Source organism: Haemaphysalis longicornis, unplaced genomic scaffold (assembly GCF_048455015.1).
Source record: "Haemaphysalis longicornis isolate Haplotype H1 unplaced genomic scaffold, Haemaphysalis longicornis Haplotype H1 scaffold_2, whole genome shotgun sequence".
Lineage (NCBI taxonomy): Eukaryota > Metazoa > Arthropoda > Arachnida > Ixodida > Ixodidae > Haemaphysalis > Haemaphysalis longicornis.
In genome coordinates this window covers 63,100,777-63,172,865 of record NW_027526295.1, presented here as the reverse complement: position 1 = coordinate 63,172,865, position 72,089 = coordinate 63,100,777, and the positions used below count along the sequence as shown (strand labels likewise).

General features: G+C 47.5%; 1 protein-coding gene and 3 pseudogenes across 3 annotated transcripts; 1 reads left to right on the top strand and 3 right to left on the bottom strand.

Moving 5' to 3' along the window:
- Positions 1-31,198: 31,198 nt before the first annotated feature.
- Positions 31,199-35,822, bottom strand: LOC144167149 (uncharacterized; annotated as a pseudogene). Its single transcript, XR_013321862.1, has 4 exons — positions 35,454-35,822; positions 33,579-34,276; positions 32,687-32,892; positions 31,199-31,819 (listed from the first exon to the last, which is right to left on the bottom strand). The product of XR_013321862.1 is annotated as an uncharacterized LOC144167149 (transcript).
- Positions 35,823-36,941: 1,119 nt separating this feature from the next.
- Positions 36,942-39,097, top strand: LOC144167147 (uncharacterized; annotated as a pseudogene). The gene is made up of 3 exons (XR_013321861.1): positions 36,942-37,031; positions 37,512-38,085; positions 38,196-39,097. The product of XR_013321861.1 is annotated as an uncharacterized LOC144167147 (transcript).
- A 216-nt stretch (positions 39,098-39,313) lies between these two features.
- Positions 39,314-40,417, bottom strand: LOC144167148 (uncharacterized). Its single transcript, XM_077696514.1, has 2 exons — positions 40,114-40,417; positions 39,314-40,060 (listed from the first exon to the last, which is right to left on the bottom strand). The coding sequence occupies exons 1-2, from the start codon at positions 40,404-40,406 to the stop codon at positions 39,364-39,366; spliced, it is 990 nt and encodes a 329-aa protein (XP_077552640.1). The 5' UTR covers positions 40,407-40,417; the 3' UTR covers positions 39,314-39,363.
- Positions 40,418-54,805: 14,388 nt separating this feature from the next.
- Positions 54,806-60,607, bottom strand: LOC144168005 (uncharacterized; annotated as a pseudogene).
- Between the last annotated feature and the right edge of the window lie 11,482 nt (positions 60,608-72,089).

Genomic DNA, 72,089 nt, shown 5'->3' with positions numbered 1-72,089 from the left:
AACAGGTGTACTGCCTAATTCCACGGTGACTTTCACTCATGTGGCTAGCAAACCGGCTAAACTGCTTAGTTGAAAACCTATAGTGCTGACACATGTGAGTGAACTCTACCGGCAGGCTTACAGGAAGTGGCGCTAATACACGACGTTCAGGAGGGGACATTCCAGGTTCCGGCGCCAGAGCAGAGGGCAGGCCACTCATCACATAAGGTGGGGTTGTAGCCGTGAAATGCTGCAGGTTGGGGGATGTTGAAGGGGTTGGTGTTGAAGCTGAGGCAGAGGCTTCAGCTGAAGTCTTGGGCTCAAGGTCGAATGCTGCCATTGGCTCCGCAGTGGCAGCAGACGTTTCTCCTCTCTCTAGACAAGGAGCAGTTGCAAGACATCCCGGATGTGCTATATTTTGTTCTAAATAATTAGTGATGACCACACTGACAACTTGTAAGATTTCAAGCTTTTTTTACATGCACTGTAATTAAAACAGTTTAAAACAGCAACCCTGGAGAATTTGTTTTCATTGTACTATAGTGCTATACTGCAGCCCATACATTGCTCACCTGTTAATGCTTCTCTTGAGTAGACTAAGGGTTTATTTTAGAAAGCATGATTTGTGCTACGTTCCGCTGTAAGCCTGCATAATTTGTGGGTTACATTTAGTGAAACGAAGAAAAAGATTTACACACAGTTCGAATTGAAAAGCATTACCAGCATGTTCTGTTTCACTTAATTCTACCTACATTTTAGTTAGGAAAATAACAAAACAGAAAATATGCAATTAGTATTTGAAGCAGAATAGTGGTAAGTAGTTACTTTGCTTCAAGAACGAGCTGCAAGATTTCTAAATAGGCTCCTACTAATGTAGCAAATGATATAGCTACAAAACCTCGCTAAACCATGCGTAACAAGACAACAGTGCGCACGAAGCACTAATAGGTGTAACGAATTACAAAAATGTCGAACCTGTGGAACAATAATTGGGTGGGTGGGCTACTTATTGATCTTGTGATCAACAACAGTGCAAAAAACATGAATGAAAAGGGAACCAGTACAACAGATAGAAATCAAAACGCCCGAACTCTGAACTGCAAAACTCTATCTGCAAATTGGGAACCGTGCTGCTGTAGGCGGTTTCTTTCTTTCCCAACTTGTGCCCTTGTTAACAGCAGCAAGTATCATGTACCGTATCCCCCGCATGACGCTTACTTACTTGGTCTCATAAAAGGCTCTGCAGGTACAGTGAAAAAATAAAACTGTACTTGCCATTTTTTAAGCCAAATAACTGCTCATTCAAGAAAGTAATGTATTTATGACACAATTAGTGTAGCTTGCCCTTCAAAGTCGGCGCTTGATTGTCCACATGAAGGAGCAGGAAATGCGTTTGTACGAAATACTTTTAGGAGCTTTAATCTTTGGGGGCGGCGCTGCTAGCAGAGTATGAGCGGAGTCCTTGTTAGCAGATTAGTATTAGCAGAATCCTTGAAGGACTCTGGTATTAGTCAAAGAATCCGAAATGATGATTGAACAACTCCATTCTTTCTTTTCCATTTCTCAGCCTTTTATACTTCAATGTATGCCATAAAATTATTAGTAGAGCCTGGCTCGGCCTATTTTGTACACGACTACACCAAGGAAATTTCCTAAATCCTTCTATTCACAGAGTCCTGCATATGAGATAGAGCATACCTTGCTGAATTCCTCGGTGCAATTCATATGATGCTGTAATCGATGCACAAAAAAGAAATAGAAACTTAATTGCAGTGTAGAATTCGTAATCTCCCCGCACGGGGCACCTTGAGCAATCTTGGTGGCGGTACTGGCGATACCGCGGACCCCGAGCCCCCAAACATAAGCTGGATCCAACCGTGGCGATGTGTTTATAGGTGGAGGGTTAGAAACCACGAACGGTAGCCGTCGCAGTCCAGGTCAAGCTCCGGCGGATGGGCTCCCTGTCTGTTCACCGGGCAGGGAGCTCCGGGACCACTTTGGCTACCAGGGTAAGGTCAAAGAAGAAAGCACCCCCGTCTCCCAGCTTTTATACTATGCTATATGGCATTTTCAAACCCCCCCCCCCCCCCCCAAACGTGATCGGTCCCTGAAAAGGGGCCGCCCCGAAGTATCTTTTCCTTCATTGCCATCTTTGACATTTCCTGAACCAGATCATTACTCTCGATTTCTTGTCATGGAGTCCCTCAATCCAACCCACCCTCTTGCGTCTCAGTCAGTCTTCTTGATCGCAAAATATCTTGAAGCCATAATAGGAAAATCATAAGTGCAAGAAACAAAGGTCTGGTGAACTACTAATCGAGGTAAATGACAAGCAGCAGTCCACGAAGCTTCTAGCTCAGACTAGACTGGCTGATCTAGACATCAGGGTCACACCCCATCGGAGCCTCAACAGCTCGCAAGGTGTGATATCCGAGACTGATCTCTTGAACGAAACGGATGCGGATCTCCTTGCCGGCTTGAAGGATCAGGGCGTCACTGCCGTGAGACGCATCACTATCCGCGTCTGGTGTCCACAGGGACCCAGTTCAGCGAGTCTGACCTGGTCCCTCTCCGCCCCCCCCCCCTGGGTTGCCTCTGGCAGCCCAACCCACCACCACGCCGCTTGCTGAGGCAGCAGCGGTTGTGGTGGCAACCTCTTCCGTCGGGACCGGTGCCGCGCCCGCCTCTGTCTCCCCGTCCTCCAGTGCGTTGGAGGGTACCGAGGTGATGGACACCACGGGCCCCGCACCGGTTCCCACCGCCACCGCACCGCCCGTGCCACCTCTGGCGCCCCGTACGCCCCCGGCGGTAACGGCTCAAACGAAGGGCTCCCGAGGGGGGGCCAAGTCCGGGGGGCCCGGTCCGTCGGGCACCCCTCGGACATCCGACGAAGAGATGGATGTCGGGGCGTTCCTGCCTGCAACGCAGCGCAAGGAACGTGTCCCGACGCCAAAGCCTCCCGACAAGCCAAAAAAGGCGAGAGTGACAGCCCCGAAAGACGACACATAAACAAACACACACACTCCAGTAGCTCTCACACTAAATAATGGGAAGAGAAAACATAATTCAATGGAACTGTAGAAGCCTTCTTAAAAATCTTGACGATGTATACGAAATACTGCATGCTAATCAGCCAAGTGTAATGTGTGTTCAGGAAACACATTTGAATTCCAAGCACACAAATTTCTTGAATAGTTACATGGTCTTCAGAAAGGACAGGGATGGCTGCACACACTCTTCTGGCGGTGTGGCCATAATTGCCCGGAAATTCTTAGCCTGCCACCCTGTCACTCTGAACACTGTCCTTGAGGCTGTAGCAATTCGAACAATATTATGTAATAGGTTGATAACGGTATGCTCAATATATATTCCTCCTGATCTTGCACTTTCGAGCTCTGACTTTGAGGCGTTGGTTGACCAGCTGCCTGAACCATACATATTAACAGGCGACCCTAATGCTCACAACTCTCTTTGGGGCTCTTCTCGCACGGATGCCCGAGGTCGCCTGATGGAGAAGTTTCTTACATCCTCCGGAGCATGCCTTTTCAACAAAAAACAGCCTACATACCATAACTTAGGGCACAATACATACTCGCATCTTGACTTGGCTATTGGTTCCGCAGTTCTCTTTCCATGTCTTGAGTGGGGTGTGGGCACATACTCATATGATAGTGACCATTTCCCCACTTCCCTAACGTACATAGGTAAAGGCCCATGCAGTCCATCTTCCCATAACAGGTTTAATGAATCAAAAGCAAAGTGGAGTACATTCACAGAAACATCTAAACTACACCACACATCCATAAAACACCTACACGTGGAGGAAGCCGCCCAACTCATCACGGCGCACATCCTCGACGCTGCTGAAAAGTCCATTCCCCAGGCCTCCCCTGGGTCTCGCACCCCAAGGAGGCCCTGGTGGAACGAGGACTGCAGGCGGGCGCGAGAGGTCCAAAACAAGGCGTGGGGTGTCCTTCGCCGGTACCCCACGTCAGATAACGTCATTTCTTTTAAACGGGCAAAGGCTTTTGGGAAGCGAGTGCGTCGTGAGGCGAAAAGGGAGAGTTGGCGCACCTTCCTCACTTCCATCAACTCATACACTGACGCACACAAAGTCTAGACACGAATACGAAAACTAAAAGGACAATAGACACACAGCCTGCCCCTGGTTAGTACAACAGGGGACACACTGGAAGACCAGGCTAACACACTTGCACAACACTTCGAACACGTGTCCAGTTCAGCATAATGCACAAACACTTTCATGAAACACAAAACATCTGTAGAAAAGAAGTCCCTGCGTGATAACAACAAGTCGCACACTTCTTACAATTTTCCTTTTTCTATTCATGAGCTGAAGGTTGCTCTGAGGACATGTAAGCCTTCAGCTCCAGGTGCAGACAAAATCACATACACCATGATACAACACCTACACCCAGACACTCTTGAAACACTCCTACATCTATACAACAACATATGTCTTTCGGGGCACATTCCTCGCTTTTGGAGGGAGGCCATAGTAGTGGCTTTATTGAAGGAAGGAAAGGACCCCTCCTCTCCTGCTAGCTATCGGCCCATCGCCCTCACAAGCTGCCTGTGCAAGCTCCTCGAGAAGATGATAAACAGGAGACTCGTGTACTTTCTTGAGTACAATGGTCTTCTCGAGTGCTGCCAGGCAGGCTTCAGGGCGGGGCGGTCCACCAACGACCAACTCGTCGCGCTCGAGTCCTATATAAAGGATGCTTTCCTCCACAAACCATATTGTATGACGGTATTCTTTGATCTGGAAAAAGCGTACGATACCGCGTGGCGGTATGGCATCCTAAGCGACCTCAAGTCCTTCGGCATGTCAGGTAACATGATAAACACACTTGCCAGCTACTTGTCTCAGAGAACCTTTCGTGTGCGAGTTGGAACTGCACTCTCTAGGGTTCATGTGCAGGAAAATGGAGGGCCGCAAGGTGGAGTTTTAAGTTGCACCCTTTTTATTGTGAAAATGAATTCCCTTAGGAAGGCGCTGCCACCGTCGATTTCCTGTTCAGTCTATGTAGACTACATTCAACTCTCCTTTAAATCCTGTAACTTGTCTGTCTGTGAGCGCCAGGTCCAGCTTGGTGTTAACAAGCTAGCTGGCTGGGCAGATGGCAATGGTTTTAAATTTAATCCCGGGAAGTGCACTTGTATTTTGTTTTCCAAGAGGTGTGGTATCCGGCCGGATCCAGACATTCAACTCCACGGTGTCTCTATTCCTGTAAAAAAGGAACACAAGTTCTTGGGTATTATCTTTGACGAAAAGCTCACATTCATCCCACACATAAAACAACTGAAACATAAATGCTTAAAAACAATGAATATCCTGAAGGTTCTGTCGCACATCTCTTTTGGTGCTGACAAAGAACTTCTCTTACGTGTTTTTGCCAGCTTGATAGGTTCACGATTGGACTATGGTAGCGTTGTTTATGGGTCAGCAAGTAAAACATCCCTCAAAATGCTGGACCCAGTGCTCCATCTCGGGCTCCGCCTGGCGTGTGGCGCCTTCCGCACTAGCCCGGTCGAAAGCCTATATGTGGAGTGCAACAAATGGAACCTACAACGTCAGCGAGCTTACACAGATCTCCTTTATGCTTTTAAAATTTCATCCATGCCTCACCATCCTTTTAAATCAGTTTTTCATGATACGTCCATGACTGAACTCCTTTTAAATCGACCATCGTTCTCTGCGCCCTTCTCTTACACAGTTAGAGAGGAGGCGTCAGAGCTTGCTGTCTCCTTTTTAGATACAATCCAGAGTTCTCTAACGGATTTTATAGCACCATGGCATCTCCGCCCTGTATCATGCGACACATCTTTTACACATCTAGATAAAAAGCGAGCTCCCACATGTGCAATTCTGCAGCACTTCTTGTATTTGCAGCAGAAGTATCAGTGTTCTGAATTTTATACGGACGCCTCTAGAACTGCCACCTCTGTCCTGCGCGGCGCATGGGCCCGGCCTTCGTGTCACTAGAACACTTAACAGTAATATAAGTATCCTTATGGCAGAGGCTTAATGGTGTACTTCTTGTTGTTAATCATATACTCCAAAGCCACACCCCACAATCCATTATCTATACAGATTCCCTTGGTGTTGTGCGGGCATTGTCATCAACAAAGTCTTCAAAAAATCACGTTGTAAATCTTATCATCAAAGGTATTATGTCGGTGTATGTCCACAAATTTGAACTCGTCCTGTGCTGGGTCCCTGGCCACTGTGGTATAGCCGGGAATGAAGCCGCGGATCGAATGGCCGCTTCTGCTACACTCTCGAATGCACTAGACATCACCACATTACCCTACATCGACGTGAAACCACACATCAGACAACACCTTCGCACAACATGGCAAGCACACTGGAATCAGCAGACTGACAACAAACTACACATTATAAAGCCACTCTTGGGGGCATACACCACTGATACTCACAACAGACACAACGAAGTTACCCTGGCTCGATTACGGATAGGCCACACGCATGCAACACATTCCCACCTGCTCACGGGATCTCCAAGACCCCTGTGTAGCAGGTGCGGGGAGGGCCTATCCGTAGTCCACATACTAATAACTTGCAAGGCACTTCACACAACACGACACAAACACTTCAGAGAACTCTACAGACAACATATCCCACTACATCCATCGCTGTTTCTAGGTGACGAGGCCAGTGTTTCTGTGAAACGTGTGTTTGATTATTTGTCAGATGTTAAGTTTTTAAACCTTATCTCATATCACGCATAATCAAATCTGGCCCTATACACCAGCCATCACCATTACCTTTAATTGATTTTACTATGTTCGGCTTACATGTTTTTATACCTACCTTTTTGTCGTAATCACTTCGCTTCATTATATAACTTCTTTTCTGGCGCTCTTTGCCCTCGTTGTCCTTGCGCCATGAAACACCAACCATCATCATCATTAGAATTCGTAATCTATTTTATTTTAGACATGTCTGCTGTTTTCAGTGTATTACAACATGCAGCAAAACTAGAAGTGAAGAACACCAAAAAGACATGAAAGAGATATCGAAGCAAAGCAAAGGAAGGAAGAGATGTCCTACGCATTGCAGCAGTTCATATTAACTCAGGTTTTAGGGCTATCTCCGCAGTGCTACATTGATTTAGTTTATGATTTCACAGACCAAAATTCGCGAGAAAGATTGCTCATTATTCAAGACGGCCGATTCCAAGGAATAAATTGGAAAGGGGGCCTTTCTTGCGAAGACGATAAAAAAGTATTTTCACCGCCGAACTCGTGCTAAAGTTTCATTGCTGAGCACTAGAAATATTTACACACTGTTTCAGCTCACGTGTCAATGCTCCATGTGCGACTGGGGCATGACCGCATAAAATGCACTATCCCAGTGGCACCCTTTCGTGGCTGACAAGTTGCACTGTGCGCAGAAACCCGTCGCACTCGCGCTCGCCACAACGACCCCTCAGAACGCCAGAGATATCTTCGGCTACAGTGGACGCGGCCGCCATGACGCCAAAGGATGCTTGTAGAAACTGAAATTTATTTTTTTTATTTTGGACACAAGAAATGAATATTCGTCACAAAATACCGAAATGGTGTCATCCATATTCGTTTTCTAAGCAGGTTATTGAGATCGAATAGAGAACTATGATTGCAGTATTCAAGTACGAGTTCAGGTCGGTAAGAAATTATTTTATTCTGTGCACTCGGGCTTCCTTAACTGACGTCTACGGTATAGAAACGGCCGCAAAGTTTATAATTACCAGGCCAGGCACGTGTTCCTACATTTCTTCTCTCCGCGAACGACAGATACCTTTTCATTAACGAATATAAGCTGCCGCAAAATGGTTACATTATAAGCGCCAGCAGAGTCAACATACGCTCCTTCTGAGACATTTACGCTCTATCACTTGCATTTATCTACGTCGGATAGCAATCTAAGGCTCGCGTGAATAAAGTTACCATAAAAGCTGAACTCTGAGCCTCGAAACAACAGAAATGGCCGAAGGTATTAGAATAAACACGAAACTATCTAATATTACGTAGTGTGGCCCCTAACGCCTTGAACATCGTTAACAGTTACGTGGAATGCACCCTAATGCACGTACGTGAGCGAAGCGAAATAAGACTAAGCTTCCTAATTTAGCAAGCACACTACAGTCAAGCAACCCAGCAGCAGCAGCAGCAACAACAACAACAAAAAAAAACAAGCGGTAGAAGGTCACGAGCGGCTAACACGCGGTTGCACGTAGAGATTCACAACATCCGCTGACAGATAAAGCGGCCGTCAAAGTGCTGTAAGCTAAGCAACACCGCCACGCAAAGGGGACAGAAAACAATGGAAAATGAACACGCGACGAACCAACTTTGGCGGAGTCATAAATGACGATTCGGGCGAATTACCTATTACTGCCCGTGACAAAGAACAAACGTATTGTAGCGACTGGTTTGTCCTGCCCGCTACGGTAGGATATGTTACATCCGGCAATGAGGTACTTTGGGGTTCTTGAAATTCCAGGGTACACTTTTTTAATTTAGTGGCGATGATATTTTCTTACAATTCAAGCTTATAATTTAAAATGTTTTACCATTTGCATTCAATAAAGCAAAATAGTCAAATGCACTCAGCAAATCATATCTTATTTGTGAGGCTCTCCCGGCGTCTGCCCTCGTTGCTTTCGTTCGGTCTTGTTCCGCAGTGACCTCAAAACTAAGAAACATCTCAATTTTAATGTAAGGACCATGCCCCCCAAAGGGACGTCCCAACGGAGTGAGGAAGGCCTAATAATTACCGCACATAAGGGCACAGACTGGCCACAACAACAAGTAATTGCAGGTTTGCGTACAAAAGTCATGCGACCCAACTACTTCTCTTTTAGGTGGGTACCAAAGCCATTTTCTTTGACACTGACAAAAACGAGCAAACAAGAGAACAGCTGAACGGAGAAAGCGCAACAATGTACCGTCCGCACGTATGCGGCATAAATCACAAGTTTTTGCTAGCGCCTTTTCCCAATGCAGGAACTAGTGTCCCGCATAACCAAAAGCCCAACCGGCATGAAAACAAAGAAACACAAAGACACTGCACTTCGAACCAACAACTATAAGTTAGCGGCCTGCGGTTTTCCCTAATTACTTCAGGTATCTGGGACAGCTTTCATCCAAACAAAACATGCATTTCTCGCCAACTGGAAAACTAATAAACAGAACGAGGGCTTCACGACATTTTACCACTTCCAGTAAGCAAAGAAAACAAATGATGTAATAAGATGTTAGCGCTACGTACAAAGGCGCATCTTCCTTCTGTGCGCTTTCGAACTGCCCGCCACGCGGTTCACGGTACCTCGTGGCCGGCAAGAGCTCGTAGTTGAAACGTCCGATCCCCACGAGCCGCCGCACAGCGAGGTTTTGTTCTGTGCAGTCGAGGGGCCCGATCAAGGGACCGCATGCTATGTCTCGTGATCCCAGGGCCAGGAGCCGTAAGCACAATTTCGTTTTGCGCCTCGTTATGCGACACTTACTCCTTATGCTACCCCGCACGGGGCACCTTGAGCAATCTTGGTGACGGTACTGGCGATACCGCGGACCCCGAGCCCCCAAACATACGCTGGATCCAACCGTGGCAATGTGTTTATAGGTGGAGGGTTAGAAACCATGAACGGTGGCCGTCGGAGCCCAGGTCAAGCTCCGGCGGATGGGCTCCCTGTCTGTTTACCAGGCAGGGAGCTCCGGGACCTCCTCAGCTATCAGGGTAAGGTTGTGGAAGAAAGTACCCCCGTCCCCTGCTTCTATACATGCTGTATGGTATTATCAAACCCCCCCTCCAAACGTGATCGGTCCCTGAAAAGGGGCCGCACCGAAGTATCATTTCCGTCCTTACCAACGATCTCAACCCCAAAGCCAGCCAACTATCCCCGCTTCCTGATCATTCAATCCGTTGAAAAAGAAAAGCCTGTTGCCTCTCTGTCCGTCTTCTTGGTCACAAAGTTCATAGAAGGTATAATAGGAAAATCCTACAAAGCAAAGAAACAGAGAACGGGAGAACTGTTGATCGAAGTCAATAACCAGCAGCAGGCAACAAATCTCCTGAGCCAGACACGCATTGCAGATCTTGACATCACGGTCACGCCCCACCGAAGCCTTAACAGCTCACAGGGCGTGATCTCAGATCCTGACCTCATGACCGAAACTGAAACCGATCTGCTGGAGGGCCTGAAAAGTCAGGGCGTAACAGCAGTGAGGCGCATAACGATACGCAGAGAAGACAAAGAAATTCCTACTAAACATCTCATCTTAACATTTGATCGATCAACACTACCAGAATTCATTAACGCAGGATACATTCGATGTTCGGTTCGGCCATACATTCCGAACCCGCGCCGCTGCTTTAAGTGCCAGCGGTTCGGGCATGGAACCAACTCCTGCCGTGGCCGTCTGACCTGCGCAAAGTGCGCCCAGCATGATCACCCATCGGACAATTGTCCATCATCAATCCTCACCTGCGCCAACTGCCAGGGACCCCATGCCGCCTATTCTCGAAAATGTGAGAAGTTCAACCAGGAAAAGAAGATTATCCAAGTGAAAGTAACTGAGAACATCACCTTCCCAGAGGCGCGGAAGAGGTTCGCCTCTTTCCCTCTGGGGAGGTACGCCGACGCAGCTCGCCGGGGGGCGGAGCGGCGTCTGGTTTCGGCGGGGACCCAGTACCGTGAGTCGGACTTGGTCCCGCCCCCGCCCCCCCCATGGGTTGCCTCTGGCAGCCCAACCCGCCTCCGCACCGCTCGCTGAGCCAGCAGCGGCTGTGGTGGCATCCACGTCCGGTGGGGATGCTGCTGCACCCACCGTTTCCCCCTCTCCACGGGCCCGAAGCACACGCGAGGGCCCGGACGAGATGGAGACGGAGGCAGTCGCAGCGACCCCCTCCCCTGCCTCACTGCCTGTGCCACCTGTCGTGCTCCCCACGCCTTCGGCACTGGCAGCGCAGGCAAAGAACACCCGAAAGGGTACCACTTCAAGGGGGCCCAGTCCGCTGGGCACCCCCTTGCCATCAGATGACGACATGGACGTCGAGCCCTTCCGGCTTTCATCGCAGCGGAAGGAACGGGCTGCGACGTCCAGGTCAGTAGAGAAGGTCAGAAAACCCCTTCCAAGAGTGCAAGCCCCGAAAGACCCTACATAAATAATCACACTCCAGTAGCTCTAACACATCATAATGGGAAGAGAAAACATTGTTCAATGGAACTGCAGAGGCCTTCTGAATAATCTTGACGACGTGCATGAGATTCTGCATGCCAATCAGCCAAGTTTAATGTGTGTCCAGGAAACACATCTTAATTCCAAACACACAAATTTCTTGAATAGTTACCTGGTATACAGGAAAGACAGGGATGGCTGCACACACTCTTCTGGCGGTGTGGCCATAATTGCCCGCAAATCCTTAGCATGCCACCCTGTCACCTTGAACACTGTCCTTGAGGCTGTAGCAATTCGAACAATAATATTTAATAGGTTGATAACAGTATGCTCCATATACATTCCTCCTGATGTCTCACTTTCGAGCTCTGACTTCGAGGCGCTGGTTGACCAGCTGCCCGAACCGTACATCCTTACAGGCGACCTTAATGCTCACAACTCTCTTTGGGGCTCTTCTCGCACGGATGCCCGAGGTCGCCTGATAGAGAAGTTTTTAACATCCTCTGGAGCATGCCTTTTCAACAAGAAACAGCCTACATACCATAACACAGGTCACAACACAGACTCACATCTTGACTTGACTATTGGTTCTGCAATTTTCTTTCCATGTCTTGAATGGGGCGTGGGCACAGACCCATATGGTAGTGACCATTTCCCCACTTCATAAACGCATATAGGTACAGGCCCGAGCAGTCCATCTTCCCATAAAAGGTTTAATGAAGCAAGAGCTAACTGGAACACATTTACAGAGACATCGAAACTACACCACACATCCATAGCACACCTACACGTTGAAGAAGCTACCCAACTCCTCACGGCGCACATCCTCGACGCCGCCGAAAAGTCCATTCCCCACGCCTCTGGTGCCCCGCGCAACCAGCGGAGGCCGTGGTGGAATGAGGACTGTAGGCGCGCGCGAGAGGCCCAGAACAAGGCGTGGGGTGTCCTTCGTCGGTACCCCACGTCGGGTAACCTCATTTTGTTCAAACGGGCCAAGGCGTTAGGAAAACGTGTGCGCCGTGAGGCGAAACGAGAGAGTTGGCATACCTTCTTGACATCCATTAATTCATACACAGACACACACAAAGTCTGGACACGTATACGCAAGCTCAAAGGACAACAGACACACAGCCTGCCCCTGGTTAGCACAACAGGGGACACACTTGAAGACCAGGCTAACACGCTTGCACAACACTTCGAACATGTGTCCAGTTCAGCACACTACACGAACACTTTCATGAAACAAAAAACATCTGCAGAAAAAAAGCCCTTACAAGATAAAGACAGATCAAAAACTTCTTACAACTCTGAATTCACTATCTATGAGTTGAGGGCTGCCCTGACCTCGTGCAAACCTTCAGCTCCAGGCGCAGATAAGATTACATGCACCATGATACAACACCTACACCGAGACACACTTGAAACACTCCTACACCTATACAATAAAATATGGCTTTCGTGGCACATTCTACGCTCTTGGAGGGAGGCCATAGTAGTGGCTGTCCTAAAGGAAGGGAAGGACCCTTCCTCTCCCGCCAGTTATCGTCCCATTGCCCTGACAAGCTGCCTGTGTAAGCTCTTCGAGAAGATGATAAACAGGAGACTCGTGTACTTCTTAGAGTACAATGGTCTTCTCGAGAGCTGCCAGGCGGGCTTCAGGGCGGGACGATCTACCAACGATCAACTCGTTGCGTTAGAGTCTTATATCAAAGATGCTTTCCTCCACAAGCAGTACTGTATGACAGTATTCTTTGATCTTGAAAAGGCGTACGATACTGCTTGGAGGTATGGTATCCTCATCGATCTGAAGTCCTTTGGCATAACGGGTAACATGATAAACACGCTTTCAAGTTACATGTCCGAAAGGACGTTTCGCGTGCGACTTGGAACTGCACTCTCTAGGGTGCATGTGCAGGAAAATGGAGTGCCACAAGGTGGAGTTTTAAGTTGCACCCTTTTTATTGTCAAAATGAATTCCCTCAGGAAGGCATTGCCACCGTCGATTTCCTGCTCAATTTATGTAGACGACGTACAATTATCCTTTAAGTCTTGTAACCTGTCTGTCTGCGAGCGCCAAGTCCAGCTTGGTGTTAACAAGCTAGCTGGTTGGGCAGACAGCAACGGTTTTAAATTTAATCCATTGAAGTGCACTTGTGTCTTGTTTTCCAAGAGGCGTGGCATCCGGCCGGATCCAGACATTCAACTCCACGGTGTCTCGATTCCTGTCAAAAAGGAACACAAGTTTTTAGGTATAATCTTTGACGAGAAGCTCACATTCATCCCACACATAAAACAACTAAAACATAAATGCTTAAAAACAATCAATATCCTGAAGGTTCTCTCGCACATCTCTTTTGGTGCTGACAAACAGCTTCTGCTGCGTGTTTTTACCAGCTTGATAGGCTCACGATTGGACTATGGCAGCGTTGTCTATGGGTCAGCCACCCCCGCACGGGGCACCTTGAGCAATCTTGGTGACGGTACTGGCGATACCGCGGACCCCGAGCCCCCAAACATAAGCTGGATCCAACCGTGGCGATGTGTTTATAGGTGGAGGGTTAGAAACCACGAACGGTGGCCGTCGGAGCCCAGGTCAAGCTCCGGCGGATGGGCTCCCTGTCTGTTCACCAGGCAGGGAGCTCCGGGACCTCTTTGGCTACCAGGGTAAGGTCAAAGAAGAAAGTACCCCCGTCTCCCTGCTTTCCAATGTATCATATGGCATTTTCCAAACCCCCCCCCAAACGTGATCGGCCCCCGAAAAGGGGCCGCACCGAAGCTTCGTTCCCACCACTTCCCAACTTGAGTATTTCGAAACCGAACAACTACCCTCGCTTCTTAGTAATAGAATCAGTTGACCAGTTGAACCCTCTTTCTTCAAAGTCAGTATTTCTCGTCTCCAAATTTCTTGAAGGTGTCATCGGCGAATCATATAAAGCCAAAAAACAAAGAACCGGTGAAATCCTTGTTGAAGTCAGTAGCCAGGATCAGGCTGATAAACTACTTGCACAAACCCGCATCGCCGATCTGGCCATCCGAGTCACGCCCCACCGCAGCCTAAACAGCTCCCAGGGCGTGATTTCCGAATATGACCTAATCAATGAATCTGAAGCTGACCTGCTGGAGGGCCTTCGTAGTCAGGGCGTAACAGCGGTCAGGCGCATAACCATCCGCAGAGACGATAAACAAATACCGACAAAGCACCTCATCCTAACCTTCGACAAGGCGACCCTTCCTGAATTCATCAACGCAGGTTACATTCGTTGTTCAGTCCGGCCTTACATCCCGAACCCACGGCGCTGCTTCAAGTGCCAACGGTTCGGGCACGGCACAAACACCTGTCGCGGCCGACTGACCTGCGCAAAATGCGCCCAGCACGATCACCCGACCGAAAACTGCAACGTGCAACAACTTCTTTGTGTAAACTGCCAGGGTCCACATGCGGCCTACTCCAGAAAATGCGAAAAGTTTCAATTAGAAAAGAAAATCATTAACATCAAGGTCACTGAAAACATCACTTTCCCAGAGGCGCGGAAGAGGTTCGCCTCTTTCCCTCTGGGGAGGTACGCCGACGCAGCTCGCCGGGGGGCGGAGCGGCGTCTGGTTTCGGCGGGGACCCAGTACCGCGAGTCGGACTTGGTCCCGCCTCCGCCCCCCCCTGGGTTGCCTCTGGCAGCCCAACCCGCCTCCGCACCGCTCGCTGAGCCAGCAGCGGCTGTGGTGGCATCCACGTCCGGTGGGGATGCTGCTGCACCCACCGTTTCCCCCTCTCTACCGGCCCGAAGCACACGCGAGGGCCCGGACGAGATGGAGACGGAGGCAGTCGCAGCGACCCCCTCCCCCGCCTCACTGCCTGTGCCATCTGTGGTGCTCCCCACACCTTCGGCACTGGCAGCTAAGGCAAAGAACACCCGAAAGGGTACCACGTCAAGGGGGCCCAGTCCGCTGGGCACCCCCTTGCCTTCAGATGACGACATGGACGTCGAGCCCTTCCGGCTTTCATCACAGCGGAAGGAACGGGCTGCGACGTCCAGGTCAGTGGAGAAGGCCAGAAAACCCCTTCCAAGAGTCCAAGCCCCGAAAGACCCTACATAAATAGCCACACTCCAGTAGCTCTGAACACATAATAATGGGAAGAGAAAATATTGTTCAATGGAACTGCAGAGGCCTTCTAAATAATCTTGACGACGTCTATGAGATTCTGCATGCTAATCAGCCAAGTGTAATGTGTGTTCAGGAAACACACCTGAATTCCAAGAACACAAATTTCTTGAATAGTTACCTGGTACACAGAAAGGACAGGGTTGGCTGCACACACTCTTCTGGCGGTGTGGCAATAATCGCCCGCAAATCCTTAGCATGCCACCCTGTCACCTTGAACACTATCCTGGAGGCTGTGGCAATTCGAACGATAATATTTAATAGGTTGATAACGGTATGCTCCATATACATTCCTCCTGATGTTTCACTTTTAAGCTCTGACTTCGAGGCGCTGGTTGACCAGCTGCCCGAACCATACATCCTGACAGGCGACCTTAATGCTCACAACACTCTTTGGGGCTCTTCTCGCACGGATGCCCGAGGTCGCCTCATAGAGAAATTCCTTACATCTTCAGGAGCATGCCTTTTCAACAGTAAACAGCCTACATACCATAACATAGGACACAACACATACTCATGTCTTGACTTGGCGATTGGCTCCGCAGTTCTCTTTCCTCTTCTCGAGTGGGGTGTGGGAACTGACCCATATGGCAGTGACCACTTCCCCACCTCACTTACATATATAGATAAAGGCCCAAGCAGTTCATCTTCCCATAATAGGTTCAATGAAGCACGAGCTAACTGGAATACATTTACAGAGACATCCAAACTACACCACACATCCATAGGACACCTACACATTGAAGAAGCTACCCAACTCCTCACGGCGCACATCCTCGACGCCGCCGAAAAGTCCATTCCCCACGTCTCTGGTGCCCCGCGCAACCAGCGGAGGCCGTGGTGGAATGAGGACTGTAGGCGGGCGCGAGAGGCCCAGAACAAGGCGTGGGGTATCCTTCGTCGGTACCCCACGTCGGGAAACCTCCTCTTGTTCAAACGGGCCAAGGCATTAGGAAAACGTGTGCGGCGTGAGGCAAAACGAGAGAGTTGGCGTACATTCATAACATCAATAAACTCCTACACAGACACACGGAAAGTATGGACACGTATACGCAAACTCAAAGGACAACAGACACACAGCCTGCCCCTGGTCAGTACAACAGGGGACACTCTGGAAGACCAGGCTGACACACTCGCACAACACTTTCAACACGTGTCCAGTTCAGCACACTACACGAACACTTTCCTGAAACATAAAGCCTCTAGTGAAAAGAAGTCCCTACACGACAACAACAAATCACAGACTTCGTACAACTCCCTGTTTTCACTACATGAGCTGAGGGCTGCTCTGAGCACGTGTAAACCCTCAGCTCCAGGCCCAGACAACATTACATATACAATGATACAGAACTTACACACAGACACTCTTGTAACACTTCTTCACCTTTTCAACAAGATATGGCTTTCGGGGCACATTCCAAAGTCTTGGAGGGATGCCATAGTTGTAGCATTCTTGAAAGAAGGGAAGGACCCTTCTTCTCCCGCTAGCTATCGACCCATTGCCCTGACCAGCTGCCTGTGCAAGCTTCTCGAGAAGATGATAAACCGGAGGCTCGTGTACTTTTTGGAGTATAACGGCCTTCTCGAGAGCTCCCAGGCAGGCTTCAGGGCGGGGCGATCCACAAATGATCAACTTGTGGCACTAGAGTCGTATATTAAGGATGCCTTCGTGCATAAACAGTTCTGTTTAACTGTGTTTTTCGACCTAGAAAAGGCCTATGACACCGCTTGGCGCTATGGGATCCTTACTGACCTGAAGTCATTCGGTGTTTCTGGTAATATGTTTAACACCCTTGCTAGCTATTTGTCGGAGAGAACCTTTCGCGTCAGAGTTGGTTCTGCACTGTCAAAGGTACACGTGCAAGAAAATGGCGTGCCGCAAGGCGGAGTTCTAAGCTGCACTCTCTTCATAGTAAAAATGAACTCCCTTGGGAAGGCACTGCCGCCTACAATTTCTTACTCCATGTATGTAGATGATGTGCAGATATCTTTTAAATCATGTAATATGTCCATCTGCGAACGTCAAGTCCAGCTCGGCGTCAAGAAGCTTGCCGGCTGGGCAGACAAGAATGGTTTTAAAATTAATCCCGGAAAGAGCTCTTGTGTTGTATTCTCCAGGAAGCGTGGGGTCCACCCGGACCCAGACATCACTCTTGCGAATGTGCCAATTCCTGTGAACAAGGAGCACAAGTTTTTAGGCATTTTATTCGATGAAAAACTTACATTCATTCCTCATGTCAAACAGCTCAAATGTAAATGCCTAAAGGCAATGAATATTCTTAAGGTTCTCTCACATCAATCTTATGGGGCCGACAAACAACTCCTGCTGCGCCTGTACACAGCGTTGGTGGGGTCCCGGCTCGACTACGGCAGTGTCGTGTATGGGTCGGCGACAAAGACCGCACTGAGAATGCTCGACCCAGTGCTGCATCTTGGCCTTCGCCTCTCATGTGGCGCATTCCGCACTAGCCCCGTTGAAAGTCTTTATGTCGAGTGCGACAAATGGTGCCTAGGGCATCAGCGGGAGTATGTTGACCTGTTGTATGCATCCAAGATCGTGTCACTGACCAACCATCCTTTTAATCCCATCATGAACGATACATCAAATTTACAACTCTTTTTAAACAGGCCATCCGTTTCCTTACCTTTCTCTCTCAGAGTTAGGGAGGAGGCTAGTGCTTCTGCACTCAATGTCCCCCTTTCAGACACGCACAAGACACCCATTCATAATTTTATCGCACCATGGCATCTTCGTCCTGTAACATGCGACCTGTCATTCATTCGTGTAGAAAAAAATAGGGTACCCAGGAATGCAATTCTGCAGCACTTCCTGTTCCTGCAAGACAAGTACAGGTGCGCAGAATTCTATAGCGACGCGTCCAAAACTGGTTCTACAGTATCTTGTGCAGCGCACGGACCAAATTTTACCGTAACTAAGACAATGAATTTTCATAGCAGTATTTACACGGCAGAAGCCTATGGCATTTTACTCGTTTCAAACCACATCCTCGAACATAAGATTCCAAAGTCCATCGTCTACACAGATTCTCTAAGCGTTGTGCAGGCACTGTCATCAGGAAGGTCGTCAAAAAACTATGTGATCAATGCTCTTTTCAAGGTACTCATGACTGCATATGCCTCAAATCTTCAAATAACTATATGCTGGGTACCAGGTCACTGTGGAATCCCTGGCAATGAGACTGCTGATCAAATGGCTGGTGCTGCTGCTCTCATGACCACAGTTGACATAACAACAATACCTTACACCGACCTAAAGACACACATCAGACGACAGCTTCGTAACACATGGCAATTACACTGGAGTCAACAAACAGACAACAAACTACACGTAATAAAACCACAACTGGGACGCTACATAACTGACTCACACAACAGATACACTGAAGTTGCCCTGGCTAGGCTGCGGATAGGCCACACACATGCGACGCACTCCCACCTGCTCACTGGAACTTCGGGACCCACGTGTAGCAGGTGTGGAAAGGGCCTATCCGTAGTCCACATACTAATCACATGCAGAGCACTTGACACAACACGACACAAACATTTCCCTGAATTATACAGACGACACATTCCTTTGCACCCATCATATTTTTTAGCCGATGAACCAATGTTTTCTAGTCAACGTGTTTTTAAGTTTTTAGCTGAGGTAAACTTCCTGCAGCTCTTGTCATATCATGTGTAATCACCCTGGCCCTATACACCAGCCATCTCCATTGTCTTTTGTTTTGCATCACCTTTACTTTTAGTTACATGTTTTAGTACTTACGGTGTGATGAAAACTCAATAACTTCTTCTTTGGCGCTCTTTGCCCTCGTTGGCCTTGCGCCATAAAACACCAACCATCATCATTATGGGTCAGCCACTAAAACATCCCTCAGAATGCTGGACCCTGTGCTTCATCTAGGGCTCCGCTTGTCCTGTGGCGCCTTTCGGACTAGTCCAGTCGAAAGCCTGTATGTAGAGTGCAACAAATGGAACCTACAATGTCAGCGAGCATACACAGACCTCCTCTATGCTTTTAAAATTTCATCCATGCCTCACCATCCTTTTAAATCAGTTTTTCATGATACCTCCATGACTGAACTCCTTCTAAATCGACCATCGTTCTCTGCGCTTTTCTCTTACAGAGTTAGAGAGGAAGCGTCAGAGCTTGCTGTCTCCTTTTTAGATACGATCCAAAGTTCTGTAACAGATCTCATAGCACCATGGCATCTCCGCCCTGTCTCATGCGACACATCATTCACACATGTAGATAAAAACCGAGCTCCCACATGTGCAATTCTGCAGCATTTCTTGTATTTGCAGCAGAAGTATGAGTGCTCTGAATTTTATACGGACGCCTCTAAGACTTCCACCTCGGTGTCCTGCGCGGCGCATGGGCCCGGCCTTAGTGTCACTAGAACTTTTAACACTAATACAAGTATCTTTACGGCAGAGGCCTATGGTGTACTTCTGGTTGTTAATCATATCCTTCAAAGCCACATCCCACAATCCATTATATATACAGATTCTCTCAGTGTTGTGCGGGCATTGTCGTCAACAAAGTCCTCAAAAAATCACGTTATAAATTTAATAGTCAAGGGTATTATGTCTGTGTATGTCCACAAATTTGAACTAGTCCTTTGCTGGGTCCCTGGCCACTGTGGTATAGCCGGGAACGAAGCAGCAGACCGAATGGCTGCTGCTGCTACACTCTTGAATACAGTAGACATAACCACATTACCCTACACTGACGTGAAACAACACATCAGACAACAACTTCGCACAACATGGCAAACACACTGGAGTGAACAAACAGACAACAAGTTACACGTAATAAAACCTCACTTGGGACCGTACACCACCGACACACGCAATAGATACTCTGAAGTCGCCTTGGCCAGATTACGGATAGGGCACACACATGCAACGCACTCGCACCTGCTCACTGGATCTTCTAGACCCCAGTGCAGCAGGTGCGGAGAGGCCCTATCCGTAGTGCACATACTAATCACATGCAAGGCACTTCACACAACACGACACAAACACTTCAGAGAACTCTACAGACAACATATTCCCCTCCATCCATCGTTTTTCCTAGGTGACGAAGCCATTGTTTCTGTGAAACGTGTGTTTGAGTATTTGTCAGAAGTCAAGTTTTTAAACCTCATTTCCTATCGCGCATCATGAAATCTGGCCCTATACACCAGCCATGCTCATTGTCGTTTTGTGATTTTACTTTTGTGTTTGCTGATTTTACTTAGTGTTTAAGGTATCACCTCTCATATACGACTATTGTTTTGGCGCTCTTTGCCCCAGTTGGCCTTGCGCCATAAACATCAAACCATCATCATCATTACTCCTTATGCTACCCAAAACAGTTAGAGGTTCGCGCTACGAAAATAAAAGTTTCCGCGCAGATTTTAGGGCACTCTACGAACGGCGAAGTTAACATATAAATTCTGTTTGCCGTTAACCCTTGTCTCGGTATCCGCAACTCTAAAAACACCCATAATTATTTCATTTTGATTGTACTGTTAGGCGCGCCGGAAGCTAGTCCACAGGGACCGAACTCAAATTACAAGAGATTACAGTAAAGCCCGCTTATATGTAACAGCGCGAAAATTGTAAAATAGTTCGATATAGCAAAAATTCGGTATAGAAAGTGATGAAAAAAAAACCTATATGACAGCAATCTTGTCGACGGAGCCACGAGCTAACGCTGAGCTCTTACCACCCTGCATTTCACTATTGATACGACACTTTCTCGGAAAGGTAACATTAATTTATTGGGGCGGAAGAACTGCGTGAGTGTATCCTGCTTCTTGGAGCACAACGTGTTCCTGGTGACTGCTTGCTCCTCGGTATCTAAACAGTCGACAAGCAGAGGACTGCTGCCCTCAATGGCACTGCAGTATCGCCGTAGCAAGGCCACGGCAGCAGCGACTTCGCTCGTGCTCAGAAGCGGTACGGATTCCTCGACGTCTTCGATAGAGCAGAGACAAGCATGGATACAAGCGAATAACGGTGAACCCAGCGAACCGAGCAAGTGCAGGCAGCGAGTGGCGCGGACTTGAAGTTTGGTGACACCGCAGCCCACAGCGCCCAATGTGGCGCTTTCGGCTCTAACGGCATGCATGCGTGCAGCTAGTCCACTCTGCCGCGTCCGGTTTGGACGCGACCGAGCTCGCGCGGGAGTCGGAAGCGACAGCCGCGCCACCGCTGCGCGCCGATGTATTGCGGGAAAGCGTGCCGCATGCCTTAGGAGAGCGAAAAATCCCGAGCGCGTGACTACGATATATCCATTGTGAGCAAAATCGCGTTCGATATAGAAAGTTTTAAATGCGTGTAATTTGTACCATGATCAAGAGTGAGATGTAGGCAATAATTCGATATATCCGTGTTCGATATTAGCGGCCTTTACTGTAGATATATAAGCGGTAATGTCATCACCAAGCGCAAAAAGCAGGTGTGTCTAAATTTAAATAATTGACCTGAGCACATTCCTATCAGCCACTGCGGAATATATAGTGTCATTAAACAACACCTCTTACAAGACCTTAATATGCATCACTGACCTCTTTTGTTGCACCTCCTTGCGATTCCACCAACTCCTCTTCGTACAGTAGCGAATACGGCAATACAACCACTTGAAGTGAAGGGTCTCGCAGACGCCCTCCGCAAGGAGCATGGAGAAAAGCCGCGGAAAAGAAGTAGCGATTCCCGCCGACACCACCAAAGCTTCTAGTAGATCTCATTAGGCGGATCACGCGGGATAATAACGTCGCACCACCATTCAATAAACCAAAATTGCATTTACTATTGGAGTTTTCTTCACACGCAAGGCATTTATGTCTAGGTTGAGCTTACCCACTCGAACTATACGTGAACCTTTGTTCTGAGGTGATAGAGCATGCTTGCAGAAAGCAGCACAAGACACACACAAAGACAAATACTGATGCTTCCGAGAAACTGACCAACCAACGGTTATGCACCATTGTAAGAGCATCAAAAACCAGCTCCTATGTAGATTTAAACTTCAAGGGTGAGGAGGTAAAAGAAATAATAAAAGTACAACTCTCACACCATGCAGAATTTCCAAATAAAGTTTTCTATTCTATTGAAGACGCTAAGTACTGAAAGCACGTCAATGCAGGTTTCTTCGTTCTTGTACATCTCACCACTCATATCTTACATGCTCTAGTTAGAGTACCCATTAAATGCTGATTGCTCCCCCATTTTTAAGACTCAATAGACCCCTTGCGTAAAGAGGCGCCTCTGGTGCCAAACAGATGCACTAGGCCGTGCCGCCATGTTTCGGTCGCGAGCAGACGACTCCTGCCCGACTGTTATGACGGAGAGCGGTCTGCTTTTGTTCTATACGGCTAACTTGATGTCAGCGCTGTTTCTGGCACGTGAAAAATGGTGGAAACCTGCTGCGTACCGTTGTGCCACCAACGCGGCTACCGCGACGAGAACGGGAAAAAGGTAAGCCACCAAACAACGATGTCAACGTGAAATGTGCACGCGTGCATGCGCTGCACGTGGAACGGATACCCGTTCCGATGTCCGTACGGACAAATCCCGTCTCGGAGACACTTGAAAAATCTTCAGGAGTGGAGTTTCTTGTAATCTTGCTCATCGCTACTTTGCAATGCCTTGATACGCACTAAACCGAAGCGCCACTTATCTCTAGTCTGTTTGAAGTGCAGCACGCAAGCGTGTACAGTGTCGTGGTACGAACAAAAAGCTACAATGCAAAATTTAGGTTAGGGATTTCCGCTGTGACTATTGGTGTGGGGTACGTTGAACTTTGGTAGCTATTTTCAACAAGCTAGTAAAAGTATAAGCGCCACAGTTACGTGTAGTGGGACCACGCTTTGTTTTGCAAGTGCGCATGGAGGCTACGCGCGTTGGCGCTCTTAAACAGGAGGCAGTTTCTGGCTTATGAATGGCACTGACGGTCGTTTGGTGTTAGCTTTGATTCACGCATGACACGGTGCACCGCCGACGTTATAGCGCGTGCAGTAAGCTTCGTCGACGGTCGACAATACTGGGTCGTTTGTTATTACGTGTACGCGGCTTTCGGGCTGCACAAAACCCACCGCGGTAGCTCACTGGCTAAGACGTTGTGCTGCTGAGCACGAGGACGCGGGTTCGACTCCCGGCCGCGGTGGCCCGTTTTCTTATGGAGGCGGTAAACCAAAAACGCCCGTGTGTACGAGATTTTGGCGCACGTTAAAGATCCCTAGGCGGTCAAATTAATCCGGAGCCCTCCACTCCGGCGCGCCTCATCGCCTGCGTTGCTTCGGCGCGTTAAACCCAGAATCAATCAATCGGGTTGCACAATGTGAACATCGGCTTGCATGAAATTTGCTTGCTTGTCGATATTAATCTGCTGTCACCACTTATGCTATGAAAATGTTTTACTGTGTGCCTGGCCGTTACAGGTGCGCCTTCCTAATCTTTAAAAACTTTTCCACCAGGTCACGTATCACAAATTCCCTGCAATCAAGAAGGTTCTGAAACTGTGGATTATCGCCATCAAGCGAGACCCTGGCACCTACTTCAGCATTGAGCGGACAACCAAGGTGTGTTCAAGGCACTTCACAGAGAACGACTTTGTCCCCAATGTGGCAAGTGGGTGAAGATACTTAAGGGAAAATGCTGTTCCATCAATTTTTTCATTTTTAAAGAAAGTTGTACACCGACCTCCTCCCAAACGACAGCTCCTGCAGACACTGCACATGCCACAGGACAGCACAGATGTTGCTTGCTCCGACGGTATGTTGCCCGACCAAGACCGGTTGGAACTTTCAGGCACTGCAGCAGAAAGCAGTGTTGTGCCTGCAAGCACAGACGACTCACAAGCCAGAAGTTGCTGTGCTTGCAGAACAGCCGTGGCAAAATTGAAGCAAGAGCTGGCAGAAAAGAATTTACAACTTGCCGAGCTACATAACCAGGTCGGGGTACTCAGAAATGCCAGTGATACGCTTAGGAAAGCAAATGAAGACCTGCAGCAAGTGTTCAACCAAAGAAACGAAAGTGTCAGGAAGGCAGAGAGGGACCTCGAAAGATCAAAAGAACAAGTTGTCTGCCTCCTGCGTAGGAACCAAGAGCTCATAAATGCGCATGCTGTTTCAACCAGGGAGCTGGAGAGCAAGTTGTCGGAGTCTAGCAAGCAGATGCGAAAGTTTTGTGTAGAGCTTTTTGTAGACGATGACCGGAAGATGCAGTTTTACACCGGACAGCGGAGCTATGCCCATTTCAAGCAACTACTGGAATACGTAGGGGCAGAAAGTGACAGCACCTCCTCGGACCATCCAAATACGGAGGGAAGAGGCCGCAGACACAAGCTTTCCACCGAAAACCAGTTCTTTTTGACGCTTGTCAAGCTGCGAACTGGGTTTTTTCACATGCTCCTGGCGCATATCTTCGACATTTCTACGAGCACAGTGTCTAGAATTTTTTCAGCCTGGATTAACCTGCTCTACATTAGGCTGACGGAGCATACCTGGTGGCCACCACGAGATGTTGTAGACTCAACAATGCCTGAAGCCTTCAAGAAGAAATACTCAAGTACACGTGCAATTATTGATGCGACAGAAGTTAGGTGTGAAGTGCCAAGTTCTTTGTTTCTCCAGTCTGGGACATATTCGAACTATAAGTCGACCAACACATTTAAAGGGCTCATAGCAATTTCACCAAACGGGCTGGTTCGCTTCGTCTCGGACCTATACATGGGGTCTGCATCGGACAGAGAGCTTGTCATCAAAAGTGGTTTCCTAGAACGAGAGTTTACGGATGGAGACATGGTGATGGCGGACAAGGGCTTCAAGATCAAGGATCTTCTGGAGAAGAAAGGCGTTGGGCTTAACCTCCCACCATTTCTCAACAAGGAGCAGTTTACCGAAGCAGAGGTGCGCGAGACGGCAGACATTGCATCCTTGCGTATTCATGTGGAGAGGAGAATTCAGCGCATCATGACGTTCCATATTTTTGACAAGGTTATTCCCCTTTCTCTTGGTCCTATAGTGAACCAGACCCCGCACGGGGCACCTTGGGTATTCATGGTGACGGTGTTGGCGACACCGCGGCCCCGAGCCCCCAACATAAACTGTAACCTACCGTGGTGATGTGTTTAAAGGTGAAGGGTAGAAGCCTCAAACGGTGGCCGTCGGAGCCCAGGTCAAGCTCCGGCGGATGGGCTCCCTGTCTGTCTACCAGGCAGGGAGCTCCGGGACCTCTCAGGCTATCAGGGTAAGGTTTGAGAAGAAAGTACCCCCGTCCCCTGCTTCTATTACATGCCATATGGTAAATCGTAAACCCCCCAAACATGATCGGACCTTGAAAAGGGTCCGCACCGAAGAATCTTTTCCACCTCTTTCTGCCACCAACTCACCGAAACCAGACAACTACCCACGTTTTTTGATAGTTGAACCGGTTGACAAATCCAAGCCTCTTTCCTCACAATCTGTATTCCTTGTATCCAAGTTTCTTGAATCTATCCTAGGCAACACATACAATGCTAAAATACTAAGAACTGGCGAGGTCCTAGTTGAGGTTAACTCACAGAAGCAAGCCACAATTCTCATGAGCCAAACCCGCATGGCAGACCTGGATATCAGAGTCACACCCCACCGCAGCATCAACAGCTCCCAGGGTGTGATATCTGAGCCAGACCTCCATACCGAGACAGAGATCGATCTGCTTGAAGGCCTAAAAGATCAAGGCGTGACAGCAGTAAGGCGCATCGTCATTAGGAGAGATAAAGAAATCGCCACCAAACATCTGATTCTGACCTTCGACCGCTGCACACTGCTGGAGCATATCAACGCAGGTTTCATCCGTTGTTCTGTCCGGCCATACATCCCGAACCCGCGGCGCTGTTTCAAGTGCCAGAGGTTCGGGCATGGTACCAACTCCTGTCGTGGCAGAACAACATGTGCCAAATGTGGCCAGCATGATCATCTATCCGACAACTGCACTGCAACCAACCTTACCTGCCCGAATTGCCAGGGTCCACATGCAGCATACTCTCGCGCCTGTGAAAAGGTTCAACTAGAGAAAAAAATCATTAACATAAAGGTAACAGAAAACATCACCTTCCCCGAGGCGCGAAAGAGGTTCGCCTCTTTTCCCTTGGGGAGGTACGCCGACGCAGCTCGCCGGGGGGCGGAGCGGCGTCTGGTTTCGGCGGGGACCTAGTACCGCGAGTCGGACTTGGTCCCGCCCCTGCCCCCCCAGGGTTGCCTCTGGCAGCCCCACCCGCCTCCGCACCGCTCGCTGAGCCAGCAGCGGCTGTGGTGGCATCCACGTCCGGTGGGGTTGCTGCTGCACCCACCGTTTCCCCTTCTCCACCGGCCCGAAGCACACGCGAGGGCCCGGACGAGATGGAGACGGAGGCAGTCGCAGCGACTCCCTCCTCCGCCTCACTGCTTCTGCCATCTGGCGTTCTCCCCACGCCGTCGGCACTGGCAGCGCAGGCAAGGAACACCCGAAAGGGTACCACGTCAAGGGGGCCCAGCCCGCTGGGCACCCCCTTGCCTTCAGATGACGACATGGACGTTGAGCCCTTCCGGCTTTCATCGCAGCGGAAGGAACGGGCTGCGACGTCCAGGTCAGTAGAGAAGGTCAGAAAACCCCTCCCAAGAGTGCAAGCCCCGAAAGACTCTACATAAATAGTCACACTCCAGTAGTTCCGATCACATCATAATGGGAAGAGAAAATATTGTTCAATGGAACTGCAGAGGCCTTCTGAATAATCATGACGACGTGTATGAGATTCTGCATGCCAATCAGCCAAGTGTAATGTGTGTTCAGGAAACACACCTGAATTCCAAGAACACAAATTTCTTGAACAGTTACTTGATATACAGGAAAGACAGGGATGGCTGCACACAGTCTTCTGGGGGTGTGGCCATAATTGCCCGGAAATCTTTAGCATGCCACCCTGTCACCCTGAACACTGTCATTAAGGCTGTGGCAATTCGAACAATGATATTTAATAGGTTGATAACGGTATGCTCCATATACATTCCTCCTGATGTTTCACTTTTAAGCTCTGACTTTGAGGCGCTGGTTGACCAGCTGCCCGAACCATACATCCTGACAGGCGACCTGAATGCTCACAACACTCTTTGGGGCTCTTCTCGCACGGATGCCCGAGGTCGCCTTATAGAGAAATTCCTTACATCTTCAGGAGCATGCCTTTTCAACAATAAACAGCCTACATACCATGACATAGGACACAACACATACTCATGTCTTGACTTGGCGATTGGCTCCGCAGTTCTCTTTCCTCTCCTCGAGTGGGGTGTGGGCACTGACCCATATGGTAGTGACCACTTCCCCACCTCACTCACATACATAGGTAAAGGCTCATGCAGTCCATCTTCCCATAATAGGTTCAATGAAGCACGAGCTAACTGGAACACATTTACAGAGACATCCAAACTACACCACACATCCATAGAACACCTATACGTAGAAGAAGCCGCAACACTCCTCTCGGCGCACATCCTCGACGCCGCCGAAAAGTCCATTCCCCACGCCTCTGGTGCTCCGCGCAGCCAGCGGAGGCCGTGGTGGAATGAGGACTGTAGGCGGGCGCGAGAGGCCCAGAACAAGGCGTGGGGTATCCTTCGTCGGTACCCCACGTCGGGAAACCTCCTCTTGTTGAAACGGGCCAAGGCATTAGGAAAACGTGTGCGCCGTGAGGCAAAACGAGAGAGTTGGCGTACATTCATAACATCAATAAACTCCTACACAGACACACGGAAAGTATGGACACATATACGCAAACTCAAAGGACAACAGACACACAGCCTGCCCCTGGTCAGTACAACAGGGGACACACTGGAAGACCAGGCTGACACACTCGCACAACACTTCTAACACGTGTCCAGTTCAGCACACTACACGAACACTTTCTTGAAACATAAAGCCTCTTGTGAAAAGAAGTCCCTACACGACAAAAACAAATCACAGACTTCTTACAACTCCCCGTTTTCACTACATGAGCTGAGGGCTGCTCTGAGCACGTGTACACCCTCAGCTCCAGGCCCAGACAACATTACATACACAATGATACAACACCTACACGCAGACACACTTGAAGCACTTCTACATCTATATAATAAAATATGGCTTTCGGGGCACATTCACACTCTTGGAGGGAGGCCATTGTAGTGGCTTTCTTGAAGGAGGGAAAGGACCCGTCATCCCCCTCAAGTTACCGTCCAATAGCCCTGACGAGCTGCCTGTGCAAGCTCTTCGAGAAGATGATCAATCGCAGGCTCGTGTACTTCCTCGAGAACAATGGTCTTCTCGAGAGCTGCCAGGCAGGCTTTAGGGTGGGGCGATCGACAAACGATCAACTGGTTGCACTTGACTCATACATCAAGGATGCCTTCGTGCATAAGCAGTACTGCTTAATTGTCTTTTTCGACCTCGAGAAGGCCTACGACACCGCTTGGCGTTATGGGATCCTTAGTGACCTCAGGTCATTCGGTGTTTCGGGTAATATCTTGAACACCCTTGTTAGTTATTTGTCGGAGAGAACGTTCAGAGTAAGGGTTGGTTGTGCACTTTCAAAGGTTCACGTCCAAGAAAATGGCGTGCCGCAAGGTGGCGTGTTGAGTTGCACTCTCTTTATCGTAAAGATGAACTCTCTTGGAAAGGCACTGCCACCAACAATCTCTTATTCTATGTATGTAGACGACGTGCAAATATCTTTTAAATCATGTAATATGTCAATATGCGAACGTCAAGTCCAGCTTGGTGTCAAGAAGCTTGCCGGCTGGGCAGACAAAAATGGGTTTAAATTGAATCCTGCAAAAAGCTCCTGCGTTGTGTTCTCCAGGAAGCGCGGGGTCCATCCGGACCCACACATTACTCTGAATGGCGTGTCGCTTCCTGTAAACAAGGAGCACAAGTTCTTAGGTGTTGTGTTTGACCAGAAACTCAGATTCATTCCACACATCAAGAAACTTAAACATCAATGTCTGAAAATAATGAATATACTTAAGGTTCTCTCCCATCAATCGTATGGTTCCGACAAAGAACTCCTACTACGGCTCTATACTGCTTTGGTTGGGTCTCGTTTAGACTATGGCAGTGTGGTATATGGGTCGGCGACTAAAACAGCGTTGCGAATGCTTGACCCAGTGCTACACTTGGGGCTGCGGCTTGCGTCGGGTGCTTTTCGCACTAGCCCTGTCGAGAGTCTGTATGTCGAGTGTGATAAGTGGAGCCTTGAGAACCAACGAACGTACATGGACTTGCTATATGCTTTTAAAATTTCATCGCTGAATAATCATCCTTTTTATCCTGTCTTTAACGATACATCAACATCTCTGCTCTTTGCAAATCGCCCATCCGTTCCTCTGCCCTTTTCACTTAGAGTGAGAGAGCGAGCCTCGGATCTCAGTGTTTCGTTTTTAGATATGTACAGGTCATCCTTTTCTAACAGTTTACCGCCTTGGCAAGTTCGCCCGGTGTCGTGCGACCTTTCTTTTATGAGACTTGACAAAAATCGTGTACCACGAGCTGCAATACTGCAGCACTTTCTGTCTTTGCAGTTTAAATACACATGTGCAGAATTTTATAGTGACGCTTCTAAAACCTCCAGTATGGTGTCGTGCGCTGCTCATGGTCCTAATTTCAATGCAGCCAGAACCATGAGCGTGCACACATCAATTTTTTCAGCAGAAGCGTATGGAATTTTACTGATTGTACGCGACATTCTTGAAACTCAAATTCCCAATTCCATCATCTATACAGATTCTTTGAGTGTTGTTCGCGCACTGTCATCGCACAAGCCCCCCAAAAACCACATAGTTAATCTTGTATTCAGCACTATCATGTCCGTGTATGCACAAAAGCATGAGCTGGTCCTCTGTTGGGTCCCAGGGCACGCAGGGATCGCTGGGAACGAGTTGGCAGACTAGAGGGCTGGTGCTGCTACACTCAGGAAAACTGTGGACATTACAACGGTACCCTACACAGACCTCAAGCCACACATAAGACAACACCTGCGCAGAACATGGCAAACACACTGGGACGAACAGACAGACAACAAACTACATGTAATAAAGCCACACTTGGGTACGAGCGACACATAAAGGTACGAGCGACACATTTTTGTGCACCAGTGTAGAAAATTTGGCTAATAACTATTTAAGGAGCACAGCAAGATGACCAACATTGCCACAAAAAAACCTACAGAAAAGTATGCATTTACACATCGGAAAAAAGGGCAATCTGATGGACGTGAAAAAGAGCCTGTGCTTAGAACTGCGTTTTTCAAAGCATGCTATTGTAGACACCAGATTTCTAAAGCACACAGAACACAAACCGAATAGTGGTGTGCACGGAGCATTAAAAATGGCCTGAAGCAAGAATAGTGAGACGGAAAGTTGCGTATAGAGTAGTTTCATTAACGCCTCCAGAATTGGGCAATTTACTGTACACCAAGGCAGGGAATTCCAACTTGTGATTGTTTGAGGAATGGAGCAACATTGACATACATTTGTGCTACTCGTTCCTCGCAAAATATGGCAACTGCTTAAAAATAAAAAGCATCTAGTTGTTGCTTCAAGTTCTGCCAGGCTTCCTCATCTAACCTAATCCTTTGAACCGTCAAAGTTCTCCCCATACAAATCAAAACTACACAGATAAGATGACCAACACTGCCACACCAAGAAAAAAACAGCGGACAGAAACATCCGTTAACACATTGAAAAAAAAACGACAACTGATACACCAGCGAGCTGTCTGCATGTAGAACTACGCTTTTCACAGAAGGCTATTGCAGACACCAGATTTCTACAACACAATGGACATGCATATTAAATACAGCGTTGTGTGCGAAGCAGAATTAAAGACATCGTAAGGATGCAAGAACAGTGAAAGGGCAAGTGTGGTCAAGGGTCACTTCATGATTGCTTCCACAGTAGGGCATTCGATTGTTTGAGGAACAATACGTTAGTGTGACAGCTTCCGTGCAAAATATGGCAGCAGTGTATCAAAATAAAAGACGTCGAGTCGCCGCTTCATGCTCCGCCAGACTTCCTCATCAAACTTAATCCTTTGAACCGCCAAGAAGTTCACCCCATAAAAGACAAAATCGGCCCACGTCAACCGCGTCACACCCATCTGGCCAACTACCTGAGCAAAATACAGGTGGTCTTCTTTCAGGTGTGGATGGCGACTAGCGTCAAAAACAACACAACTGTTGGCAGAAAGCAGCTCGGGCACGTCCGCATTCTTCAGGGTGTAGGGACACTTGATTTCAACACACCCCCACGGTGGATCTTCCAGTGGGTCAAAAACAACAGCATCCGGAGATGCGCCGAGCCAGGGGCACTGGGGGTCAACAAACAGCCCTGCACTCTGAAGGTGGACGCTTCGGCCTCTTTGCTTTAAAACAGCCTCGTAGCGCCGCAGTGCCTTGCCCTCGTTGGTGATGCCGTGTCTAAAAAAGGGCTCAGAATTAGTTTATTCATTTTAAAAGTAAAATGGAGGAATATTTTGTGAATGACATTCAGTTTATAAAGCCCAATGGCAAAATAATCCTATACAAAAGGTGAATCATGCATGCATATTAGCCTGCCTCATGTGCATCAATCCTATCCTTGAAGCGTGTTATCTGATGCTGCCTCAGACCTGCTGTCTGAGCTATCACTTTTCTACCGCAAAGAGTGCACTGAAGAGAATGTGCCCCATCTACTTATTACAGAAAATGCGACTTTAGTGTCAGTAACAAGTTATAAGAATGAAAAAAAAACGAATTGGGAATTTAATGGGATATGAAGGCAAATTAAAAGTTTGGTTCATTACAAAGACTGCTTTGTCCTAATGACAAATTTTTGTCTAAAGCATTGAAGACGTAATGGAGATATCAAAGAAACTATGTGGAGCAGTGGCGACTCCCTAGCTACTTTCCCGAAACTTTTTTATCTCTTTACACAATCTTGCGGGGCTGGTTCGGGTCTAGTGCTCAGCTTTACGGGGCTGGTTTGGGAAGAGGAACGAGGTCTTTCGAAATGGCCTCATATTGGCCATACAGTATTACTTTTTTTTTAAGCATACCTGGCCCGTTTGCATTTCCCCCACTCCCAAGGACCCCACTACAACCTGCTAAAGTAAAATAAAGCACAACTCTCTCCCAAGTGTCTTGAGAACCAATAGTGTTAAAAAAACGAACCGATCGCTGTAGTCATTGCATTCCATTGAACCGACCATTGCATTGCCCGATTTTTTTAGCCTGTGCTATTCATTCTGTCCAATAAATCTTGCAGAATATTGTTTGCATGATTTTCCAAAAATATGACACTCTCACCTAACAGCAGGGACGTGCGACAAATCCTTTGACGAGGTGAGCCGGCCAAGTGCCCCGTCGTTCCACTGGGCAGTCCGCAAAAGCACGTTGCCGAAGTTGGATGCTGTCAGACGGTAATACCTTGCCTCACGCCAGGTACTGCTGTCTCGCTGCCTTCGGGTGTCTCTCTCCAAAGCTTGTGCTTGAAAAGGTGTCAGTGTTATTTTCTGAAACAAGCAGAATTTCACATTCAATTAAAAAGAGCACACTAACATAAACAATACCTGCAGCATGTCATAGCCCTTGGGCTTGTGTACAAGTTAGCAGTTTCGTGTTCATAGATTTTTTTTACCTTGGTTATTGCCTAATGCACAACAGAATTTTTAACAGACTGGAACAGCTTGCACCAATCAATTCCCAACACCACAGCGCTAACGAACGAAAAAGAGGGAAGATTAGAGAGGTGGTGACCAACAAGACATACAGTGCGTAAATTATATTCCTCTCCTTAGCTGAACTTCAACTGAGTATGCCCCTCACTTTCGTTCTACAATGCACGTTGCACCTATCAGCAAAACATTCCACACGGAGCCCCACACGGCAATGTAGGTGAAGCATTGGGATATGCCCATAATCCATGGTTTGGAAAGAACTATCTTATAAACCGAAGTATGGGTCCAGTGCGACAATAGATTCACCCTTCAACTTCAGGGGAAAAAAACAGGTCAAAGACGGCTTTATATGACCAGGGTAGATGAGACGTGTGTGCAAATTTTTCTGCCAAGTCTCCACCGATATTATTATTTTCACCGTAGAAACATGAATGCGGTCATGGCAGCCTGTTGGCGTGCAAGAGCGATCACTAATAAATATGTTCGAGGGGTGGCATGCCATCCAGCCAAAAACAACGAACCTTTAGAATGTCTCCTTGTGCACCAAGGCCGGCAGGTATGGCCCAGCAGTTGCTGCCGTTGAATGGCCTCAGGCCATCAGCAGGCTCGCTCCCCCGGCTTGAACTGGACAGGCACCTCCAACTCGGCACACAGCAGCGCATCGAAGCCGAAGGGGACAAGTGGTCGCTGGTATGACAAGGGAGAGCCGACCAGCACATCACCGCATTTCGCAGTGCAGACTCCTGCACGATTTACTGCTGCCAGCACCTTCACTAAAGCTGTCTCTCCGTCCAAGGCTCGCAGGGCATCTGCAAGTTTTGTAATTGCCTTGCGTTTCTGGTCGACACTTCGCTCCGATGCCTTACTTAGGTCCAAACGGGACAACAAAGGCATGTCCTGGCCACCTTCACCGACTCTCCGCCAGTCCAGATCTTGCACACTGCACCCTTTGATGGCTTCACCCCTCGGCCTTCTCCATCGCTGCGGCAGATCTGTACACGAAAGGTGTTCTGGGGCCTCGCAGTACCCCTTCTTTTGAAGGAGGACAACCACGTTCAAAACGGCTTGGAGGTGGCTGCAAAATCTCTTGCCAGCAGGGCATTCACAGGAACCATCCACCACCTGGCCGACTTCATTCACGGTGGCAATCACAACGTATGGAGGCTTTGTTTTTTTTTGGCTCCGGTAGCACCGCGCCTTAAGCAGGAACTTGCTATTTCTGCAAAGAATTATTGGCAACAAAAGAAGAAAATTATACACACTTCTGGGGGTGGCGACAGTGGCAGGTAACGGGCCGTCGCTACGCCTGCTTTTTGCTGGTCAGAAACAGCCCACAAGCGAGCGGCAGCGACGATAAAAGGCATTGGCAGCACTGTGCTAATTTTTTTCGCTTGTTGCTGTCACCCACACTATGTTTGTTGTTCCCTTTGAGTTGCATTTTTTTGTGACGCTTGTCCCTAAAAGCGTATGGTTGTGTTAGGCTCTTATGATAGCATAGAAGAGTCACCCAACAAGATTTGTGTTACCTGGGTACAAGGTCTCGTTCCATCCCTCATTGCATTGCAGCAGGGAGTGCCATACATTAACTGCTGGACAAAGTCTAGTACCATAAGCCGCACTATGTACCTATGAATTTTTCTAGAAAAAAATATTCAAAGTAAATAGATACACAGGCAATTCTGCGGCAAGTGGAGTCTACTACTTCCTGTAACAGTGGGCAGCAGCACGTAAAAGCACGGGCTTCCGTCACTGGAGTATCGCCCCTACCAGTCGCGGCACGCAGCGGATTGATTGCACCATAAGCCGGGGTGATCAACCCCAAATCACGATTCTCCGGTGGCTCAACTGCATTTGCCAAACAGTGCTCATTTGAGAGAATAAGCGCAAAAAACAAGATACGTGGAAAGGAACACACAGGACGGCGCGCTACTAGCAACTGGCGCTAGTAGATTCTAGTTGCAAGTTGCCAGTAGCGCGCTAATAGCGCTCCACCAGTTGCTAGAAGCGCGCCGTCCTCTGTGTTCCTTCCTACGTGTCGACTTCGCACTTATACCCGGAATGTATCACCAACTCGCCCAACTTTCAACCGTGTTTAAGCTCATTTGTGATCTGCTAAACAGCGGCGGGTGCCGGAGTGCTACGCCAAAGTGAACAGAGCAACCGCCTGTCTTCGCTTACTTCGTTCTCACCCGTAAATATCAACATGTAGAACACACTGTAAAATCAGGCTAAGGCTGCGATGCGTAATAAAAAGGCGACGAGATAGCGGAACCGAAATGTTTTCAGAATGCACGTACGCGCAACTGAATAAGACCCATAGTTCGACGGCGCGTACACAACACATTGCTTGTCTTAACTGTCTTAACGCTTGTAATCAGGCCCGAAACGCTACTCACATTTCATTGTCGTAGTTGGCACATACTGTCGACGCCACGACGTAGCTTTCTGTGACCAACTTGTAGCTGCGTCCAGCGCTCTTCTGTGTGCCCGAGACCGACACCTTGCGACTGAGGTCGGTAGGTGACAGGGGCGGCAGGCGAGTCAAATCGCCCGTCCATCCCGTCGCGGGGACGCTCATGACGAGGCACAAGATTTCCAATTGATAAAAAATCACGTTATAATGCCAGGATTAATATGCTTGACGTTCGCTGACAGAAAGATACCGCTACGACTGCTAAAAGGCTGACCGTAACATGGCGACTTCTATCCCAGAAACCCTTGCAAACCGAAACTGACGAAAAGCCCGCCGCCAGAGGGAGCATTTACGAAAGGGGTCTATTGTAACTCAGTGTGTTCAGCCTTTTCACGCACAAACCACTACTGCCAGCACAAAAAGCAGAACTCCGCTTGATTTTCTACTCTAAATGTGTGGACACAGTAAATAATTCCTTTGCATCTACAGAAGCACCTAACTAGCACCGCCGTTTTGAGCATACACAAGTTTTTTAGTCCAGTTATCACTTGCAATTCTTATCTAGGTACTGTAATATTTTTTTAGACTTGTTATTTAGTCAATTAAGTTCATTTTCTGTGTGTCTGTCTGTTTTCGGATGTCCCTAAACAACAACACATCCAACAAAAAACTTAGAGACTGGGTGGACACATTTCAAAGCAAAAAAAGGAGGGTGAGGGTAGGGGGCAACAAGCTTTACCCTAATTTATTTTCCTTCCTGTACTAGCACAAACTAATGAAGATACTGTGCTGTAGCACTAGGCGAGTTTACCTATACTTGCCAAATTGCTGTTACTGTACTTATAGCCAAATAATTTCCAACTTCAGTGTGATCAAAAGTATGAGGAATGACCACACAAGTAAATTTGTCACACATTTTACGAGTCAATAACTAAGTTTTAACTTGTGTCAAACATTACAATAGTTAAGCACACATTTTCAATATTTACGTTAATTGCTAACAACTGAGAACCCATAAATGGCTGACCTAAATGTTTCTATAGGAGGGTTGCACCTGACGTCATCTAGTTGGAGGCGCTACCGGCGCCGGAGCAGCGCGCCATGTTTGCGGTCGGTGGTGCCCATGGTGGCGCCATAGCCTCCTTTGGAGGCTATGGTGGCGCGTAGCGATCTTTTCACCCCGCGCTTGGCGACAGGTGGTTGTGTGGTACCGAACCCGATATATGACTTTTGTGTGTGTAAGAAGATTATGCGGCTAAGCGCCTATGCTCGCGACCTTCGTGGCGCAGAGAAGCGTCGCTACTTGGAGAAAGTTGCACAGGGTGGTGGCGTCGACCCATACGACTACGGTGCTGGAGACGCGGCGTTGGATGTGACGTTGTTTCCCCACGTCGAGTTCACGGACATAAAGGACTACCTCGTACATGCCACCAGTTTCGCGACACGGGAAGCGCTTAAAGCATACAAGAGCATGGAAGGTCACAATTATTTGACTAATGGTTGGGTCCAGGAGCCGTGCGTCAAGGTGCTTGCTGATGGCCGTCGCGTCGTTCTCGGCAAGGTAAGTTATTGGCACTCTTTGTGCAACCTTCGTACGGAAATCGTTGATCGCTTAAATCCTTTCGCAAACGCTGTCAGACGAAAGCGGTGACTGGATCTACAGTACGTGGTGCCGAGTTCTGACCCGCCCGCAATAGTGGCAGCAAATTTTTCACTGCGGCGACTAACGTGATCCGTAGCCGACTGCGTAGCTTTGAAAAGTTGCTTCACGTGATTGATGGAGAAGCGTTTGCAAATGCTACTAAAGTAACGCGAGCGTGACAGGGACGCTTCGTTACCGCAGCAGTGAACTCGCAATGTAACATCAAATGCGTGGTGAAAGCTCCTAATGAGAAGCGACTGGTTGTGCTGGGTTTACAACAGGGGAGGGTGTGCGGCTAAGGTAACCCGCGCTCATTCGCTGCGCAACCGATTGGCTGTGCGCGGTTTTAGGAAAATATAATGGTTTGATAGCACTGCTTTCAAGGACTTTTTTTTTCAGGTGCGGCATTCGCAGGCGTTTTACGAGAATGCACTGGAGCCATGGCTTCTGGTTACTGAAGATGGAGCAGTGCTGGCTGCCCCGCTGCACCTGCATGGCAGGCCTGGGGAAGGCATGCTCCCACATTGCTGCAGTTCTTTTTTATGTGGAAGTTGTTGTGAGGCGACGCGATGGCAAAGTCTGCACTGATGAAGAGAATAGCTGGCTCCCACCGTATGTGCAGCACCTAGAAGGCAAACGGTGTTCACAAATAAGTTTCGCTTGAGCACGCGCCAAAAAAATTCAGATGGATGCTGGAGTTGAGACCCACCGAAGCAGGCGTCAACAGAAAGCAGCGATAGAAGAAACAACGCCAGAAGAGTGGTCGATGTTCCTATCCATGTGCCACAAGAGCGACAGCCGACCTGCTCTCCTTTCTTTAGAGGAGCCATATGCTTCGGAGTTTGCCCCAGTGGCCCTCAAGTTCCCAAAGGCAGTGCTGACTAATCTCCACAAAGACGACGTACCTGAAACCCCGGATGCCATGATGGACCACTGCATGGAGGTCATGAAAGCACTTGTGATCGAGCCAGAGGTATGTTTACTGTGATTTAAGTGCTGTAAACCTATAAGTGACATACACAAACTTGTGCACACTGAAAGCAACTTTTATTTATATGCGCATGATTTTCTTTACACTCGCAGGTGGAAAGGCTGGTTGAAGCGGAAACAAAAGACCAGGCAAAGTCAACAAAATGGTTCACATTCAGAGCAGGCCGAATCACCGCCTCAAATGCAAAAGCGGTGTGCAGGACGTCAATACCAAGCCCGTCCATGTCCCTGTTGAACAAGATTTGCCGCCCGGAACACACAGTTCTGGGCCCCGCAGACTGCATGGGGCAAGGAGCATGAAGAAACGGCCAGGCAGGCATATGCTGCTGCATCGGCCAGCATCCATTTAAATTTTCAATGTGCAACTGCTGGGCTACACATTTCAGTAGAGAAGCCGTTCCTAGCGACCACACCTGACGGTCTCGTAACCTGTAGTTGCTGCGGTGAGGGAGTGCTAGAAGTGCCCCTATAATGGACGCAATGGAACAGTCAAAGAGCTAGCCTTGTCCACGTCTGCTTGTGTATCCTTGACAGGTGGAAAACTGAGGCTGCGTACAGACCACTCGTACTACTACCAAGTACAGTTGCAAATATTTGTTACACAAAGGAAGTACTGCGACTTTGTCCTGTGGACAGTGAGAGAGTTTGTCATGTTGCGTGTATCTTATGACTCAGAGTTCAGCAGGGCAATGGCACAGCGATGCCAGCTCTACTTTGAACGTGTTGTTCTTCCAGAGCTCTGCTTTAATTATTGGACCAGCAACCGCAGTTGCGAAGCCGAGGCTGGTTGCATTGGCACATCAGGATCAAACGCAGAAAAAACAGACAGCTTATTCTGTTTTTGCCAACAGCCGGAGTCTGGAAAAATGATCAGCTGTGACAACGGCACGTGTAAATATAAATGGTTTCATTTTGCGTGCGTTGGCCTTAAAAGGGCACCTATAGCAAAAAAGTGGTATTGCAGTGAATGCCAGAAAGTTGTAAATAAAGTGTGAATCAGGTGTGGCAACGGCACGTGTAAATGTGTTTCACTTCGTTGTAAATAAAGCGTGAATCAGGTGTGGCAACGGCACGTATAAATATGTTTCACTTCGGATGTGTCAGCCTTAAAGCACCTAGGACAAAAAGTACTGCACTGGATGCCGAAAAATTGTAAAGTGATTACTACTGAACTTGGCTGAATTTTGAAAAAAAGAAAAAAAACTTTTCAGGTATGCATGAATGCAGACATGGCACTACAGAAAGTACACTGTGCTGCTCATCAGCCAAATGGTACCAGGGAGTCGCTGAGATTTCCCAGTGCTGCACAAACAAATACAATTCTGTCAAGCACAGTGGGACCATCAGGATCACAACTGAGCACCTCCACAGGCAGCGTGTGTTTCAGAATGCGGTACTTGTTCCGCAGCAGGCCGATTACCCTCTCCACATGTATGCGCACATTTGCCACTTTCCGGGTCTTTTCTACCTCGTAAGCAGAAATCTGCGGTTTGCCTTTCGTAAATGCAGGCATCACCAATTTGGCACAGTAAATGCCAACTTCTGCAGACACTGTAAACCCCCTGTCTACCAACACAATATCTCCTGGCAGCAGGTTGTCTAGCATACCGCAGTTTAAAGTTATGACTTTATCACTTGTGCGGCCACACCACCCACAAGAAATAAACGTCGTAACCCCCTGGGGTGCAATGCCAATCAGGAACTTAACGGTGTTGTGATTTTTGTACTTGGACCAAGTCTGCGAACGTGGTAGCATAGAAGAAGGGCGCTCTATAAAGACTTCAAAACAGTCCAGGATCACAGCCACCTGGGTCCCAAAAGCTCTGCGGAAGGCCATTGGCATGGTCGACTGAAGGGTGTGTCGCTCTGGCCACTTGACAGCATATCGCAGCCGCACAAAGGCAACGTCCAGCCACTTGTTCACCGCTCTTGATATCGTGGCCTCGGAGACATGGAACCTGCAAGTAACAGTTTTAGCACACCATAACAAACAAGGTTACAGATCAAGTACCTGTAGGCTAAGTCTTGGCGAGGCACGTTGAGCCGGAGGCGAATCAGGAAGACGATCATCTCCTGAAACCTTGTGAGGGCATTGCGGCTAGTGTGGGACACGCTGACTTCTAAAAGAGTGTACAGTGCAAACAAGATGGTAAAGCTGGGCAGTCCTGTATAAAATTGGACCATGTCTGGTCTCTCTTTTAAGCAGTCCTCGGTCAGCATGTGCGTGCTCAGCTTGTTTTTCGTGTCCACAACTTCAGCCAGGAGGCGGCAGTTCTCTTTCTCAAGAAGTTTGATGTCAAGCATTGTCAGGTCAGTTGTTTGCCCAAAGTTGGCTTTCTCTGAAAAAAAAGCACAAAATTTTGAATTCACTGCGTTATCTTCACTGGAATATGGAACTGACAGCAATGATTTACTAAGAGGTTCAGCAGTTCGGCGCCAACTCAGATTCGCACTTTTTCGCTTCATAGATGGCATCACGTACCGCCTTCAAAAAGCTGCGTAAGGTAGTTGCAATCTAGCAGTGTAAAAACAACCAGGACACCGAAGCACGCCTTATTCCGCCGCACGAAAGGAAATATAGCTCCGATGACGCATGCATCGGTCGTTGGATGACACGAGCATTCCCTGATACGACCGAAGATCGTGGCCAAGAATGTCAGATATCAGTACGGAATGAATACCGGCATTACTTGGCCCAGATGTTTTTTTTTTTGCGTGTTTGCATGCTGTTGTTTTTTCTGGAGAACACGAAGTCAGCGACTTGCAAAGAGGGCGAGGAGGGTGCTTCTTGTGGTGCGAATGAAAAGATATATTCATTTCCTGCGACCCCCAGATAAGGCCACTGCGTTTAAGAAGGCGACAGAAAATGTATTTTGAGGTTTTCTAAACCTTTGGTATCAATCTACGCGCGCAGGTAAGAACACAGAAATACGACAGCGCGTATACACAATTCACTTTCGCGCCAGCATAAACGGCGGCGGTTACATGGCTCCGACCGACAGAAGAGCATTGCAGCGAGCTACGGAAGCGGCAAGGGGTGCGTGTGGACCTACTGGGCTGCAGGCTTCCCTCAGCATTCGTTGTAAATCCTGCCGTTTGCGGGATAGAAGCTTGGTTCGCTGCGCTTCTGTGGAAGCCACGAAACGTGACTTCTTCAAGGAGAATTCTATCCCACTTATGCGTGTTAAATTACTGCAGCGACGATTGCGAGTGTTACGCATGAGGAAAATCCCACCAATGTCAGAGCCGAAACTGAAAAATCATCTATTGCGGGCGAGCAAATCACGCTGTGCGGCGTTGTGCTGGCGATAACTACAGCTTTATCAGCCCTTCTAGGTAAAGAAGGGTGCCTAAAGTTGTCACCTGCCTCGCTTTTAACATGCAAACATATTTGTACTCTGAGCAAATTTCTTGCTTAATATTTTCCGCAGTCGATATAACATCATTTACAACATTTCTCGAATAGTGAAACAGCTTACTTGGAATTTATTACCGCTGTATTGCTTTTGAAAAGTTTCGTCCAATGCAACATGGGATTTGAAGTAAAAGTACACGACTGTACGTAGTATCGACGAGATAACATGGCGTCATAAAAAATCACCAAACAAGAAGAACTATCACTTTCCCGATCACACTATTATGCAAGCGGTTAAGCCCAATCTAAGCTACGCACATAGTGGTTCGAACGGTAGTAATTGCGGCCATTGCTGCGACGACTTGTGAGTTCTTGGACAAGTCAATTTGGCTAGCTGCCAGGTTTATTGAGCATGAGAAGCGAAACGGGAAGCGGGGTGTTGCGGATGGAATCCAGCCATGGCTCTGCTTAGAACGCTCTTTTATGACCTGTTCGTCCTCTACGTAACAATGGTGATTTCTCTCTTAGCTCGTTCTTTCTGTTCTTTTCCGCGAAATGTGTTTGGTGTACCAAGATGTTCTATTTAAACGGCTTTAAATCCTACGCAGCGCACTTATTTGAGGCGTTTTGTTGTATTGTTTATTTTTAATTATAAAGAAATATAACAAATTATTGTGACCATAAATATTAGTTCTTTCTGTTCTTTTCCGCGAAATGTGTTTGGTGTACCAAGATGAAACGGCTTTAAATCCTACGCAGCGCACTTATTTGAGGCGTTTTGTTGTATTGTTTATTTTTAATTATAAAGAAATATAACAAGTTATTGTGACCATAAATATTACGGAACTACGAAAGCGCATGTAACAAGTGCAATGCGTAGGTCACAGCTTAGGTAAACGTTACCGTAACGCTAAGGTCATATGTTATACATTGAGCTAAATGTGACTAACGAAATTTGATGCCGGTTTACTTAAATTATCTCACGTTTTTTCTCAATTTTTCATAATAAGTCCACGCTGCGTAAATTGAGTAGTGTGCGTACGTACCTATGCGCATACGCAGGTATGTATGTATGTATGTATGTATGAATGAATGAATGAATGAATGAATGAATGAATGAATGAATGATCAGCCTATCAAGGGCGTTGCCCGGGGAACTCCAAATGCTTTTATATTGCTCTCTCCGAATAACTCATTTACGCTTAATTTCTTTATTTCATTCTTTCATAGCACTAGCGGTCTTCTGCTCTTTCTATTCTCATTTCAGGGTAGTCATTCCGTTAACACGGTGGTCCAACGGTTATCCGTTTGGGCCAAAACATGCCCTAACTTAGTTCACTTTCAGTGGTATATTCCCTCCCCCCTCCCTCCCCCCCAGTAACACAGTAACCCGAGACGCTCATTCCCAATGTCGGGGCGCTTTTTTTGTCATTATTGTTTCGGTGGCCACATGGGCCGACTGAAGATTGTTTTGACGTAATAACTCCCAGACTGGGAACTTTGTAACCTATAAATCCGGCTATCAGATGCTTTTCGGCTGTTCAGGTGCCCCTTGCCTCTGTTCGGGCCGAAGATAAAGCCCGGCGTGCGTGTGGCATGTACAGCTCCGAGTGACATGAGCTTGAGGGCGCAGCTTCGTGGCGCTCAACTTTTGCCCTGAGCCCTTTACGCACATCTGGTGAGCTTAGGTTCAGAGCGCTGTACCTCTGCACGCAGTTACAATTTCGGAAATGCAATAATCGATACGAGATGGACTCATGATCCTCTACAAGTTAATCATTAAAATCAAGCATCTAACTTAGGATAATTGAAACGGTGATTAACCAAGTCAAGTCACTTATTTCCATAAAAAGCACTTGGCACCTGCCACGGCCCCTGGTCACTTAGCACAAGAAAAACAGCTTTACTTCCAAATTCCCATTTTTTAAAAAAATTAATTAGTCTCGATGAAACACCCCGTATACCCGCACATTTCCTTTACCCATTTTTGATTTACTACCCTTGCTTATGTGTTGTCTCTGTATGCCTTATATTCCTCATTTACCCATTGCCTCACCCGAGAAGCACACCACTGTTGGTGAGCGCTTCAAATAAATAAATAAAATAGTGCGTGGGTGCACGTCTTGGCGGCCGTGAACGTAGCCGTCTTCCTAAATAAACCAAACATTCCAGAAAACGGAAAAATTCAACTAACAAAGAAGATTTTGCACGTATGTATGATGATTCATGAATATTTTTGGACTTTTTGTTCTGTGAAAGAGAAGCTTCAATGTTAATATGTACAGACAACGTAAAGAACAATGAATACTCAATTGTGCACTATTCGAAATCGACACGTCCGAAAAACATTTAAAGCAATTGGTAAAAATTAACCTCCAGCAATGACCCCAGTAATTACCAGAAAATAACGCCAAAAACAAGAGTGAAAAGTTGGGCTGATCAATACATAAGTTTGAAAGAAACCAGCGCATCAGGCGGAACACGAAGAGAACTTGACAAACACTTGCGCAAGTGTTTTTTATACTTCTCTTTCCGTCCTGTCTGATGCGCTCTTGCTTTCTCTCGAACCATGGAAAGACCCATGCAGATTAATTGAATGCCTGCCACGAACGCAGCATTTCTGTCACTTCCTGAAACTATCTTTCAACGTTCCGTTAACAACGTTTAAAGAAAAAATAGGCCGTTTACTGTAACAGATAACGCGAACTGGGCAGTCTCACGCATTGTCCAAGACTACACGACCCAGCGTTATCAATAGTCGCAGCGTTCACGTGGCTGCGACAGACGCGCGTCGCAGCCAGCTGAGGCAGCGGCGAGATAACGAATATGCGCCTGCTGACGCTGTGACTACAAGGCGACTTCCGATCTTCCATGTACGGGCATGAGGTCAACTCGGCCTGGACTGCGCTCGGGGCGCTTTGAAAAAATTGAAATTTTGGGACTGTAACACGCTGCAGCCACATCTGGGATGTAAGCGCGCGATAGTGGGGGGCTCCGGATGAATTACAACCACCTGCAGATCGTTCTGCCAAATCTCGACACGGGGACGTTGTTCCTTCTCGCCTACATCTGAAGAGCGGCCGGGATGGCACCCGCATCTTCGCTGCGCTTTTGTCGCAGCCACGCAGTGACGGGTATCTGGACATCTTTGTTTAGGCTGTCCGGTTGTGCACGGGTACTGCAGGGTTGCTATGGGAACCTTCCCGAGGGCTTTCTTTTCGCTTTTTTAAATCGCTAAATTTTGATTGATTGTAGGGTTTTATTGCGCCGACGCAACGCAGGCGATGAGGCGTGCCGCAGTGGAGGGCTCCGGATTAATTTTGATCGCCTGGGGATCTTTAACGTGCGCCGAAATCTCGTACACAAGGGCGTTTTTGCTTTTCGCCTCCTTCAGAAAAGCTGCCGCCGCGGCCTGGAATCGAACCCGCGACCTCTTGCTCAGCAGCGCAACACCTTAGCCACTGAGCCACCGCGGCGGGTAAATTGCTAAATTTTGCGTTGCCGTAGTGTGATGACTGTAGCCTGGGTAGTTGTGTTTTTGCTGCCCGCAACCCTCAAATCACGGCGGTGTTCCACTGAACAAGGGACGTCGCTATTCCTATACACACAACCCGCCGCGGTGGCTCAGTGGCTAAGGCGTTGCGCTGCTGAGCACGAGGTCGCGGGTTCGATTCCCGGCCGCGGCGGCCGCTTTTCTGATGGAGGCGAAAAGCAAAAACGCCCGTGTGTACGAGATTTCGGCGCACGATAAAGATCCCCAGGTGGTCAAAATTGATCCGGAGCCCTCCACTACGGCGCGCCTCATCGCCTGCGTTGCGTCGGCGCGTTAAACCCCACAATCAATCAATATTCCTATACACACGGGTGGTGCGCTTTAGCAACAGTATATTCGTAAAGTTCCCCGACGTGGGACGGGCGTGCTGCGTATCTTTCTATGAAGTATTTCAAGGTACAGGCAAGGCACGGAATTTGCTATCGAATTGATCAAGAATCTTTGAGTAGCACTCTGATTTATTCCGGAGAGCAACGGTTATTCGTGAGTTATATGGACGTGGTAAACTGATTTCGCAATTCTAAAAGAAAAGCGTGAAGAATCTGCAGAAAATACAATGCAAGATAATTAATTGCATGAAATCGCGATGCTACTTTGGCGTCAAATTTTCCTGGCATGCTTGCACCCCGAGTTACTTTGTATCAAAGTAACTCAGAGAACATCAAGTAACATCAAATAGCTCTGGCTTGTACCTACGTGTGCCTTCGTGTTCATGTGCTTGCGTGTGAGCGAGTGTATGTGTACGTGTGTGCATGTCCGTGTCTGCGTGTGTTTGTGGGTGCGTCTGTGCATGTGCGCGGGTGCGTGCATGCGTGCATGTGTGCATGTGTGTTCGTGCGTACGTGCGCGCGCGCGTGTGTGTGTGTGTGCGTGTGTTTGTGTTTGTGTGTGTGTGTGTGTGTGTGTGTGTGTGTGTGTGTGTGTGCGCGCGCGCACGCGCGCTTTTGTGCGTTCGCATGCGTGCGTGCATGCGTGTGCGCGTATGTGCGTGGGTGCGTGTTTCTGTGCGTGTGCGTGTGCGCGTGCGTGTGTGTGTGTGTGTGCGCGCTTGTGTGCGGGTACGCACTCGTGCGTGCGTGTGTGTGCGTGCGTGCGTGTGTGCATGCGTGTGCGCGTATGTGCGTGGGTGCGCGTTTCTGCGCGTGTGCGCGCGCGTGTGTGTGTCTGTGTGTGTGCGTGTGTGTGAGAGCGATAATTGTGAAGCGTGCCACCGGAATCTAGACGTGTCATCGTGGCATTATCAGGTACAGGCTCGCCCTGTAAACTGGATGTTGTCAGATTCACGTGTGTGGTACAAATGTATTTACTGAGGGCGGAGTTATTGAAATGGGCAAAAAAATCTGAATGATTACGGGCACTGGATCTCGCCGCACCAAGTGCGGATGAAATGCGGAGAGTAAGCGATAAAAAAAACATCAAAGAGCTGTGCATGGGGGCATACACAAAATGAGAAGCAGTGTGTGATATCTCGAAAAGAAACAAACAAGTTCACTTATTTTACGTGAAGGCGAAATCATCTCTCTGAACAGGACATACGTGGCTTCCCAAATCCCAAGGTTAAAATACAGCGTAAATTACACATCCATGTGTGGGACCAGAAATAGATTGAAAAACAAGGGAAAAAGCGAAATATAATATGGAATAGCTCGAACCTGTTTCATCCATAACTATTTTTCTGATAAAAGTGTTAAGACTACGTTGGTATCATTTATGTAGCTGGAAAAGGACAGAACCTCGCTGAGAACAAGCCATGGCGCCAGCATGATGGAGGGGACAAGATCAAGAAAGTCACCGTCGTGGCCTGCCGGTGGTTGGTCTAGATCGGTCGTCTGTAACAAAAATGCGCCGAGCATGCTCCAATGAAATATAAATGAAAGCAAATGAACCAAGTACCCGCCAAAGAGCATTTTAACAAATACGAATCACTCAAATCTTTATTTCAGCATCAACAACAGCAATTCTGGATGTTGGGTGGGAGTGGGGGGCGGTTAAAATAATAAAGCCGTTGATTGGTTTGACGACAAAAGCGCCGCATAAACAAGGCAAGTGCTGTTGTAGCCAACCAACTAGACACATGAATGCATACGAGTTACAGCAGAGTAGTGATTTTGACGAGTTGGTACATAACAACGTGTGGAAGCGCAGCATAAGACGAGGGAAAATAACAGGGAGAAGACACACTGTGCGATCTGCGTCTTCTGCGTTTTTGTCCCCCGTCTTGTGCTAAGCTTCAACAGGTTGATACAAGTTACAATTACATGCAAGTGGCACCTTCGCTTTAAAATACGTATTATGCGCTGATACTAGAAAACACAGTGTAACGTTCGTGTCTCATTTGTACACAAACTGACCAGACTGCGAGAATAAATAAAATATGTATGTGCGTGGACTGACACAAAAAAATTAAAAAATAAAGGAAGGCGAACACCGGTGAACGGTCATTGACGACCAACCGTTCATCCATGCTTTAAAGGGTTCAAAATGAGCGATGAACCCTAAACGTAATAAAAAGAACGGAAATAAAAACAGTCACTATTAAACAAAGACCGCGCAAGCAGGGATGGAAAAGAAGATGAAAGAAAGAAACGAAAAAAAAACAGAAAAATCTAATTTCGCTCTTTCAAAGACTAAGCTAAATTTCCGAGCGTGGCTTTCTTACCTCTACGCTGTATCAGTGCATCTTACAGCACACCGTGCATTTCTTTGTCTTGGGGACTGAAAATCGAACGGTGTGAAGGAGGATTTTGGAAGCAATTTTGGAAGGGCACATTTAAACTGCGGAAAAATTAACCTTCATACCGACAGTAAAAGTAACTCATTGGTCAGCCTGAAGAATTTCTAATAATTGCAGTACAAGGAGAGTGATACTTTTGATTTAATATACTGAATTTCAAGTAAGGTGAACATTCTGTGCGCTCGCACAGTTACCTCCGTCTGCAACTTTCAGCAATTTCAGCCTTGAATGGATATAAACAAGGAATCAAGTAATAAAAACGTTGCATTTTTCGGTTTCTATTAAGGCGCCCTGACATTTAAGAACATTGCTACGCTAATTGAACAATACAATAATGTGGTACACCTGCTTCATATTAGCGTACGAGTCAGCTGGTTTACGCATTACTCCGCTAACGCACCCGTACGCAGATGCAAGTGGCTGCATAAGCTAACTCTCCGTTTGCGGAAATGCCAAAATTGAAGATAAAGAAAAGGCTGTCCCTGTAATCTGAAAAACGGGTGCTCCTAAATGTATATTGCTCATGCTACGCGAAGGGGAGAGAGAGAAAGAGAGAGAGAGGAGAAGGAGGAGCAGGAGGATCAGAAAGAGGAGGCAAAACGTTTTAATGAGCAAACAGAAAAATAAAGAAGTCAGGTGGCGCTTTCTGTTCAGGAAGCCCCACTAAAGTTTTTTTTAGCTGCTCAAGTGCGAAACCACCCCCTTGCCCTCTTCCCCCATCGTACAAGAAAAATATTATTCCTGCATTTTTGCACCGTGACACCGCCAGTATGCAATGGACAAGCTGTTCCCGCAAGATTTGAGGTCACGTCACTTCGAGCAAGCGCTTCGTCTTTGCTCAGAGTTTAATAATACAAAAAATAAACAGCATTACTGCGGAATCAAGCCGTCGTTCGGTGAAAAAGCAAAATATTCACCGCTTCGACCAACGCCATCGGTCTAACCGTGGTCTTCCCCGCGCGCTGATAAGCGTGGAACCCCGCTCGCAAGAGATGACGTTGCAATGCAAAGTTGCAATCAAAGCGGTGGTGCCACTCGCATGAGTGACGGCAAACTTTTCTTCGCTCTTTCGCGCGCATGCCGCATAAGCCCAAAAGTCCGGCTATTCGCGCAGTAACATAGCAAGACCGCAGCGTGTACGCGGTGAGTGGTAGAGCCTAATAATGTTTCCTCCTGATTACGAAAGACGGAGCCACCAACAAGAGTGGGAAATTTGATTGCGAGCGTTCTCGAGCTGCGGAACTTTCAGAAAGCCTAGCGCTAAAACTATTCGCCTCAGAAGAATTCTACCGGCATGTATGCAATCAGAAGAGCCAAAGGGAGGGAATGTTGCGAACAGAATTTCGATATTGGAAGATTTTTTTCAATGCGGCGCGCAGAAACACAGGCACCCCGAAAACCCATGTTTTTGCTCATATTTCTTACTCGTTTGTAAGAAAACGAGATCCCAGTTTAAAAATCTGTCCGCAACATTCCCCCCGTTTTTGAAAGCGGAAAAAGTTGATACTAACCCCATAGGGTTAGGCCAAATATTAGGCGCGCTATGGCTTCTGAAAGTGTCCATGTATTGTCTACGGGAGGCCGGCACTGCTGAACCCTCTTAAGCTAACTCATAGTAGACCTAATATGTGGTGCCACGGAAAACAAACCGACAACACTGCACTCTTGCTGCCTTTGTGCTCCCTGGCCTTCAGCAACAGCAGCTCCCTCTTGGTGCAGCACTGGCGTCTCTCCATCAGCAGGGGTAGTACACTCTTCCTGACATGGTTGTGGTGGGCCCGTAACATCATCTGCAGGCATGTGTGCCTGTGCACTTACAGGTTGAAGGGGACCTTGCTTTTTTTGACCTCTGCAGCTGCCTGTTGTACCTGTAAACACACATTTTGGCTGCATAGGTAAAACATTGATTTTCAAGCATGCAGAACATAGCTAACCATTAGCGAAATTCTACCAGGAAGCCTGAAAAGAGAACGAGGAACTTCTCCGATGACGTCTAAATCAAGGTGTCAGATTGGTTGGGGGCTCTGGGGAGGCAAGAAAAATTTATTCAAGAGGGGAAATATGAACCAGCCATAACGCGTAGAAAAAAAAATGACGCAGGGAGGAAGCTGGCGAGGGTACTCGGATCAGATTACTTGCGCGAAACGGTAACGAGGAAGCCCACTGTGCGCGCCCGCATTTATTTTCCGTCCCGCGGACACGGTGAGCTGCGTTATCGCAAATTTCACGGGTAAAAAGAACCTAACAAAGAGCTTCAAACCAGGGAAATAAAACTAAGTTCATCGCTTACACTGTCCTAGCATATGCCGCAACGCTGAGGAGAAACACTGACATACCTGGACAGAGAGCGATCGGCGTTCGCCGCTGGCCCGTGCCCCATATGCAGCGACGGCGCCCAGTCCGGGTCTTCCTCGGTCATAGCGTATGCTGGGCGACCTGTACAACATGTAGAGTGCTTGTTAAATTTGCGGGGCGGAGTTTGCGAGGCACTACGAGCCTCGCAAGCTTCACTCAAGTTGTCAACACGGTCGCTAGGTACGGGGCCTGTCGCCTCGTATTGCTTCCACCCGTGGTTAAAAACCACTTTGATATCAGGATGTTAATATTTAGAGCTACTTCGTACAGATTGTGAACACTTACCTGAAATAAAATGCCTACTGCAGACACGGTAGTGGTTCGCCAAAGGATTTAAGTCTTTGCGGTTGATGCGCCACAGCAACTCCACTCTCCTTAGCGATGTGATTTCTTCAGTCTTCTTGCACTGGCTGCTTATGGCCTTCGGTATGCAAAAAAACGTGATCTCAGCGACATTTTCGTCGCCAGGCTTTTTTTTTCGTATGGCTGTTGCAGCCGAAAACACAATTAACCATATCACCGCACACTGATGGGTATGCGGCGGCCAGAACCGATACGGGCACGTACGGACGAGTCGGGGACGACCGCAATAATGGCGTCCGAGCCGCTACGATGGCACCGCCACCTGGGAGCACTATAGGGCTTTTAAAGAGTATTTGAACGAAATATTTCAGCTAAGAGTTCATAGTTTGCTTGTTTGCTTCAGAATCAATTCTTGTGCATTTCTGCATGAGGCTTGCAACTAAAAACATGCTGAAAATATGAAAACTTCTACCTTTGAAAGTGATCCAGAAGATGTTCGTTAAACAATAAAGCCAGGCTTCTTTTTCATCTGAAGCTGCATGAGCTGGCTGTGACGAGTTAATACACCCCCTGATTTCCGGATAACAAATACGCGTGGCTTGTTTTTGAAGCGACACATTTTGTTCACAGGGTGCCTTTAGTGCCTCAGTCATCAGTTTTGTTCGCTGACTGGAGCTCGGCCAGCATGGACATGTTGCACACTGGCTGCCAGTCAACACAGCCATATGCTGACACGGACGTTTGATGCTTACGTTTTCCGCCCACAAGAGCCTCCACGAGATGCTTTGAGCCCCTCTGACTGTTTTCCACTCGATTCTCAATGCTGTATTCAAGGTCCGTTGTAGAAATTGAATGAGCAGAATTTGAGGAAGTCGGGTCAGCAAGAGAGCCAGGATACTTCATCACGATATAGCTGGCAACGGCCTTGATTTGGTTTGTTGAAGGTTGGCGCTTATTAACTTTGTGGCATGCTGTTGCCACCATTCTTACAACTTCCCGTCTATGGGGTGAATTAAGAGATTCCCAGGATTCTAGTGCTCTTATGATAGTCTCGCTTAGGCTGCTCTATTGAAAGCCTACTCGCAACACACAACGTGAGGTGGACACAAGACCTGAGGTAAGCTGTACCAATTCATTCAACCTACTATCCTTGCTAGCGTAAAATACAGTGTTGTGGTGAAATAATACATGCAACCCACATACGGCTAAAATCATAACATTCATAAACTGTAAAAGAAACTCTTTTGCCTCACCTGTCCACAAATTGTTAGTGGTTGAAATTAAAGTGGGTGTTTCCAGTCCGGCCGCTGTAGCAAGACAATCAAATCCTTCCTCGTCAATCTCTGTACCGTCAAGCATGTACACTTGGAAATTTTATAGTTCAATATCATGATTGCAGACTGCTAATGCAAATGAAACCTCAAGCTTCAGCATGATTTACACACCCGAATGCCTCTGTCACTGCAGATGGCAACATCAATAGCCTTTTGCTTTAGTACATCTAGCGAGTCAATTGTAGCTAGTCTTTTCGTCTTCCGGTCATCACTCCATATCTTCACAATCATCTGGTCAAGAAAAGGAGCGCACAACAGCAGTTGTTATAAAACATAAGAACGCACAACAACATTTGTTATAAAACATAAGCTCATACCAAGAAGCACATCTCAGCATGAACATGGGCATTTGTGCACTTGCAAAGCTTCAAGAATAGCTTTAAAAAAGCATGGCGGCAGCCTTGGAAAACCACGAAGCTGTTCTGCTTCAGGACTGATCATTAACCGTTTAGTAGTCATTACAGATACTGGCCTATTTAAACCAAGCATTCAATAAGAAAACAATATTTGGGAGCTTGTTAAACCTAGTAGTTTAGACTTTACGCAGGTTTGTGGAGAAGTAGACCTTTTTTTTTTTGATCAGGGCAGGACTCAGATCATTGACCTCAGGATTATGCGCCCGATGCACCACTCCGCTACCAACCACTCGACCACTCCAGACAGGCATGTGCAGTAGGATAAATAAAGGCGATTGGGCTACATTACTTGTATTAACAGCAATATGGGGCCCCTCTGCAAGATCGGCAAGAGAGGAACAGGTGGTATTACTGAGAGGGCCTCTCAAATAGGACAAGAACTAAAAGCAGCAAGCTGTATGTATCAATGGCCTAGTTTGACATGCTCTATTTTTCACAAAGGCGCCATCTGTTGAGGTAGATGATAGGTAAAATGCTGGCTTCATGTGGTGAAGGTCACTGGTTCGATCCTCCCCAGGCGCATTCTTTTTTCCCTACTGCCATTGGGGCTTTTCTGAACTGAAAAGAAATATTTCAGCAGAAGAGGCCTTTGACTCGCATCTAATAGTTGAAGGACGTGAATACAAGCAGGAAGCTTCTTCCCTCTTACAAAAATGGATTTTCAGTTTCAATTCAGTTTTTCAAATCAGTTCCTACTGAGTTCTTATTGAGTCGACAGAAACTAAGTTCAAACTCAATTGGCTATTGAAATGTGTCAGTACAAAGTCAAAAGGATTTGTATTGAGAAAACGCAATTCAATTTGCCTTTGCCTTTTCATTTGCCTTTTCAATTTACCTTTCTCAGATATATACAGCCACTGCAGCCACGAATTTAACCTAAAATTAATGCGCAGTAGCAGAATACTTTAGCCACAATGTCATGTGGCTTGCTAAAACAGTGCAGGAACTTAGCCTCCCGAAAAATCTAGGAGGAACAATCACTCACTCCAACAACAGGGCGTCTGCGTCGTCCTTGAAGTAGGCTGCCAGCAGGGGCATGGCTGCATCCAATTCTGTGTCCTCAAGTTTTTTTTTCGCGTGCTGCAGCTCAAGCAGCTCGAATATCACGGCTTTTGAGGTCAGGGTGCCAAGATATTTTGTCAGCATCCGCACACAGCTCCCCAGCCTGTCCTGGAATATGGCTTGAAATATATATATATATATATATATATATATATATATATATATATATATATATATATATATATATATATATATTTCATGAAAAAAGTACATTGTGTATACAATGTGGTGCACTCACCTGTGCATAGTGCAATATGATTCTGAATATAAGAGTACAAAGCATGCTCTAAAGAGGCTTACGCTAAAGCTTACTGAACATATTCCAGTTGTAAATGGGAAACCTAACCACAGTACAACTGCCCCTGGCATGATCACCGAAACAAGATGCAGAACGTAACGTAACGACAAGCCTAAAGCAAACCAGCCACCTCTGTTAAAGATATTGCTATAAGCGACAAATTCAAGCCAGCTGCCACTGCAGAACAGTGCAGCGTGCACCCATGTAACCAAAAAGTGCCTAGTGTTAATCTTCTCATTGGTAAACACGACTTCTTTGGCTGCAAGAATTTAGCATGTACTATGGATGCTATGACAGGCCAGTGAGCAGAGCCAGACCTCCGAGTTTTCACCTTAGATATTAGATGGCTATATTACCACTATATACTACTATATTAGATTGTTATACTATCATACTATGATGCCACCGCAGACCAGGCTTCCACCAGCTTTTGTGCCTTGACGCTGCTGATGCATAGCAAGTATTTAAACTTCTCCTATGTTTTCAATTTGAGCGTGCTATTCCCAATTTGTAATTAAACAGGAATTAGTTTTAATTCATCCACGTCTCAACGTCAAGGAATATAGTTTATTGAATTACAACTTAATGTATAGATAACAATACAGGAGGGCATCTTTTTTTGGGTTACCTTATAACCAGAATTATAATATTTTGGGAAAATGCGAGGAGTATATCCTAAATTTCTTGCAGTCACCGCTTTTTCAATTAAAAAAAGTATAGGCTAAATGCCTCAAACATGGCCAGAATAAAGATATTTCTGATGATGCGCCCACTGTTTCAGAAACTGCTTTATAGTCAGCTGAATTGAGCAAACGGGAATGGAGTTCTGCAGGGCCCTCATGTTAGGCAATACGCTTCGTGAAGGAAACAATGTTCTGGGGCACTGTTTCGAATGAAGATCTTGCAAGAATGCTAGCTAAAGTTGCCCCGAAATGGTGCAAGGACACCATGTGTTTTCAACTTATAATGCGATCGTCATTTTTTACGATTAACATCGCTGTGTTCCAAACACGACATGCAGCATTCACCTCTAAGTGAGACAATATAGGCACAGCTGTAATGTATTATCCGAAGGTATATTTCTAAAACCTGTAGCCATATGGCTGTTCTTGCCTTGACGTCCTTCCCAAGAAGGGTGTTTGCATGTCCGTAAAAGAAGGGCGTGAAGAAGAGAACAGGCCACTCTTCTTTAACGTCAGCTGTGGTGTGCACTGGCTGGGTGGAGTTAATGAAGGCCCGCTGTAGACGGTATGCTTCTGCTATGCAGGCAGTTGCCTTGGCCACATCTATGTCCCTCAGGATTTTCCGGCCATCTTTTTTCATGAACTCCAACTTCTCAGCATCTTCCTCATTGGCAGGTTTTGCAAGTGGCTGCCTAGTTTGACAGCCGTAGCAGCTGCTACTGTTGCTTCTTTTTTAGATGGCCCTGCGTTTTGGCCTCTGTTTTCGTTCTCAACTCTGTTCTCCATCTGCTGGAACAGAGCATCATAGCTCCTGCCAAGAGGCCGGCCGTCGATGCCCACGTCCTGCAGGGCAAGAGTGTAGCTTCTGACTAGCCCTTCGGCCACACTTCTTATAAATTCTCTTTGTGGCCGAGGGACTTTGTCGATCATCTGTTTCACAACGTCGCGGACAAGTTCCCTTCTCTTCCTTGGGAAAAGAGGACCCATTCCTTTCATTAGGTGCTCCTGCACCCTCAGTGAGAGCTTTTCCACGGAAAGGGTGAAGACGCACTGCTCTCCAACGTGTTCGGGGCGAGGACTGGCCTCATGTAGTCCAGAAGGGCCTGAGTATAAGGAGATGACAGAGAGCCTCAGCACAAAGTTAACGAGAGTTCTTGCCCGGCTAAAAGTTAGGGCTGCAACTGCTAGTACCTTTTTTTTCAAAATATTGCGCAATAGCATAAAAAAAAGATTTCATAGGTACAACACTGCACCAGCAAGAGACCGGTGCTGAGGCCCCCATATCCAGTGCTTGAGATATGGGGTCTGCCAGGATGGAGCCCTGTGCCTCAGAGGTGTTGCGTTCGGGCATGATTCTTGCGTACGGGCATGAGGGAAGCAGCGCGCGGATGCCACTTGGAGCGACAGTAGACAGTACGTCCAGGATGGAAAGGTGCGTCTGGCTGTCAATCAGGCGATGGTGACGCATGCTGACGTCTGAGTCAAAATGGGTCAGGAAATCGGAGCCGAGGATGGGCTGATTGACGTCGGCTACTACGTAGACCCACCGGAAGGCACGCCGCAAACCAAGGTCGAGGGTGAGGGACCGCAGACCATACGTGGCGATAGAGGTAGAGTTCGCTGCACGAAGAGTAGGCCCAGGTGACTTAGAAGTACGCTCATCTTTGGTGGCTGGTAATACACTGACCTCAGCACCCATGTCTACAAGGAAGCGCAAACCAGAAATGCGATCCGTGACCAGGAAAAGGCGGCCTGGTTGTAAGGCGAGGTCACCAGGGTTCATGCTCGTTTACATGACAAAAATTTCAGGGTTCATGCTCGTTTACATGACCTCTGCCTTTTCTGCATACGAGTCTGCTGAAGCTGTTAATTCCTTAACAGCGGCTTCCAGTTTCTGTTTCTTTTTTGTAAGCACTTCGACCTCCTCCTCAATGCAACGTTTCTTTTTCTGTTTCTCATCCTCCTGCTCCTGCCTTTTCAGAGTTTCCAGAAATGCACGGTATTGGTTCCTCGCAGAAGCCACTGATGCATGGCACATTACATATGCCACCTGCTACATTTACAGCATCACAAATAATGCGCTGGGAAATGTGTGACAATTCATTCATGTTTTCTGCCGAAACCTGTCGATTCAAACTAAGTCCTCTCTCGACGGTTGCTTGGCCATTGCTGAGGGTTAGCAGCAGCTTTACAACACTCCAAAGCTCATTATATGCTGAGCCAATCTTCAGAAGTTCATAAAAGAATTTATCAAGCGCATGTGAGCTCCTTTCAAAAAGCTGAAAATCATGCTTGCGCTCCTGTAGCAGCTCAATGAACTGTGCAAGCACAGTGTCCTTTGACTGTTCATTCATTCTTTCTGCTACAGTGAGTGCATCCAGAACTTTCTTTAAGCTCTCAATGCACTCATCCGGCTTTGACAACATCTGCCTGGGGTCTAGTCAAGAGAGTCCTCTCACCAGGGTGTATCGTAGGGGGCTCTTCTCCAGGATCTTCTTAGTAACACTCAGAAGAAACTGCTTGGACTGCATACGAAACACAAATGCAGCTTTCGCGTTTATTTTGTGGCTTTTAAGAAGCTGCTCTGCTGTATGACCAACATCTACATTCTCGAGTGGCACAGGGTTGTTTAAGTCTTCAATGCACCAGCCACTGTACCAGCCTGCTTGTTGAAGTGATTCATTCCCAAAAACAAAGAAATGGAAGTGAAGAATAAAATGAAAACATGTTAGATCAGTCAAGAGGTCTTTGAGAAGTATCACCAGGCGAAGCCATAATGCTTTCGCCTCCAAAGCACAAACGAGTTACGTACTAAGAGAAGTTTTGCATCTCAGGATTTGAATGGTGATGCGGGTAATAATAACAGCACTATTACTGCTTTAACCTTTTTGAACATGCACATTCCATGTATACAGGTGTGTAACAGGGTACGTGGGTTTGGGAGCAGTCCTGGGAGCAGGAAAAATTGCCCTTTGTAGCAGGCTCGGAGCAGCAAGAAAGGCGTTTTGGAGCCGGTTTGGAGCAGCCAAAAAGGCCGGTTGGCATGGGCTGGCAAATGAGCCTGTGCTAGCCCCCTGAAAATTGAATTTATTTTACTTATCTACTATATTAGGCATTCCACCGTGCACTAGAACCTACTCTGAAGCAGGAATGCAGTTGTTTTACTATATCTAACAATTTGCAGTATGCAGAGTTATATTTCCGGCCCCAGGGAGCCCGTCGTGTTATCACCGTGCAAAGGGTGATAACGCACACAGTCGAAGGGGATCAGATAACAGTCCCCGCTTCATGCGAACTCCCGTATGGTGCATAGCGTGAATCGAGGCACCCTAAACTTACGGCGCACTCCATAAAACAAGTCGTTTGCTTGCATTTTTTCTATACAACAGTGGTTGCAGTGCGTGTGAAGCAGAACATGGCTTTGTCTTCACCCATCGTGGGGTTGCGAGAACCGGTACACGTCCCCGATATAAGACGTCAAGACAGCGTGCTAAAATACAATTTATGCTGTACCATCCTCTACATACGCAAAGATAACCCCAAAGTTTACTGGCAAAACTGAGCAATTACCTCACAATAAAGGCAAACTGAATTAACAAACTAGGGCAAAGCGTCCAAGACCCCGCAGTTCAATGTATGCAGCTATGCTTGTCAAAAATACTACTATATGCGTTTTATTGGCGCAAGGGCGTCTGAGGCCAAAGAGCGCCAAGACAATGTTTGTTTACGTTTATTGCTAAAATACCATGGCGATGATGGTGATGTACTTGATAAAAAATAGTGTATAGATGGGTGTAAAGGTCCCTTACTCTAAAAGGGGAGGATGATTAAGATGAGAGGTAACAATGATGATGTTTAATTGTGACAGTGCTGGGGGCATCATAACATGACCCTAACTCCAGCGATGGCAGTGACGTCCCTGAAACCTGTTATGAAAACGCTCCCAACCACCCTCACTGTCATCGGGTGGCCCTGATGTCACACATGGTATGAGATGAGTGCTAACCCAGGCGGCACAGAAAGTGCGCCCCAAGAACGGCCCGTCTATGGCCGCTTTCTGGCATATCCGGCCAGCATGCAGGTTCTGGCAGCCACTGACCATGCGTTGAACGGCCAACATTCGGCAACCAGCGCTTCGGTATTTTTCCGTCCGCCCGTGTCCGGACGCACAACGGCAGCTAACCGGCTGCCAGATTTCCAGTTCTCTTACGGCTGCCGATGTTGAGAAAGAGAACGGCCGAAGTACGGCCTTAGGGCATCCGTTTTTTCTTCGGGAAGCGGTAATCGGCCGAAGCACGGCAAGCGACCGGCCACAGAATATGCGTATTCTTGCGGAAGTTGGTGTTCGAAAGGAGACCGGCCGGAGCACGGCTGCCGTGCATTCGTTGTTTGAACGGTGAACCACGCGTCCGGCGGTAGAATATTCGTTTTCTTCGGGCAACCAGTGTTATAAAGGATACCGGCCGACGTACGGCCGCAGAATATACGTTTTTCATTCGGTTAGCTGTCCTCGGCCGAATTACGGCAAGCGAATAGCCACAGAATATTTGGCGACCGGTGTTCAAGAGGAGACCGGCCTACGTAAGGTATCTGGTTATACGTCATTTTTTCGGCAAACGGCATACAGCCGAACAACGGCACACGCCAGGGCACCGAGAATTCATGCACAGACGTGTTTGCAAGGAGACCGACCGGTTTTTTTCTGGGGGGAGAAAAAGCCGAGAGAGCAGAACGACGGGGATGTGTTTTTTATCCGCTCCGTGTTTCTACGTTTTAAATGAACGAACATCGTTTGTCAAACAGTAATGAGTGTTCTCGGTGAACGGGCAAGGTGCAAGGACTCACTGGACATTAGCAGGGAACATTTTAGGCCATCGAAATGTCATTTATTGCCACAAGAAGACTGTGCCACACCGACGGGTGAGCTAAGCCTCGCCAGTCATCGCCGCTACCACGCCTCTGCCGCCGGCTTCGTCGACGCATCAGCTCGAGGGTATTCGCCCCCTCAAGAAATGAAGAGCATTGGAGACTTCGACGCGGCAGAGATGTCCGATCCGAGATGGAGATGGTTCAACAAAACAACTGGCCTTCAAGGGCGTCGAGCAAGCGGCCACCACGCAGGAGCTAAACCGCCACCATGTCAAGGACTCCCCACCAAAGAAAGGCAAGTGCGAGCAAAAGCGCAAGTTATTCTGCTTACAATTAAACTGCGACAGGCAATGTTGCACTATGTTGTTGGTGATAAACGTAGAAGAGACTCGCTCGTGCATTGGTAGGATCAACTTCATGCCCTGCACTATGTTACTTCATGGGATTTTACGACTGCCTATTTAGAAGAAAAATTATTTTAAATTTGCGATAACAACAGAGCCTTGTCACTGACGAAGCCTAGCTGTTAATTTGGTTCCGATGTTTGAAGGTGAGCTTAGCTACTCTTGGGATATGACTCATTTGGTTAAACATAGTCGCCTGCATCCTAGCAAACACTGATTTTGTCAGGATTTTCTTGCTCAACGCAGATTGTTGAGTTCACGCACGATTTGGCTCTTGCTATAGATAAGCTTAAAGTGGTTGACTGTATATTCTTGAACTGCAAAAAAGCAAATGATGGTGTTCCATATCACCTTCTGCGTAGTACATTTCATCCTATGAACTGAATGAATCGGTTTTTGCATTTGGTTATTACTATTGGCCCTATACCGTTGTTCAAAAGTACTCTGTAGTTTACCGGACTATAGCGAATGAACGTGATTCGGTATACCTGCAGCTTTATTCGAATTTAATAACATCCTGGTCTGTTGATTCAGAAAAGTTTTTGGATGTTAAACAGTGTGTTAACGGCACATTTACAAGAAAACCTTCATTCCAATTGAATACGTATACCGTACATTATGCTGCTGTGACAACGGCCGAGGAATACAAATACCTAGGAGTTTATTTAGGGAGTGGTTAGAGGTTAAATAGGCAGGTTCACACCATAAATGTTACGGCTGCATATGTTTTTGGCTTTCTGAGACGAAATTTCAGTGAACCTCCATCTAACTGAAAAGAACAACTGCATTTCACTCATGTGCGTTTAATCTTGGAGTACGCATGTGTTTTCGTGGATCCCTACACCAAAGAGCTGGTTGATACGCTCGAAAACCTACAGAATATGTCAGTGCGATTCGTATTAGGTAATTGGCACGTTCAACTTCGCATGAGAGAAAGTAAAAGTAAACTGAAATGGCAGGACGTGAAAGATCACAGACGAAACCACAGGTTGAACTTTTTTCGTAATATCTATCATTCGAAAACTGGAGTAGAAGGGGAAAAGTATGTCCAAGTGCCATTCTACATATCACAAAGTGGGACCGCTAGCTTAAAGCAAATTATTAACTTTCCTGTAAAGGTGACGCCTTGCGCGATTCATTTTATTTTACATCAATACTGCAGTGTAATTATCTCCCGCGTATGATTGCATTAACTGTTTATATTGACGATTTTCAGCGCGCTTTGTAGAATTATTTTGTTATTTTGTCTCATATTTAATGCTTAGTGTTATGTATCTCCCTTCTGTAATGCATGCAAAGCAAGCAGGCATCAAATAAATAAATAAATAAATAAAACAATGAATAAATCAATGAATAAAATTAAATAAATAAACAAATAAATAACTAACTAGATAAATAAATAAACTTCCAGAGGCGCAAGTTTGCCTCCGACGGGTTGAGAACCTTACGCATTCAACCTTGACCAATAAAATATTTATTACCCTATTCGTTGCAGTATGCAAGGTTTCCTGTATGCATGCTACCATTGCTATGTTATTGGTTTGAAACAAATTATGTAACTCTAATTTTACGCCTTTCCTTGCTTTAACACAGAGGGATACAGCTGCAGCCACCTGAAGCAGGGTGTCATTCGCAATGCGTGTAGAATTTTTTGAACGTAGTATGACATTAGAAGAAAATTAAGTTCTTTTGGACTATTAAGTGGTGTGGACGTATACTCATGAAAACAACATTAAAATAGATTGAAAATGAAAGTACCTGTTCGCTCCTTCTTAGGATCAGTCCTGCGCAAGATCATCAGAAAAGTTGATCGAGTAGAAAATGTATTTGCAAGAAAAATGGGCAAAAACTGGACGTACTTTTTTGTGAAGAAGTTATAATAAATGCTCCTGAGTGTTTTCTTGAGAACCAAAACGCTTCATACATGCATTCACGCCGGTTTTTTTACATAAAAATTGGTCAAGCAACTGTTATAAAAATAGTTTATGTAGTCATAGCATGAAAGTGTTCCGGAATGGTGGCCTAAAAGAAATTGGCTAAAAGCGGCGCAATTTATCTCTCTGAAATTCAACGCACTAAAATATTCGCCCTCCGCCGCCGCCCCCCCCCCTCCTCTTTCCCCGTTTATTACAGGTAAGCCGCCCCACAGAGGATATCAGGACCTGGACAATACATCTATTCAAGCTCTACAAAGAACTGAATATTTTCTGTGTTCGGCAGTAAAAAGACACAGCAATTAAAGGAACGACAATTTGTGAGCACTGTTTAATAAATGAATTTTGCTGTCAACTGAGGCTGGTAATTAGGGAAGGCTGCGCTGAAAGCTTGACGGCTGCTGGTTGCGCGCGAGCTCACTTTGATGTGGCTGCATTGGACCCAAAATGCTGGGTTTGTGCTGCTTCTGCACTGCGCAAATGAGTCATCTGCTTGCGCGACATGCAGTGACCGGCATCAGTACAGTTAACGTATTGTGGCTGAACTCCAATGCCCGCAGCACGGCCGTATTTCCGGTAGCTTTAGTCCGGCTGGAGTCCGACGACCGCATCTCCACTGTCCTCCGGCGGCCGTACTTCGGCCGTACACGGGTGGCTTTGGAATGGCCGGAGCCCTACGGCTGGAATCTGGCCGTATGACCGTAAGCCGGTCGACTGGCCGACGGACACTGGCCGTTGGACAGCCTTGGGAGTACGGCCGTATACGGCCAAAAGGCCCACATTTGGACATGGGCCGAACATGGCTGCCGGAAAACGGCCGGACAAAAAATCACGGGCCAAAGTACACTGGCCTGTTTTATGCCGAACAGTCCTGTGCTGCCTGGGAAAAATCCAATGTCAGCGAGGTAGGCTAAAAGGCGTTCACTTCTGATCGGGGGTTGATCGGATAAAAAAAAAGATGGGTGTAAGGGTATCGTGTAGGTGTATAGTTCGGGGAAGTGTCGTTTCCTTGCTCCATGGTATGCCAAACATTCAGTCAATACGTGGAGAACTGTAAGTCGTCGTCCGCACTTCTCACAAGCAGGTGGTGCTGTTCCGTTTAAAAGGTACGAGTGAGTAGCATGTGTGTGACCTATCCTTAATCTACATATTGATATTTCTGTGAACCTGTTCCGTTTGTCTGTGTTGTATTTCCCTATTTGTGGTTTTATAATGTGTAGTTTGTTTTCGATTTGTGTGTCCCACTGTAACTGCCAGCTCCTCCGAATCCTACTCCGAACTGATTTCTTCATGTCTAGGTAGGGAACATGTGGAATATCTACAACACTGCGGAGAGCCGCCACAGCGGCATTCTGGTCAGCAATTTTATTCCCCGAAATGCCGCTGTGCCCAGGTACCCAGCAAACTATTACAGTGAGTTTTAGAGCGTAGGCAGCCATTATGGACTTTTATAAGTCGATTTAAAATGACGTTCTTTGTTGGTTTTCCTGAATGAAGAGCTAGTACTACACTAAGGGAGTCTGTAAAAATAATGGAACTGTGTATTCTGCTTTGTGTAATGTGTTCCACAGTTGTTAAAATGCCGTGTGCCTCTGCTGTGAAAATACTGGTACTTTTGTTCATTGTCTTTGTGATAGCAAAGTTTGGGCCATGTGCAGCGCATGACACAGAATTAGCAGACTTGGAGGCATCTGTGTAAAACGTTGTGTAGGGATATTTATGCCGTAGGTGTAGGAAATGCTGTAAGACGAGTTCTCTTGCTGCAGTTTTTTTGTTAATGGCTCGAAAAGATAAATCACAAGAAACCGGGGACACACAAGAAACCGGGGACATTTCCCAAGGAGCGACAAGGTCTGTGATCGAAGTTCTGTAAGTCTCGGTAAGAGAAATCCCAAGCTCCTCAGCTTGCACTTTCACTCTTAACGAGAAGGGCAGAGATATAAACGGCCGACTGAGAAACAAGTGCATGGCAGAGCTGTCGTGGATAAGTGAGGAAGGATGATCTTTTATAGATGTTGTCTTCACAACATACAATAGGTCTGTGTATAAGCGCTGGTCTTCCAGGCACCACTGATCACATTCCACGTATAGGCTTTGCGCAGGACTTGTTCGGAAGGCTCCAGACGAAAGGTGAAGCCCCAGGTGCAGAACAGGGTCAAGCATTTTTAAAGTGGTTTTCGAAGCTGACCCGTATACTACGCTCCCATAGTCGAACCGCGACTTCACTAAACTGTTGTAGAGACGTAGCAGGCACAGCTTATCTGCGCCGTAGGAGTGGTGGGATAGGACTTTTAGGATATTCATCGCCTCTATACATTTTATTTTGAGTAGCTTTATATGAGGAATAAATGACAGCTTTTCATCTAGCAGAATGCCTAAAAACTTGTGCTCCTTTTTCACAGGCACAGCTACTCCATTGAGCAGGACGGTGGGCTGAGGGTGAATACCACGCCTCTTCGAAAACAGGATGCATGTGCTCTTTTGAGGATTTAGCTTAAAGCCATTTTCTTCTGTCCACTTTACGAGCCTGTTTGTGGCAAGTTGTACCTGCCGCTCACAAATAGATAGATTACAGGACCGGAAACTGATGTGAACATCATCCACATAAATGGAGTAAGAAATTGTACGGGGCAGAGCTTTTCCGAGGGTGTTCATTTTAACTATGAAAAGTGTGCAACTCAGTACTCCACCCTGAGGAACGCCATTTTCTTGCATATACAGCGCAGATACTTCAGCCCCGACCCTCACTCTGAATGTTCGTTCAGACAAATAGCTTTGAATGGCATTAAGCATATTTCCACAAATACCAAAACATTTTAGGTCCCGCAGGATGCCGTAGCGCCAAGCAGTGTCATATGCCTTTTCTAGATCAAAAAATATAGACGTACAATACTGTTTGTTCACAAAGGCATTTTTCACATAGGATTCAAAAGCGACAAGTTGGTCCATTGTTGACCTGCCCGACTGAAACCCTGCCTGGCAGCTGTCGAGAATACCATTGTATTCCAGGAAGTATAGTAACCTTCTGTTAATAATGTTTTCAAACAGCTTACACAAGCAGCTGGTCAAGGCAATGGGGCGATAACTTGAAACGCAGGAGGGATCCTTTCCCTGTTCAAGCAATGGCACAATCACAGCCTGTTTCCATGTCTTAGGAAAGTGCCCGACCTTCCATATCTTGTTAAACAAAAAGAGGAGAGTATGAATTGTGTCTGTATGAAGGTGTTTGATCATGGTGTACGTAATGTTATCAGCACCTGGCGCAGAAGGCTTGCAACCGGCCAACGCAGTCATGAGCTCGTGAAGAGAGAATGGACAGTTATAGGAGTCATTCGATTGTTTGTGGTCACGTATGGACTTCTGCTCAGCCGACTTTTTGTAGTGCATAAATGTGCTTGTGTAATGTGAGGAGCTTGAGGTGTGTTCAAAGTGTTGCGCCAGCGCATTTGCCTGGTCCTCTAAGGTGTCACCAGTGGTGTTAACAAGGGGTAAGTTATATGTCCTTTGTCCATTTAGTTTTCTTATCCTATTCCAAACCTTTCGCGTATCTGTGAAGAAATTTATGGAGCTTAAGAAGGACCTCCAGCTATTGCTTTTGGCCTGACGCCGAATGCGCCTTCCCATGGCTTTGGCGCGCTTGAATGCTACAAGATTGTCTGCAGTTGGATATCTGCGAAGAATGCCCCACGCCTTGTTCTGTACCTGGCGCGCTTGTCGACATTCTTCATTCCACCAGGGTCGCTTTAGGTTACTTCTGCTACCAGAAGTCTGGGGAATGAATTTCTCTGCAGCATCAAGAATATGGGCTGTGACAAGGCTACACGCTTCATCAATACCCAAGTGTTCTATGGAGGTGTGTGAGAGTTGAGATTTCTGCTTAAATTTCTCCCAGTCTGCAGCGCTTTCTTTAAACCTTTTATTTGAGGTTGCAGGGTAGGGGTCTTTGTCTAGGCACTTCAAGATTACTGGGAAGTGGTCACTCCCTAACGGGTTTTTGTCCACCTGCCACTCAATGAGTGGGAGAAGAACCGCAGAACCTATTGCCAAGTCTATGTGTGAGTACGTGTTATGTGTGGTGTTATAGTATGTTGGTTGTTTGTTGTTAAACAAACACGCACCAGACGATACCAAGAACTGTTCAATTAAACGGCCACGGGCATCGGTTCTCCCAGAGCCCCAGAGTTTCTTGTGTGCATTTAAATCTCCGACTAGGATGAAGGGTTCCGGAAGCTCGTCCACCAGGGACTCGAATTCTGAGGTAGACAGACGATAATCTGGGGGAATGTATAAAGAGCATATGGTAATCAGCCGACCGAAAATGATAACACGGACAGCAACCGCCTCAAGGCTGGTGAGCAGTCTAACGGATTGCGAGGGGATCGATTTTTGGGTCACAATGGCAACCCCGCCAGATGAATGAGCAAAGACATCTCTATCTTTCCTAAAGACAGTGTATTGCCTCAGAAAGTTACTTTGCTTGTGATTGAGGTGTGTCTCTTGGAGGCAAACAATACTAGACTGATGTTTATAAAGCAGATCATATACATCATCTAAGTTTTTTATGAGACCCCACAGTTCCATTGAACTATGTTCTCAACAGCAATTATGCGTCAAAAATAATAAACCGAAGTGTTTTTTTTTTTCAGATCAGTGAGTCTTGTGTAGGGCCTGTGATGCGAGGAGCTGGTTTTTTCCCACAGGCAAGAGTGCTGCGGCGCTCATTTCGTTCCTGAGGTGCAGGTTGAAATGCCAAAGTGTCCATATCCTCATCTGACACTTCAGGTGTCATCGAATTGGTACCCTTCTGTCGAAAACCTCGAGGAATGGTCCCTGAGGTGGCCTCAACCTTCTCAGTCGGAGCCTGCGGTGCAGGAGGGGACGGGGTCTGTGTGGAGCCCCGACAGTTCGTGCTCTCAGCGTCCTCGAGTGTTGTGGGGGCGAACGGAGCTGGACTGGAAGTAGAACCAGTCCCAACAGCGTCCGTCGCCACGTCCTCCACGGGCTCCGCAGGGGTAGCGTTGGGGCGCTGGGCTGTGAGTGGCAGCCCGGCAGGATCAGGAACCACCAGGGACTCTGCTGTGGAGGCAGGAGGCGCTGGCGGCCGCTCAGAAGGGGGTTAACGACAGCGACACATCAGCTAGGCTGCACTGTGTCGCTGTACTAACCAGACGTCGCCCCAACCCCCGGCGGGCGGCGTCTGCATAGGATGTGGCCGAAAACAACTTGTGCTTCTGGCGTGCCTCGGGGAAAGTTGTTTTCAGTCACTTTGATATGAATGGTCTCCTTTTCTTTCTTGAAAGATGGGCAAGATCGTGAGTATGCAGCATGTGCGCCACTGCAGTTCGGACATTTCAGAATTGTGTTTCGGCATTCTTCAGAGGTGTGATCATTTTCGCCGTATTTAGGACAGGTGAGCTTGCCACGGCAGGCTAGTGTTCCATGGCCGTAATGCTGACACTTGAAGCATCGCTTCGGGTTAGGTATGTAAGCGCGAACACGACAGCTAATAAAAGCTGCCTTCACTGTCTCGGGCAGCGTAGAGCTGGCGAAAGTAAGAATGATGTATCGCGTCTTGATGTCTGCCCCGTCTCTTCTCATTACAATTCTACGAACACCAACAACACCTTGGTCTCGCATTCCCTCAAGGAGATCAGCGTCTGTCTCATGCAGTAGTTCTTTGTCAGAAATGACACCTTGGACAGTGTTTAGAGTGCGATGCGGCGTGACGGTGACAGCCAAGTTGGCAATTTTTTCTTGCTTCAGAAGGTTGTCGCTTTGGTTTTTTCGCATTACCTCAACAAGTAGGTCTCCGGAGGGCATCTTTTTGGCATTGTAATCTTTCCCAACAATGTTCTCAATGCACTTGGCAATGAAGAACACTGACAGGTCAGTGATTGGTGAATTGTCGTCGGTTGAGTGTACTACAAGGTACTTACTGAATGTTGCCTGGGGTGGTTCGATTCTCAGTGCTTCGGTGCGACCCCGTTTAGGAGGCCGATCGGGTTTTCTGAGCGGAGTAGGAAATGTAGCCATAAAACTTCGAGTGAATTCGGTGGCAAGGCCGGTCGCTCACCACCGAGCCCAACAAGGGAACGTGACTGTGCAGCACACGTTAACCGTACCTTGCCACTATAACCTTATGCTTGGACTCAAGGCTGACATCTTTGCACAAGGTTAACCCTCGCCACCTGGAAAAATGTAGAACAAGGAAGGAAGGAGATGACAGGACAGAGTTAAGAAAGAGGATAGGAAAGAAAAAGAATAAAGAGGAGGACGGGAGCTTGTCAAAAATGGTCGACCAACTTGAAGTCTACCTCTACTAAACTACAACCTTTCATGCGAATATAACTTTGTTTTATATGTGTTCGCGATGCGATGCGAAAGCGTTTCACTCACTTTCGGGCATTTTCAATTGATTGTGGCACAGTGGCCGGCACTGACAAAAAACTGGAAAATGCAACACAAAGAGATCCAAAGTGAAGGCGGGAAGGCACATAGTACCTGTCCTTTACAGATAAGCGAAAGCCAACTTCCATAGCAGCTCATATTTCCTTGATAAAACAGAAAGCATGACCAAATTGAAAAAAAAAAGTTTCAGTCAAGTTTTCGGGCACGGGGCATCATGGCGGTCATATCTCGCCGCTCGTCATATCCGGCGCAGGACGGCGCTGATAAACGATTTTGGCGCAATAGGGGCGATTAGGCGCAGGAAAACAAGTTTGGCACTCAATGGCACAGCTGTTCCACCCCTTATATTTACTGCACACCGCAGTGCACAGTACTTTTTCAGTAGGCAGGCAAATCGGAAATCCTTATGCTATGATACGACAAAAAAACTGGGGAAGCTTGCACTAAGTCGCGCAAGGCTTGAACTGTAGCAAAGCTGCACGATTTCTTTCTACTTGAGCAGTGGAGGACACATCAACACTGCACGAGCCAGGGGGCGCAGGGCGTTCACCACGAGGTACGCGCTGGGCATTTTCTCGCTTCTTGAGGTCTCTTTTTTTTTTGCTAAAGCCCACTGCGTGTGCTGGGGATGCTCGTTAATCCCCGCAAGGCATGCGCTCCTGAGCTCTCCACATTTTCTTGATATTCTTTACGTGTTGCGCACCACACATTGCACCCAGCTACAACAGCCCGCTGTTAAAAAGCTCAACATTTAGTTCATAATAAAGCAGAAAACACTGCACCTCAAGACTTCGGAACAAATCATGGTGGTCCTCCTTAAAATGGGCCACCAAGTGCGGGAAGAAGGCTGCTTCAGATGCCCTGTTGTTCAACTTCGCGGCATGCTCACCTTCAACCTTTGCGCTGAAGTCTGAATGTGCTCCAGAAGAGCAGGTGCGCATTTGGTTAGCCTTTCCTGGAAGGTCCCCTGAAATAGAGTAACTTATTGCATATTGCACACCATGTGAAAAGCAGTGTTTACCTTTACATCTTTCCCAAGGAGCTGGTCGGCATGCTGGTAAAAAAAGTGCCGACATAACAACAGTGGCCATTCTTCTTTTATTTCAACGACATGGTGGACTGGCTCAGTAGAATTAATGTAGCTCGTCTGCTCAGTGTAAGTGTCTCTCATGTAATCCATTGCAAGGGGAACATCCATGTCTTCCAGGCCTTTCCTACTTTCTCGCCCGCAGAAAGTTATTTTTTCGTCCAAGCTTTCGGCCTCGCAAGTAGGCACCGGCTGCCGATTCAAGCATCCGTAGACACGTTTCATGCTTTTTCGGCCACATTGGTCTACTGTCTTGGCTCCTGGCCCTTTTTTTCATCGGGTAATGTTCTCAACTCTGTTTTTGAGTTGTTGAAAAAACGCGTCGTAGCCGCGTCCCAGCAGCTGCCTGTCAATGCCCCTATCTTGTAGGGCATGGGGGTACATCCTGACAATCTCCTCTGCCACTGCTGTCAAGAACTCCCTTCTTGGCCCTGTGGCTTTCACCCTCATCAGCTCTATGACATATCGCACTAACTCATGCCTGTCCCTAGTGGGGATAGGTGAATGTCCCGACTCTAAAGCATGTTTTAAGTTTACTGGAAGCCTTTCCACATCTAGTTTAAATGCGCAGTTCGAACTGCTTGGACTGTCAGGGTGTGCTAGAGATGAACGTTGTATTCCTGAGGGACCTGAAAGTACAAGGTCCAATGCTTTAAATCAACAAGAGCACAGAAAACAGCTGAATGATGCAGTGTCAAGATATAGAAACATTTGGCATAAGGAGTAAACGGCATGCTCTCACCTGTTGCCACTGTAGCACTTCTCACAGCAACCCTTATGTAAGCTTCTGCTAACCAAGAGAATGGCGCAAGGGTGCAATGAGCTTGAATTTTGTTTTTCTATGGTTGCCTTGGTGAGCTGTCCAGTGAAATGACATGTTGTGTTACATAATGTGGCCAAAAACACAAACTTATTATTAAAGGGGCCATCAAGAAAAAAATATGTTTGGTTTTTAAAAAGAGTGCCTGAATAAAATAACAATCACTGCACATCTAAGCAGACTTCACTGTATAAGCTGTATAATGAGAATAGCCAGGCAATTCCCAAGCTACTTCCCCATACCAAAATCACGACGCACTATGGCCCACTTGTACAATTGGCTGAGGCCAACTTAACCAATGACAAATTACAGAGAGATCGTAAGTTTGCAAAACCAGCTATTTCAGCATCAAATTTAGTGTGTTTTTTTATATTGGTAACAGGGATGAGGCAAATAAGTCTTGAATAGGCATGTAAAAATGCATGCTATTGCACCAATGCGCAGCTACGGCCAGCCGACACTGCCATGCACTGTAACAAAATACGGTGTGCACACCCGCAACCAGAAATAAACGATTGTCGAGCAACATCGCTGCTGCACCATCTAGTAATGTCAATGGTAACCAAGAGCATTTTTGAACGGGCTGTTGGTAGCCTTTCAGTTCCTGTTGAATTGAAGCAGTTGGTTGATACATACAATCACCAGACTAATTCTGTTTTAGCTACCTGCCTCTCACATCGTGGCTGATGTCACAACACATGTAATTGTTTTAGTTTTCAGTGAAGTACCTAAGCACAATTTGCTGCCAGACAAAAGCTGTCGGTATTAAAAAACACCAAATGCGTTGAATAGCGCAAAGTTGTGTCCGTTTGTTGGCCCTTCTATATGTCCTTTGAAGGAACTAGCCTTCTTGTAAAGTGGGTACGCGAGCCGCGTTTCGCGTAATGAGGAAACACCAAGACATGGCAGTAATAAATGAACAAGTTTTATTCTAGGCCCCGAGAATAAAAACACAAAATTAGCCGGCCCTTCCCCAGGCCAGTGGAAGTAACAGAACGCAACCCTAGGATAACAAGCCGACAGACACCATCTAGTTGTAACAGGTGGCTGGGCGGAGTAGTGGAACAGTGATGACCAGCAAAGAACGCTCTATCCTTAACTCGCTTGTCGGGGAGCTTCGACAATCCAACCAGCCGTGGTCAAGCGAAGCGGACACTTACTCGTTTTCCTCGGCGACCTTGCGTCGTGCTGTTGTCCTTCCGTTTGAGTAGGTACGGGCCTCTCGTCACTCACTTCCACGGGACAAACACCACCGTTCGACTACGCGCGACTAACCGCCCCCTCGGCTTGTCTGGCCCCCTCCTATGGGCGCCACTATCTGCCTATGCTGCGCGCGCATTCTGCGTAGAAGATTGGTGTCTTCTGCCGGCTGTGAACTATCAGGGCTTCGTCGTGTGTAATGCTCTGTGCTCTGCAGGCGTCCTGCGCGCATGCGCACCACCCCCTGTGCCGAGGTGGCCCACACTCCCCCCCTCGAAGACCACACGCCGTGTGGCTTTTGGGTATGGCTTTATTCCCGAGAATGGAAGAAACAAAATTACATTCGGGGATAACGAAGGAAAACAAAGAAAAATGAGAAGGGGCACATGCAATTGGATATTCTTTAGGTGGTCTACACTTCGTCCTTCATATCGTTTAAGTCTTCCCCTTGCAAGGAGTTTTCCCGAGGCTGTAGCGGGATCTGTTGCCCCATTCTCGCGTCACCGGGGCCCTGTAGTGCCGCGGCGAGTTCCTGCAGGAGGCGGCGGGTGGCTTCCTGCTGTGGTCGGGGGGCCAACGCTTGTTGTAGAATTGCCTGTAGGCGAAGCCGTTCCCGGTGCGTTTCAGAGAACTCGTGCGCGGATTCAGACACCACGGATTGTGCGCGGAGAGAGCACCATTGCACGAAGGCTTCCTCTGGCAGCGTCTGAGGGGATCTATGCGGCGCAGGTCGTCCAGGCTTCTTCCCGTGAAGGGCGCAGGAGCGGGTAGGGCGCCTCTGGCGGGTCGAGGCTTCGTGTCCCAACCGGAACTGGAGGTGTATGAAGCCTCTGCACCGCTGCCGATGTGGCACCAGGTCGCTACATCCCTGGTTGCCTGAGCGCCGTGTGTTGGTCTGTGGTATCTCGGCGGTGACCTTCTCGTGCGTGCAATCTCGTGGTGGTGCTTCGGCGCGTGATAGCGGCCCCTCCCAGCGTGTAATCCACGCCCATGGTATCGACGTGGGGGCGGCGGGTACCGGCGAACACCGGATCCATGACGGTTGTACCCCGGCATCCTGCGGGGAGGAGTTTTGGAGTGAACATTTGTGCATGCTCTGCCGTTTAAAAGTACAGGGATGATTTCCCGACCAAAATCAATGATCCTAGGCATTCCGTTGCATGTGCCCGAGC

Excerpts from the sequence above, each read along its gene's own strand:
- LOC144167148 (XM_077696514.1), bottom strand. The coding sequence starts at position 40,406 with ATGCTTGACATCAAACTTCTTGAGAAAGAGAACTGCCGCCTCCTGGCT. Across the intron at positions 40,061-40,113 it reads CGCCAAGACTTAGCCTACAG|GTTCCATGTCTCCGAGGCCA; the intron begins GTACTTGATCTG and ends TGTTACTTGCAG.